The sequence below is a fragment of the Phyllobates terribilis genome, unplaced genomic scaffold, assembly GCF_046119375.1.
Source record: "Phyllobates terribilis strain yellow unplaced genomic scaffold, ASM4611937v1 Scaffold_4__5_contigs__length_816908805, whole genome shotgun sequence".
Classification (NCBI taxonomy): domain Eukaryota; kingdom Metazoa; phylum Chordata; class Amphibia; order Anura; family Dendrobatidae; genus Phyllobates; species Phyllobates terribilis.
In genome coordinates this window covers 674,193,395-674,264,805 of record NW_027362764.1, presented here as the reverse complement: position 1 = coordinate 674,264,805, position 71,411 = coordinate 674,193,395, and the positions used below count along the sequence as shown (strand labels likewise).

Here is a 71,411-nt window from a genome sequence, read left to right as displayed (position 1 = left end):
AAGATGATCCTTCTACAATGTGACAGCCCTTGACATATTTGTAGACAGCTATTAAGTCTCCTCTCAGTCTTCTTTTTTGCAAGCTAAACATTCCCAAATCCTGCAACCATTCCTCATAGGACATGGTTTGCAGACCAGTCACCATTCTGGTCGCTCTTCTCTGAACTTGCTCCAATTGTCTATGTCTTTTTTAAAAGGTGGTGCCCAAAACTGTACACAGTATTCCAGATGAGGTCTGACCAAAGAGGAGTAAAGACCGATAATGACTTCACGTGATCTAGACTGTATGCTTCTGTTAATACATCCCAGAATTGTATTTGCCTTTTTTGCTGCTGCATCACACTGTTGACTCATGTTCAGCCTATGATCTATTAGTATACCTAAGTCTTTTTCACATGTACTGTTGCTTAGCTCTATTCCTTCCATTCTGTATATACTTTTTTCATTTTTATTGCCCAGATGTAGTACTTTGCATTTTTCCCTGTTAAAAACCATTCTGTTGGTTGCTGCCCACTGCTCCAGTTTATTTAGGTCTTTTTGAATCCTCTCTCTCTCTTCTCTAGTATTAGCTATCCCTCCTAGCTTTGTGTCATCAGCAAATTTAATCAGTTTATCCTCAATTCCTTCATCTAAATCATTGATAAAGATGTTGAACAATACAGGTCATAGGACGGAGCCCTGTGGTACCCCACTTGAGACATTCATCCATCTGGATGTGAAGCCATTTACAACCACCCTTTGAGTCCGATCACTAAGCCAGTTATGAATCCACCTAACAGTTGCCTGGTCCATTGCATACTTGGTCATTTTTTCAATAAGGATGGTGTGAGATACTTTGTCAAATGCTTTGCTGAAGTCAAGATATACTATTTCTACAGCATTTCCCTGATCCACCCAGTCAATGATTCTGTCATAGAAGGAAATTAAGTTAGTCTGACATGACTTGTTAGTTACAAACCCATGCTGACTCTGGTTAATCACTTCATTCTTATCCATGTACTTACATACATGTTGTTTAATAATTTGTTCAAAGATCTTTCCTGGTATAGAAGTCAGACTCACCGGCCTATAGTTCCCTGGGTCCACCTTCTTCCCCTTTTTGAAGATAGGAACAACATTTGCTCTTCTCCAGTCTTCTGGGACTTCTCCTGTTCTCCAAGAATTTTCAAGGATTGTGGAGAGTGGTTCTAAAATTTCTTCTACGATCTCCTTCAGTACTCTGGGGTGTAATTCATCTGGACCTGGAGACTTGAACTCATTTATGTTAGCTAAATATTCCCTCACAATCTTTCTGTTTACAGATAACTTGGATTCCTCTATTCCTTTAAAAGAACAGTGAAGATCAGTTGATGTTACATTTTCTTTCTGAGAGAAAACAGATGCAAAATAGGAATTAAAAAGTTCGGCCTTCTCAACATCCTCTCTTACCATTTCTCCATTTTCATCCTGTAAAAATCCTATAGCATCTTTGACTTTTCTTTTACTTTTGACATACCCCCAAAATCCTTTTTTATTGCTTTTGACATCTCTTGCAAGCCTTAATTCATTGTCAGCTTTAGCTAACCTGATACGTGCCCTACAGGATCTGCAGACTGCATTATAATCTTCTTTAGATATGCCTCTGTAATGCACACGCCCGGACTGACTGGCGTGTGCATGTTTATGTAGTGATTCCACTGTGCCATGAACCGGAGAGTGCCTGGAGGGGCTTAGCTAAGCATCTGCCCGATCCGACCAAGGTCGCACGACGGCATACGACGCCAGTGCACCAGGGAGGAATCGAGCAGAGGAACCAGGGTCTACTCCAGGTCAGACTCCGGACACGGCTGTTGACCCACACCGGGGAATACAGGAACAGGCAGACTAGAGCACAGGCTGGGTAGGGTCCAGTACAGACTGGGAGACAAATTCGAAACCGCAGACGCGGTAGACAGAGCTGAGCAAAGCGAAAACCGCAGACGCGGCGGACAGAGCTGAGCAAAGCGAAAACCGCAGACGCGGCGGACAGAGCTGAGCAAAGCGAAAACCGCAGACGCGGCGGACAGAGCTGAGCAAAGCGAAAACCGCAGACGCGGCGGACAGAGCTGAGCAAAGCGAAAACCGCAGACGCGGGGCGGACAGAGAAGAGCAAAGTGAAAACCGCAGACGCGGCGGACAGAGCAGAGCAAAGCGAAAACCGCAGACGCGGCGGACAGAGCTGAGCAAAGCGAAAACCGCAGACGCGGCGGACAGAGCGGAGCAAAGCGAAAACCGCAGACGCGGCGGACAGAGCTGAGCAAAGCGAAAACCGCAGACGCGGCGGACAGAGCTGAGCAAAGCGAAAACCGCAGACGCGGCAGACAGAGCTGAGCAAAGCGAAAACCGCAGACGCGGCAGACAGAGCTGAGCAAAGCGAAAACCGCAGACGCGGCGGACAGAGCTGAGCAAAGCGAAAACTGCAGACGCGGCGGACAGAGCTGAGCAAAGCGAAAACCGCAGATGCGGCGGACAGAGCTGAGCAATGCGAAAACCGCAGACGCGGCGGACAGAGCTGAGCAAAGCGAAAACCGCAGACGCGGCGGGCAGAGCTGAGCAAAGCGAAAACCGCAGACGCGGCGGACAGAGCAGAGCAAAGCGAAAACCGCAGACGCGGCGGACAGAGCTGAGCAAAGCGAAAACCGCAGACGCGGCGGACAGAGCTGAGCAAAGCGAAAACCGCAGACGCGGCGGACAGAGCTGAGCAAAGCGAAAGCCGCAGACACGGCGGACAGAGCTGAGCAAAGCGAAAACCGCAGACGCGGCGGACAGAGCTGAGCAAAGCGAAAACCGCAGACGCGGCGGACAGAGCTGAGCAAAGCGAAAACCGCAGACGCGGCGGACAGAGCTGAGCAAAGCGAAAACCGCAGACGCGGCGGACAGAGCTGAGCAAAGCGATAACCGCAGACGCGGCGGACAGAGCAGAGCAAAGCGAAAACCGCAGACGCGGCGGACAGAGCTGAGCAAAGCGAAAACCGCAGACGCGGCGGACAGAGCGGAGCAAAGCGAAAACCGCAGACGCGGCGGACAGAGCTGAGCAAAGCGAAAACCGCAGACGCGGCGGACAGAGCTGAGCAAAGCGAAAACCGCAGACGCGGCGGACAGAGCTGAGCAAAGCGAAAACCGCAGACGCGGCAGACAGAGCTGAGCAAAGCGAAAACTGCAGACGCGGCGGACAGAGCTGAGCAAAGCGAAAACCGCAGACGCGGCGGACAGAGGTGAGAAAAGCAAAAACCGCAGACGCGGCGGACAGAGCTGAGCAAAGCGAAAACCGCAGACGCGGCGGACAGATCTGAGCAAAGCGAAAACCGCAGACGCGGCGGACAGAGCTGAGCAAAGCGAAAACCGCAGACGCGGGGCGGACAGAGCAGAGCAAAGCGAAAACCGCGGACGCGGCGGACAGAGCAGAGCAAAGCGAAAACCGCGGACGCGGCGGACAGAGCTGAGCAAAGCGAAAACCGCAGACGCGGCGGACAGAGCGGAGCAAAGCGAAAACCGCAGACGCGGCGGACAGAGCTGAGCAAAGCGAAAACCGCAGACGCGGCGGACAGAGCTGAGCAAAGCGAAAACCGCAGACGCGGCGGACAGAGCTGAGCAAAGCGAAAACCGCAGACGCGGCAGACAGAGCTGAGCAAAGCGAAAACTGCAGACGCGGCGGACAGAGCTGAGCAAAGCGAAAACCGCAGACGCGGCGGACAGAGGTGAGAAAAGCAAAAACCGCAGACGCGGCGGACAGAGCTGAGCAAAGCGAAAACCGCAGACGCGGCGGACAGATCTGAGCAAAGCGAAAACCGCAGACGCGGCGGACAGAGCTGAGCAAAGCGAAAACCGCAGACGCGGGGCGGACAGAGCAGAGCAAAGCGAAAACCGCGGACGCGGCGGACAGAGCAGAGCAAAGCGAAAACCGCGGACGCGGCGGACAGAGCTGAGCAAAGCGAAAACCGCGGACGCGGCGGACAGAGCAGAGCAAAGCGAAAACCGCGGACGCGGCAGACAGAGCTGAGCAAAGCGAAAACCGCGGACGCGGCGGACAGAGCTGAGCAAAGCGAAAACCGCAGACGCGGCGGACAGAGCTGAGCAAAGCGAAAACCGCAGACGCGGCGGACAGAGCTGAGCAAAGCGAAAACCGCAGACGCGGCGGACAGAGCTGAGCAAAGCGAAAACCGCAGACGCGGCGGACAGAGCGGAGCAAAGCGAAAACTGCAGACGCGGCGGACAGAGCTGAGCAAAGCGAAAACCGCAGACGTGGCGGACAGAGCTGAGCAAAGCGAAAACCGGAGACGCGGCGGACAGAGCTGAGCAAAGCGAAAACCGCAGACGCGGCGGACAGAGCTGAGCAAAGCGAAAACCGCAGACGCGGCGGACCGAGCTGAGCAAAGCGAAAACCGCAGACGCGGCGGACAGAGGTGAGAAAAGCGAAAACCGCAGACGCGGCGGACAGAGCTGAGCAAAGCGAAAACCGCAGACGCGGGGCGGACAGAGCAGAGCAAAGCTAAAACCGCAGACGCGGCGGACAGAGCAGAGCAAAGAGAAAACCGCAGACGCGGCGGACAGAGCTGAGCAAAGCGAAAACCGCAGATGCGGCGGACAGAGCTGAGCAATGCGAAAACCGCAGACGCGGCGGACAGAGCTGAGCAAAGCGAAAACCGCAGACGCGGGGCGGACAGAGCACAGCAAAGCGAAAACCGCAGACGCGGGGCGGACAGAGCAGAGCAAAGCGAAAACCGCAGACGCGGCGGACAGAGCAGAGCAAAGCGAAAACCGCAGACGCGGCGGACAGAGCTGAGCAAAGCGAAAACCGGAGACGCGGCGGACAGAGTTGAGCAAAGCGAAAATCGCAGACGCGGCGGACAGAGCTGAGCAAAGCGAAAACCGCAGACGCGGCGGACAGAGCTGAGCAAAGCGAAAACCGCGGACGCGGCGGACAGAGCAGAGCAAAGCGAAAACCGCGGACGCGGCGGACGGAGCTGAGCAAAGCGAAAACCGCAGACGCGGCGGACAGAGCGGAGCAAAGCGAAAACCGCAGACGCGGCGGACAGAGCAGAGCAAAGCGAAAACCGCAGACGCGGCGGACAGAGCTGAGCAAAGCGAAAACCGCAGACGCGGCGGACAGAGCTGAGCAAAGCGAAAACCGCAGACGCGGCGGACAGAGCTGAGCAAAGCGAAAGCCGCAGACACGGCGGACAGAGCTGAGCAAAGCGAAAACCGCAGACGCGGCGGACAGAGCTGAGCAAAGCGAAAACCGCAGACGCGGCGGACAGAGCTGAGCAAAGCGAAAACCGCAGACGCGGCGGACAGAGCTGAGCAAAGCGAAAACCGCAGACGCGGCGGACAGAGCTGAGCAAAGCGATAACCGCAGACGCGGCGGACAGAGCAGAGCAAAGCGAAAACCGCAGACGCGGCGGACAGAGCTGAGCAAAGCGAAAACCGCAGACGCGGCGGACAGAGCGGAGCAAAGCGAAAACCGCAGACGCGGCGGACAGAGCTGAGCAAAGCGAAAACCGCAGACGCGGCGGACAGAGCTGAGCAAAGCGAAAACCGCAGACGCGGCGGACAGAGCTGAGCAAAGCGAAAACCGCAGACGCGGCAGACAGAGCTGAGCAAAGCGAAAACCGCAGACGCGGCGGACAGAGCTGAGCAAAGCGAAAACCGCAGACGCGGCGGACAGAGGTGAGAAAAGCAAAAACCGCAGACGCGGCGGACAGAGCTGAGCAAAGCGAAAACCGCAGACGCGGCGGACAGATCTGAGCAAAGCGAAAACCGCAGACGCGGCGGACAGAGCTGAGCAAAGCGAAAACCGCAGACGCGGGGCGGACAGAGCAGAGCAAAGCGAAAACCGCGGACGCGGCGGACAGAGCAGAGCAAAGCGAAAACCGCGGACGCGGCGGACAGAGCTGAGCAAAGCGAAAACCGCAGACGCGGCGGACAGAGCGGAGCAAAGCGAAAACCGCAGACGCGGCGGACAGAGCTGAGCAAAGCGAAAACCGCAGACGCGGCGGACAGAGCTGAGCAAAGCGAAAACCGCAGACGCGGCGGACAGAGCTGAGCAAAGCGAAAACCGCAGACGCGGCAGACAGAGCTGAGCAAAGCGAAAACTGCAGACGCGGCGGACAGAGCTGAGCAAAGCGAAAACCGCAGACGCGGCGGACAGAGGTGAGAAAAGCAAAAACCGCAGACGCGGCGGACAGAGCTGAGCAAAGCGAAAACCGCAGACGCGGCGGACAGATCTGAGCAAAGCGAAAACCGCAGACGCGGCGGACAGAGCTGAGCAAAGCGAAAACCGCAGACGCGGGGCGGACAGAGCAGAGCAAAGCGAAAACCGCGGACGCGGCGGACAGAGCAGAGCAAAGCGAAAACCGCGGACGCGGCGGACAGAGCTGAGCAAAGCGAAAACCGCGGACGCGGCGGACAGAGCAGAGCAAAGCGAAAACCGCGGACGCGGCGGACAGAGCTGAGCAAAGCGAAAACCGCAGACGCGGCGGACAGAGCTGAGCAAAGCGAAAACCGCAGACGCGGCGGACAGAGCTGAGCAAAGCGAAAACCGCAGACGCGGCGGACAGAGCTGAGCAAAGCTAAAACCGCAGACGTGGCGGACAGAGCAGAGCAAAGCGAAAACCGCGGACGCGGCGGACAGAGCAGAGCAAAGCGAAAACCGCGGACGCGGCGGACAGAGCTGAGCAAAGCGAAAACCGCAGACGCGGCGGACAGAGCTGAGCAAAGCGAAAACCGCAGACGCGGCGGACAGAGCTGAGCAAAGCGAAAACCGCAGACGCGGCGGACAGAGCTGAGCAAAGCGAAAACCGCAGACGCGGCGGACAGAGCGGAGCAAAGCGAAAACTGCAGACGCGGCGGACAGAGCTGAGCAAAGCGAAAACCGCAGACGTGGCGGACAGAGCTGAGCAAAGCGAAAACCGGAGACGCGGCGGACAGAGCTGAGCAAAGCGAAAACCGCAGACGCGGCGGACAGAGCTGAGCAAAGCGAAAACCGCAGACGCGGCGGACAGAGCTGAGCAAAGCGAAAACCGCAGACGCGGCGGACAGAGGTGAGAAAAGCGAAAACCGCAGACGCGGCGGACAGAGCTGAGCAAAGCGAAAACCGCAGACGCGGGGCGGACAGAGCAGAGCAAAGCTAAAACCGCAGACGCGGCGGACAGAGCAGAGCAAAGAGAAAACCGCAGACGCGGCGGACAGAGCTGAGCAAAGCGAAAACCGCAGATGCGGCGGACAGAGCTGAGCAATGCGAAAACCGCAGACGCGGCGGACAGAGCTGAGCAAAGCGAAAACCGCTGACGCGGGGCGGACAGAGCACAGCAAAGCGAAAACCGCAGACGCGGGGCGGACAGAGCAGAGCAAAGCGAAAACCGCAGACGCGGCGGACAGAGCAGAGCAAAGCGAAAACCGCAGACGCGGCGGACAGAGCTGAGCAAAGCGAAAACCGCAGATGCGGCGGACAGAGCTGAGCAATGCGAAAACCGCAGACGCGGCGGACAGAGCTGAGCAAAGCGAAAACCGCAGACGCGGCGGGCAGAGCTGAGCAAAGCGAAAACCGCAGACGCGGCGGACAGAGCAGAGCAAAGCGAAAACCGCAGACGCGGCGGACAGAGCTGAGCAAAGCGAAAACCGCAGACGCGGCGGACAGAGCTGAGCAAAGCGAAAACCGCAGACGCGGCGGACAGAGCTGAGCAAAGCGAAAGCCGCAGACACGGCGGACAGAGCTGAGCAAAGCGAAAACCGCAGACGCGGCGGACAGAGCTGAGCAAAGCGAAAACCGCAGACGCGGCGGACAGAGCTGAGCAAAGCGAAAACCGCAGACGCGGCGGACAGAGCTGAGCAAAGCGAAAACCGCAGACGCGGCGGACAGAGCTGAGCAAAGCGATAACCGCAGACGCGGCGGACAGAGCAGAGCAAAGCGAAAACCGCAGACGCGGCGGACAGAGCTGAGCAAAGCGAAAACCGCAGACGCGGCGGACAGAGCGGAGCAAAGCGAAAACCGCAGACGCGGCGGACAGAGCTGAGCAAAGCGAAAACCGCAGACGCGGCGGACAGAGCTGAGCAAAGCGAAAACCGCAGACGCGGCGGACAGAGCTGAGCAAAGCGAAAACCGCAGACGCGGCAGACAGAGCTGAGCAAAGCGAAAACTGCAGACGCGGCGGACAGAGCTGAGCAAAGCGAAAACCGCAGACGCGGCGGACAGAGGTGAGAAAAGCAAAAACCGCAGACGCGGCGGACAGAGCTGAGCAAAGCGAAAACCGCAGACGCGGCGGACAGATCTGAGCAAAGCAAAAACCGCAGACGCGGCGGACAGAGCTGAGCAAAGCGAAAACCGCAGACGCGGGGCGGACAGAGCAGAGCAAAGCGAAAACCGCGGACGCGGCGGACAGAGCAGAGCAAAGCGAAAACCGCGGACGCGGCGGACAGAGCTGAGCAAAGCGAAAACCGCAGACGCGGCGGACAGAGCGGAGCAAAGCGAAAACCGCAGACGCGGCGGACAGAGCTGAGCAAAGCGAAAACCGCAGACGCGGCGGACAGAGCTGAGCAAAGCGAAAACCGCAGACGCGGCGGACAGAGCTGAGCAAAGCGAAAACCGCAGACGCGGCAGACAGAGCTGAGCAAAGCGAAAACCGCAGACGCGGCGGACAGAGCTGAGCAAAGCGAAAACCGCAGACGCGGCGGACAGAGGTGAGAAAAGCAAAAACCGCAGACGCGGCGGACAGAGCTGAGCAAAGCGAAAACCGCAGACGCGGCGGACAGATCTGAGCAAAGCGAAAACCGCAGACGCGGCGGACAGAGCTGAGCAAAGCGAAAACCGCAGACGCGGGGCGGACAGAGCAGAGCAAAGCGAAAACCGCGGACGCGGCGGACAGAGCAGAGCAAAGCGAAAACCGCGGACGCGGCGGACAGAGCTGAGCAAAGCGAAAACCGCGGACGCGGCGGACAGAGCAGAGCAAAGCGAAAACCGCGGACGCGGCAGACAGAGCTGAGCAAAGCGAAAACCGCGGACGCGGCGGACAGAGCTGAGCAAAGCGAAAACCGCAGACGCGGCGGACAGAGCTGAGCAAAGCGAAAACCGCAGACGCGGCGGACAGAGCTGAGCAAAGCGAAAACCGCAGACGCGGCGGACAGAGCTGAGCAAAGCGAAAACCGCAGACGCGGCGGACAGAGCGGAGCAAAGCGAAAACTGCAGACGCGGCGGACAGAGCTGAGCAAAGCGAAAACCGCAGACGAGGCGGACAGAGCTGAGCAAAGCGAAAACCGGAGACGCGGCGGACAGAGCTGAGCAAAGCGAAAACCGCAGACGCGGCGGACAGAGCTGAGCAAAGCGAAAACCGCAGACGCGGCGGACCGAGCTGAGCAAAGCGAAAACCGCAGACGCGGCGGACAGAGGTGAGAAAAGCGAAAACCGCAGACGCGGCGGACAGAGCTGAGCAAAGCGAAAACCGCAGACGCGGGGCGGACAGAGCAGAGCAAAGCTAAAACCGCAGACGCGGCGGACAGAGCAGAGCAAAGAGAAAACCGCAGACGCGGCGGACAGAGCTGAGCAAAGCGAAAACCGCAGATGCGGCGGACAGAGCTGAGCAATGCGAAAACCGCAGACGCGGCGGACAGAGCTGAGCAAAGCGAAAACCGCAGACGCGGGGCGGACAGAGCACAGCAAAGCGAAAACCGCAGACGCGGGGCGGACAGAGCAGAGCAAAGCGAAAACCGCAGACGCGGCGGACAGAGCAGAGCAAAGCGAAAACCGCAGACGCGGCGGACAGAGCTGAGCAAAGCGAAAACCGGAGACGCGGCGGACAGAGTTGAGCAAAGCGAAAATCGCAGACGCGGCGGACAGAGCTGAGCAAAGCGAAAACCGCAGACGCGGCGGACAGAGCTGAGCAAAGCGAAAACCGCGGACGCGGCGGACAGAGCAGAGCAAAGCGAAAACCGCGGACGCGGCGGACGGAGCTGAGCAAAGCGAAAACCGCAGACGCGGCGGACAGAGCGGAGCAAAGCGAAAACCGCAGACGCGGCGGACAGAGCAGAGCAAAGCGAAAACCGCAGACGCGGCGGACAGAGCTGAGCAAAGCGAAAACCGCAGACGCGGCGGACAGAGCTGAGCAAAGCGAAAACCGCAGACGCGGCGGACAGAGCTGAGCAAAGCGAAAGCCGCAGACACGGCGGACAGAGCTGAGCAAAGCGAAAACCGCAGACGCGGCGGACAGAGCTGAGCAAAGCGAAAACCGCAGACGCGGCGGACAGAGCTGAGCAAAGCGAAAACCGCAGACGCGGCGGACAGAGCTGAGCAAAGCGAAAACCGCAGACGCGGCGGACAGAGCTGAGCAAAGCGATAACCGCAGACGCGGCGGACAGAGCAGAGCAAAGCGAAAACCGCAGACGCGGCGGACAGAGCTGAGCAAAGCGAAAACCGCAGACGCGGCGGACAGAGCGGAGCAAAGCGAAAACCGCAGACGCGGCGGACAGAGCTGAGCAAAGCGAAAACCGCAGACGCGGCGGACAGAGCTGAGCAAAGCGAAAACCGCAGACGCGGCGGACAGAGCTGAGCAAAGCGAAAACCGCAGACGCGGCAGACAGAGCTGAGCAAAGCGAAAACCGCAGACGCGGCGGACAGAGCTGAGCAAAGCGAAAACCGCAGACGCGGCGGACAGAGGTGAGAAAAGCAAAAACCGCAGACGCGGCGGACAGAGCTGAGCAAAGCGAAAACCGCAGACGCGGCGGACAGATCTGAGCAAAGCGAAAACCGCAGACGCGGCGGACAGAGCTGAGCAAAGCGAAAACCGCAGACGCGGGGCGGACAGAGCAGAGCAAAGCGAAAACCGCGGACGCGGCGGACAGAGCAGAGCAAAGCGAAAACCGCGGACGCGGCGGACAGAGCTGAGCAAAGCGAAAACCGCAGACGCGGCGGACAGAGCGGAGCAAAGCGAAAACCGCAGACGCGGCGGACAGAGCTGAGCAAAGCGAAAACCGCAGACGCGGCGGACAGAGCTGAGCAAAGCGAAAACCGCAGACGCGGCGGACAGAGCTGAGCAAAGCGAAAACCGCAGACGCGGCAGACAGAGCTGAGCAAAGCGAAAACTGCAGACGCGGCGGACAGAGCTGAGCAAAGCGAAAACCGCAGACGCGGCGGACAGAGGTGAGAAAAGCAAAAACCGCAGACGCGGCGGACAGAGCTGAGCAAAGCGAAAACCGCAGACGCGGCGGACAGATCTGAGCAAAGCGAAAACCGCAGACGCGGCGGACAGAGCTGAGCAAAGCGAAAACCGCAGACGCGGGGCGGACAGAGCAGAGCAAAGCGAAAACCGCGGACGCGGCGGACAGAGCAGAGCAAAGCGAAAACCGCGGACGCGGCGGACAGAGCTGAGCAAAGCGAAAACCGCGGACGCGGCGGACAGAGCAGAGCAAAGCGAAAACCGCGGACGCGGCGGACAGAGCTGAGCAAAGCGAAAACCGCAGACGCGGCGGACAGAGCTGAGCAAAGCGAAAACCGCAGACGCGGCGGACAGAGCTGAGCAAAGCGAAAACCGCAGACGCGGCGGACAGAGCTGAGCAAAGCTAAAACCGCAGACGTGGCGGACAGAGCAGAGCAAAGCGAAAACCGCGGACGCGGCGGACAGAGCAGAGCAAAGCGAAAACCGCGGACGCGGCGGACAGAGCTGAGCAAAGCGAAAACCGCAGACGCGGCGGACAGAGCTGAGCAAAGCGAAAACCGCAGACGCGGCGGACAGAGCTGAGCAAAGCGAAAACCGCAGACGCGGCGGACAGAGCTGAGCAAAGCGAAAACCGCAGACGCGGCGGACAGAGCGGAGCAAAGCGAAAACTGCAGACGCGGCGGACAGAGCTGAGCAAAGCGAAAACCGCAGACGTGGCGGACAGAGCTGAGCAAAGCGAAAACCGGAGACGCGGCGGACAGAGCTGAGCAAAGCGAAAACCGCAGACGCGGCGGACAGAGCTGAGCAAAGCGAAAACCGCAGACGCGGCGGACAGAGCTGAGCAAAGCGAAAACCGCAGACGCGGCGGACAGAGGTGAGAAAAGCGAAAACCGCAGACGCGGCGGACAGAGCTGAGCAAAGCGAAAACCGCAGACGCGGGGCGGACAGAGCAGAGCAAAGCTAAAACCGCAGACGCGGCGGACAGAGCAGAGCAAAGAGAAAACCGCAGACGCGGCGGACAGAGCTGAGCAAAGCGAAAACCGCAGATGCGGCGGACAGAGCTGAGCAATGCGAAAACCGCAGACGCGGCGGACAGAGCTGAGCAAAGCGAAAACCGCAGACGCGGGGCGGACAGAGCACAGCAAAGCGAAAACCGCAGACGCGGGGCGGACAGAGCAGAGCAAAGCGAAAACCGCAGACGCGGCGGACAGAGCAGAGCAAAGCGAAAACCGCAGACGCGGCGGACAGAGCTGAGCAAAGCGAAAACCGGAGACGCGGCGGACAGAGCGGAGCAAAGCGAAAACCGCAGACGCGGCGGACAGAGCTGAGCAAAGCGAAAACAGCAGACGCGGCGGACAGAGCTGAGCAAAGCGAAATCCGCAGACGCGGCGGACAGAGCTGAGCAAAGCGAAAACCGCAGACGCGGCGGACAGAGCTGAGCAAAGCGAAAACTGCAGACGCGGCGGACAGAGCTGAGCAAAGCGAAAACCGCAGACGCGGCGGACAGAGGTGAGAAAAGCGAAAACCGCAGACGCGGCGGACAGAGCTGAGCAAAGCGAAAACCGCAGACGCGGCGGACAGAGCTGAGCAAAGCGAAAACCGCAGACGCGGCGGACAGAGCTGAGCAAAGCGAAAACCGCAGACGCGGGGCGGACAGAGCAGAGCAAAGCGAAAACCGCGGACGCGGCGCACAGAGCAGAGCAAAGCGAAAACCGCAGACGCGGCGGACAGAGCTGAGCAAAGCGAAAACCGCAGACGCGGCGGACAGAGCTGAGCAAAGCGAAAACCGCAGACGCGGCGGACAGAGCTGAGCAAAGCGAAAACCGCAGACGCGGCGGACAGAGCTGAGCAAAGCGAAAACCGCAGACGCGGCGGACAGAGCAGAGCAAAGCGAAAACCGCAGACGCGGCGGACAGAGCGGAGCAAAGCGAAAACTGCAGACGCGGCGGACAGAGCTGAGCAAAGCGAAAACCGCAGACGTGGCGGACAGAGCTGAGCAAAGCGAAAACCGGAGACGCGGCGGACAGAGCTGAGCAAAGCGAAAACCGCAGACGCGGCGGACAGAGCTGAGCAAAGCGAAAACCGCAGACGCGGCGGACAGAGCTGAGCAAAGCGAAAACCGCAGACGCGGCGGACAGAGGTGAGAAAAGCGAAAACCGCAGACGCGGAGGACAGAGCTGAGCAAAGCGAAAACCGCAGACGCGGGGCGGACAGAGCAGAGCAAAGCTAAAACCGCAGACGCGGCGGACAGAGCAGAGCAAAGAGAAAACCGCAGACGCGGCGGACAGAGCTGAGCAAAGCGAAAACCGCAGACGCGGCGGACAGAGCTGAGCAAAGCGAAAACCGCAGACGCGGGGCGGACAGAGCAGAGCAAAGCGAAAACCGCAGATGCGGGGCGGACAGAGCAGAGCAAAGCGAAAACCGCAGACGCGGCGGACAGAGCAGAGCAAAGCGAAAACCGCAGACGCGGCGGACAGAGCTGAGCAAAGCGAAAACCGGAGACGCGGCGGACAGAGCGGAGCAAAGCGAAAACCGCAGACGCGGCGGACAGAGCTGAGCAAAGCGAAAACCGCAGACGCGGCGGACAGAGCTGAGCAAAGCGAAAACCGCAGACGCGGCGGACAGAGCTGAGCAAAGCGAAAACCGCAGACGCGGCGGACAGAGCGGAGCAAAGCGAAAACTGCAGACGCGGCGGACAGAGCTGAGCAAAGCGAAAACCGCAGACGTGGCGGACAGAGCTGAGCAAAGCGAAAACCGGAGATGCGGCGGACAGAGCTGAGCAAAGCGAAAACCGCAGACGCGGCGGACAGAGCTGAGCAAAGCGAAAACCGCAGACGCGGCGGACAGAGGTGAGAAAAGCGAAAACCGCAGATGCGGCGGACAGAGCTGAGCAAAGCGAAAACCGCAGACGCGGGGCGGACAGAGCAGAGCAAAGCTAAAACCGCAGACGCGGCGGACAGAGCAGAGCAAAGAGAAAACCGCAGACGCGGCGGACAGAGCTGAGCAAAGCGAAAACCGCAGATGCGGCGGACAGAGCTGAGCAATGCGAAAACCGCAGACGCGGCGGACAGAGCTGAGCAAAGCGAAAACCGCAGACGCGGGGCGGTCAAAGCAGAGCAAAGCGAAAACCGCAGACGCGGGGCGGACAGAGCAGAGCAAAGCGAAAACCGCAGACGCGGCGGACAGAGCAGAGCAAAGCGAAAACCGCAGACGCGGCGGACAGAGCTGAACAAAGCGAAAACCGGAGACGCGGCGGACAGAGCGGAGCAAAGCGAAAACCGCTGACGCGGCGGACAGAGCTGAGCAAAGCGAAAACCGCAGACGCGGCGGACAGAGCTGAGCAAAGCGAAATCCGCAGACGCGGCGGACAGAGCTGAGCAAAGCGAAAACCGCAGACGCGGCGGACAGAGCTGAGCAAAGCGAAAACTGCAGACGCGGCGGACAGAGCTGAGCAAAGCGAAAACCGCAGACGCGGCGGACAGAGGTGAGAAAAGCGAAAACCGCAGACGCGGCGGACAGAGCTGAGCAAAGCGAAAACCGCAGACGCGGCGGACAGAGCTGAGCAAAGCGAAAACCGCAGACGCGGCGGACAGAGCTGAGCAAAGCGAAAACCGCAGACGCGGGGCGGACAGAGCAGAGCAAAGCGAAAACCGCGGACGCGGCGGACAGAGCAGAGCAAAGCGAAAACCGCAGACGCGGCGGACAGAGCTGAGCAAAGCGAAAACCGCAGACGCGGCGGACAGAGCTGAGCAAAGCGAAAACCGCAGACGCGGCGGACAGAGCTGAGCAAAGCGAAAACCGCAGACGCGGCGGACAGAGCTGAGCAAAGCAAAAACCGCAGACGTGGTGGGAACAGGGCTCTGTTCACACGGAACAGACTAGAAGGGAAAGGCAGAACCAGATACCCACAGGGTACTTGCAGAGAAGTAGCGAGTGGACCACAAACTCACAAACGGAAGTACAGTGACAATGAGCAGGAGTTAGGTACGCGTTCAGACTCTGCAGAAAAAGGAATGGAACGGACATAGAGAAAAAACAGGTAAAAGATAGGAGAGAGTTCAGACTGGAACTGAGTGTACGGAGGAGACCGACACTGCAGCGGGATACAGGAGCGGGTCTGGGAATACGGCCCCCAGAGAGGCAGGACGAACAGGCAAGGAGCGTGTTCAGACTGGCCTGGAAATACAGCCTCCAGGAAGACGGAACGAACAGGCAAGGAACGAGTACAGACTGCAGGTTAAGGTACACAGATAGGACACAGTACAGACACGGGAACTGATACTGCAAGGCAGGAGACATAGACAGGACTCAGTTCAGACACGGGAACTGATACCGCAAGGCAGGAGACAAAGACAGGACTCAGTTCAGACACGGGAACTGATACCGCAAGGCAGGAGACATAGACAGGACTCAGTTCAGACACGGGAACTGATACCGCAAGGCAGGAGACAAAGAACGGGACCTGGCACCTTCAGAGTGCAAGCACACACTGAATGAAACACTATGCTCAGGCAGGGGTTGATTGCCGCAGCTGGGTTATATACCAGTTGACAGACATCAATAGGCTGAGGACGCACAAGGGGTGTGACCCACAGCAGGTACAAAAAGCAGGAAGTGATCGGGCGCCGCCCTTAAGCAGCATAAACAGACACAAACAGACAGCATGGAGGGAAGCCAGAGAGACATTCTGGACAGGAGATCAAGTGCGCGCTCTTGCACAGTGGGAGATGGACCACTATGCAAGGACGCCGCCAGGTATGTTACAGTACCCCACCCCTTACGCCCCCTCTTCTTCAGGCCTGCCAGAATCTTCCGCAGGGAATTTGAGGGCCAATTCTTCACTTCGAAGAGATCACTTCCACTGTCCACCGGAAAAACTGGTCTCCTCTGGGAAGCTAGGATGCTACCTCCCATCCAGCCACCCTTAGCAACAGACGAAATGGGTGGAGTACCAGGAACAGCACACAAGGAAGTCTCACTCCACATACTTTCAGGTGGCATCCCAGAGGGTACAGGAGACAACTGGAAGTCCTCCACCGGGTTGGAGGGGGACAGAGACTTGGGGGTAATCTCTGCTTCGAGGTACATCTTGTCAAGCTCACAGGAAGAAATAGACGGGTTATCAGGTACAGGATGAGGAAAAGTCACTGTCTCTTTGTTATCTGGTGGTACCCCGGAGGATTCAGGAAACAACTGGAGGTCCTCCGCCGGGTCAGAAGAGTGCAGAGGCTCAGAGAAAACATCTGCTTCAGAGTACACTAGGTCGGACTCACTGGACGAAGCAGGCGAGGTATCGGGTACCGAGTATAGGAAAGTCTCTGTCCGTTTACCACCAGGTGGCACCCCGAAGGTTTCTGGAGACAACTGGCGGTCCTCCGCCTGATCAGAGGGGTGTAGAGACTCATGGGTAACCTCTCCTACGGAGTACACTAGGTCGGACTCACTGGATGAAGCAAGCGAGGTATCAGATCCAGGATATAGGAAAATCTCTGTCCATTCACCACCAGGTGGCACCCCGAAGGGTTCTGGAGACAACTGGAGGTCCTCCGCCTGGTCGGAGGGGTGTAGAGACTCGGGAGTAACCTCTGCTTCGGAGTACACTAGGTTGGACTCACTGGACGAAGAGAGCGAGGTATCAGGTGCAGAGTATAGAAGAGTCTCTGTCCTTTCGCTACCAGGTAGCACCCCGAAGGGTTCTGGAGACAACTGGAGGTCCCCCGCCTGGTCAGAGGGGTGTAGAATCTCATGGGTAACCTCTGCTTCAGAGTACACTAGGTCGGACTCACTGGACGAAGCAAGCGAGGTATCAGATTCAGGATATAGGAAAGTCTCTATCCATTCACCACCAGGTGGCACCCCGAAGGGTTCTGGAGACAACTGGAGGTCCTCCGTCTGGTCGGAGGGGTGTAGAGACTCGGGAGTAACCTCTGCTTCGGAGTACACTAGGTTGGACTCACTGGACGAAGCGAGCGAGGTATCAGGTACAGAGTATAGGAGAGTCTCTGTCCTTTCGCTACCAGGTAGCACCCCGAAGGGTTCTGGAGACAACTGGAGGTCCTCCGCCTGGTCAGAGGGGTGTAGAGACTCGGAGGTAACTACCACTTTGGGGTACCCATTGTCAGGCTCACAGGACGAAGCGGACAAAGTATCGAGTACCGGGTGTAGAGAAGTCTCTCTCCATTTGTCATTGAGTGGTATCCCGGAGGATTCAGGAGGCAACAGGGGATCCTCCGCCAGGTAGTAGAGGTGCACAGACTCTGAGGTAACCACAGCTTTGGAGCATCCTTGGACATGCACACCGGTTAAAGTGGGTGAAGCATCTGATGCCGGGTGCAGGAAGTTCTCCTGTGTGGAGTCTGGATGGGCAGAAGTCTCTTCGGGCAGGAGAACTGGTGCACTACCCACGCACATTACCCGTTGAGGCTTCTCCGGGATACAGGGAGATGAAGCTTCAGTAGGGACTTCAAGGTTGGGGTCAGGAGGTCTCAGGGAGGACAGACCCTGGCGTGACGGCTTGCCTCTACGTCTAGCACGTCTGGACTGCCTCTTGAGGTTGGGAGAAGTATTCCGGAAAGCGTAGTCACCCTGTGAGGATTCTGGGTGGGCAGTAGTCTCATTGGGCTGGAGGACTATTGCGCTACCCACACACATTACCCATTGGGGCTGCTCCGGGATATTGGGAAGTGAAGCTTCAGCAGGAGCCTCCGGGTTAGGATCATCGAAGACCATTAGAAAGGCCACCAGGAAGGCCATTAGGTCCAGGAGGATCGGATCCTGTGTTTCATATAGGGGGTTTATCCATTCCAAGGCATCACCCGCCAGGTAAGACATAATGAATGCCACCTTAACCCAATCGGTGGGAAAACATAGCGGGTAGAACTTGAAGTGTAGCATGCATTGCTCCACAAATGCACGACTTTGTCTTGGATCCCCATAATAACGTAGCGGATCCGCAGGAACGAGAGCAGATAGATCCATCTGGACGGGTGCGTAAATCGCCTGGAACTCAGCTAAAGGGAAAAAAAAAAAAAAAAATTATTTATTTTAATGCATGTATTTGCTGGAAAACTTCTCAGAGAGCGAAGGCAGTGGGGCTCAACGGGAACCATGGCCTGAGCATGCTGTAATGCACACGCCCGGACTGACTGGCGTGTGCGTGTTTATGTAGTGATTCCACTGTGCCATGAACCGGAGAGTGCCTGGAGGGGCGTAACTAAGTATCTGCCCGATCCGACCAAGGTCGCACGAAGGCATACGACGCCAGTGCACCAGGGAGGAACCGAGCAGAGGAACCAGGGTCTACTCCAGGTCAGACTCCGGACACGGCTGTTGACCCACACCGGGGAATACAGGAACAGGCAGACTAGAGCACAGGCTGGGTAGGGTCCAGTACAGACTGGGAGACAAATTCGAAACCGCAGATGCGGTAGACAGAGCTGAGCAAAGCGAAAACCGCAGATGCGGCGGACAGAGCTGAGCAAAGCAAAAACCGCAGACGCGGCGGACAGAGCTGAGCAAAGCGAAAACCGCAGACGCGGCGGACAGAGCTGAGCAAAGCGAAAAGCGCAGACGCGGCGGACAGAGCTGAGCAAAGCGAAAACCGCAGACGCGGCGGACAGAGCTGAGCAATGCGAAAACCGCAGACGCGGGGCGGACAGAGCAGAGCAAAGCGAAAACCGCAGACGCGGCGGACAGAGCAGAGCAAAGCGAAAACCGCAGACGCGGCGGGCAGAGCTGAGCAAAGCGAAAACCGCAGACGCGGCGGACAGAGCTGAGCAAAGCGAAAACCGCAGACGCGGCGGACAGAGCTGAGCAAAGCGAAAACCGCAGACGCGGCGGACAGAGCTGAGCAAAGCGAAAACCGCAGACGCGGCGGACAGAGCTGAGCAAAGCGAAAACCGCAGACGCGGCGGACAGAGCTGAGCAAAGCGAAAACCGCAGACGCGGCGGACAGAGCTGAGCAAAGAGAAAACCGCAGACGCGGCGGACAGAGCTGAGCAAAGCGAAAACCGCAGACGCGGTGGGAACAGGGCTCTGTTCACACGGAACAGACTAGAAGGGAAAGGCAGAACCAGATACCCACAGGGTACTTGCAGAGAAGTAGCGAGTGGACCACAAATTCACAAACGGAAGTACAGTGACAACGAGCAGGAGTTAGGTACGAGTTCAGACTCTGCAGAAAAAGGAATGGAACGGACATAGAGAAAAAACAGGTAAAAGATAGGAGAGAGTTCAGACTGGAACTGAGTGTACGGAAGAGACCGACACTGCAGCGGGATACAGGAGCAGGTCTGGGAATACGGCCCCCAGAGAGGCAGGACGAACAGGCAAGGAGAGTGTTCAGACTGGCCTGGAAATACAGCCTCCAGGAAGGCGGAATGAAGAGGCAAGGAACGAGTACAGACTGCAGGTTAAGGTACACAGATAGGACACAGTACAGACACGGGAACTGATACCACAAGGCAGGAGACATAGACAGGACTCAGTTCAGACACGGGAACTGATACCGCAAGGCAGGAGACAAAGACAGGACTCAGTTCAGACACGGGAACTGATACCGCAAGGCAGGAGACATAGACAGGACTCAGTTCAGACACGGGAACTGATACCGCAAGGCAGGAGACAAAGAACGGGACCTGGCACCTTCAGAGTGCAAGCACACACTGAATGAAACACTATGCTCAGGCAGGGGTTGATTGCCGCAGCTGGGTTATATACCAGTTGACAGACATCAATAGGCTGAGGACGCACAAGGGGTGTGACCCACAGCAGGTACAAAAAGCAGGAAGTGATCGGGCACCGCCCTTAAGCAGCAGAAACAGACACAAACAGAAAGCATGGAGGGAAGCCAGAGAGACATTCTGGACAGGAGATCAAGTGCGCGCTCTTGCACAGTGGGAGATGGACCACTATGCAAGGACGCCGCCAGGTATGTTACAGCCTCCCTCTTTCCATTTAATAAACATTTCTTTCTTTCTTTTTAGCATGTGTTTAAGTTCTGTGTTCATCCATCCTGGTTTCCTTAAATGCTTCCCATTCTTCCTACTTTTCGGGATTGTTAACGATTGTGCTTTGAGAATCTCATTTTTAAAAATTTCCCATCCTTCCTGGACATTTTTGTCCTTAAGGACATCCAGACATTGGATCCTTCCTATTATCTTTCTGAGTCTCTTAAAATCTGCCTTTCTAAAATCTAACCTTGAAGTTTGAGTCTTCACATGTCTTCCTCCACCTAGTTATCCAAAATTCTATAATAGCATGATCGCTGCCTCCTAGGGTCCCAGCCACCTTTACCTCCTCAACCATTTCCTCCCTGTTTATAAGGATTAGATCCAAAGTAGCAGATCCCCTTGTTTTCTCCCCTACCTTTTGGAAGATAAAGTTGTCAGCAAGAGAGGATAAGATAACCTTCCTTGCACTGAGGTTAGCTCTTTGTCAGCCGTCTGGCTTGGTTACACAAGCTTCTTTGCAGAGAAACATGTTACTTCTGCTGGCCCTCGCTAGGCGGCCGGCATCCAAAACCTTCCCTGGGCACCTGCTGAAAGCCTGGCCCCTTCACGGCCCCGGGTGCTTTTAACGCCATCATTTCCACACGGCGAGCTGCGGAGTCAATAAGCACTCCTAGCCGTGGCAAGGAGCTCGGTGTCAGGCCTGCGTGAAGGCGGCGGGGTAGCGTACTTAGCTGCCAACTGGCTCAGAGGCCTTGGGGCTTCCATCATCTAAGTTACTTAAGGTCGGTGTCCGGCAAGGCGCCGTTCCATGCTAGCCGAGCTGGGCAGTAGGGCAAAACGTCATGAAAATGGTCTACAGCACCCGGTGTTCCCAGGAGGTCTCCCATCCAAGTACTGTCTGAGCCCAGCCCTGCTTTGCTTCCAAGATCAGACGAGATCGGGCTTATCCAAGGTGGTATGGCCAGTAAACGCTGCTCGATCCATCGCCCGGCCAGCCTTTCTCAGGATCACTTGGTGGCGAGTGTAACGGGTCTGGGAGGCGGAACCTCTGAGCCACTATACAAGGGGGCAGTCCTTGTAAGCGAGCGGGTGGCGACCAGGGAAGACGGGCCGGAGGTCACAGCAGGTGACCGGGACAGTCTCTGAGTGAACGGGCTGGAGGTCACGGCAAGTGACCGGGGCAGTCTCTGGGTGAACGGGCAGATGGTCACGGTAAGTGACCGGGGCAGTCTCTGGGTGAACGGGCAGATGATCACGGCAAGTGACCGGGGCAGTCTCTGGGTGAACGGGCAGATGGTTACGGCAAGTGACCGGGGCAGTCTCTGGGTAAAGGGTTGGTACGACCTGTGGCGGCTGATGGTAGACGTGAGCTCCCAGGTGAGCAGGCGAGAGTCTCTGGATAAACGGGTGGTCACAGCATGTGACGGCGGAGCTCCCAGGAAGACCAACAGACAGGCGGCAGATGAGCGCTCCCAGGTGAGCGGGCAGAAGTCTCTGGACAGGCGGGTGGTCACAGCACGTGACGGCAGAGCCTCCAGGTAGGCTAGCAGGCAGGTAGCAGATGTGCGCTCCCAGGTGAGCGGGCAAGCTGGTCCATAGACAGACTGAAGAGTTGGAAGGCAGACCGTCGGACCTCAGGCAAGCAGGCAGGTAGTTGATGTGCGCTCCCAGGTGAGCGGGCAAGCTGGTCCTTAGACAGACTGACAGGAGTAGTAAGGCAGACCGTCGGACCTCAGACTAGCAGGCAGGTAGCAGATAATCAGGCAGGAATCTGGCAGGTAACTGGCAGGTAACTGGCAACGGGACCTGAGGGCTGAAGCAGAGTAATAAACAGTGCAACAACATTGCTCGGGCACCTCCATTTTGGAGGAGGTGCCTTATATATGGTGAAGTCCTCCGGCCATTGGCCGGGGACTCCTTAGGACGGCGCGCGCGGCCCCTTTAAGAGGGAGGGAGAGCGCGCGCGCGCGCCCTAAGCACAGTGGACGGGAAGGAGCGCGCGCTGCCAGCAGAGCGGGAGGAGGACGCCGGGCACGGAGCAGGGAGGTGAGGGAAACAGCGTCCCTGCCTAGCAGAGGGCAGGGACGCCGGCGCTACAGCGAGCAATCTGGCCGTGACGGGGCGGGCTCCGAAGGGTCCATGCAAAGGCTGTGCCGTCCCTACAGGTGTGGTTTGTTTAGGAGTGATTCACCCGCCGCATCAGGTGTCTTCAAAAATGGCTCGGCGCAGGGTCTCCTGCAGGCTAAACCCTTCATCGTGGTAATGTGACAGAAAGAGAAAGCTGGACCCGTAACTTGGGGGCGGAGAGAGAAGTCCAGGGGTGAATGAAGGAAGAGGGTGAGATGGTTGCCAGTGACTTTGAGCTGCTCTTCAGGGGGGAGGGTCGTGTTGCCTGCAAAGGTCTTCTGCTTGGGGTTACCGGTGGTTGCCTCCAGCCACGCGGGAGACGCTGGTCCTGGTGAAAAGGAGCCTAGTATTAAAAGTAAAGAAGCAACAATGCTGGAGGCCCACAGTGATCAGAAAGATGCTGGTATTTTGCAGAGATGAAATAGCGCAAGAGAGAAAGCAAATGAAAAAAAGAAAAGAGAATGAATGTGTGCACTTGTGAAAGGGAATGGAAAAAAGGCATAGAAGAGAGTGCCCCCTGCTGGTGGAAGGAAGGAAGAAGCAAAAGCCTACAACACCTGGAATTCCCAGGCAGTCTCCCATCCAAGTACTAACCAGGCCCAACCATGCTTAGCTTACAAGATCAGATGAGATCGGGCGTGTTCAGGGTGGTGTGGCCATAGGCAGAGACAAGCTTCTCACTTGCTGCTTTTCTACTTTGACGTGTGGCTGCCGGCTGCCCTTTCCAGTGCTCAGCAAGACCAGGTCCTTTTGTGCTTTCCCTTCTCTTCAATTTTTTTGCTGGCTTCCTTAAAAGGTCGTGTAGACACAACGCCCCACTCAGAGCCGCTGCGCTCAGTGATCGGCTGCAGCCCTGTCGACGGAACGTCAACTTCACAGCCAATGCCACAGGCCGGGAGCAGAGGCGAAACTCACCGGTAGACCCGGGTAGGGTGAGTAGAGCGCAGTTAGTTGCTTTCTAATAGGCTGCAGCCGGGGATTAACTTTTAATGAAAGGGAACAATCCCTTTGACTGTCTGCAGCGCGCCACATCTAGGAAGCGCACTCTCACACACAAGCCAGCATGCACACGTGTTCGCACTTGACAATACCCCCTATCTGCCCCTAAAACCTCTCCGTCACCATGCGTCAGACTCTCCTGCCTGTTTTATGATTTCAGGGCCCTAGCAGGAATCACCCCCCCCTCCCCAATTCCTTCCGCACCTTCCTTTCACTGAGGTTAGCTCTTTGTCAGCCGTCTGGCTTGGTTACACAAGCTTCTTTGCAGAGAAACATGTCACTTCTGCTGGCCCTCGCTAGACGGCCGGCATCCAAAACCTTCCCTGGGCACTAGAGATGAGCGTTGTTCTAATCGAACTGTTCGCCAATCTCAAATTCAAGCTGTTTTGGGCGGTGTTCGAGCCGTTCGGCGAATACGAACAATTTGAGAAAAATTCGGCTGTTCGAGGTTATGTTCGATAACTGTTCGTGCACCAAAATCATAACTGGATTTTTTCTCAGTAATGATGAAAATTAATGTTAATACGCAGTTTGAGTGTACAGCGGGGTGGGGGGAGGGGCAGGGGATGGATCTCTGCAGGAACAATGAAGATCTCCATTTTTTTTTTCTCTTTCCCGCATTTACAGTGGGGAGTTGCAATCTGTCAGCCTATCAGCAGCGCACACACGGAGCGAAGTGCTTTTTTTCACACAAGCAAGGGCATGTGTCATTGGCAGTGTATGTCACATGTCCTTGCCCTATAAGACCAAGCCATTTTCCCCGTCGCCACCATTTTCTCACTGCTGCAGCTGCGTGTTAGATGGCACCGCTGTTGCTGTGTGCGCTATACCTTGTTAATTTCAAGCCAATTTTCGCACAAATCTACAGATAGCTTGGGAGTAGGGAATAGTTGTGATTGCAGTCCTTTTAAGGACTAGGTTACAGCATTTCCTACGACTTTTATCAGGCAGATCTGTGCTCTTAAATAGATAGATTGTGGGAGTAAAGACTAATTGTAATTAGAGTCCTTTTCAGGACTAGATTACATCAGTTCCTATCAGTTTTTGCCAGGCATGTCTGTGCCAGTGCTGTGCAAGTTTTTTTCACAGCATTTGGCTGAATCTAGCAAAGCTAATCCTTTTTGGCCTATTGCAGAGTGTGTTAGTCAGTGGAGTAGCCTATCTGTGTTGCAAGATATACCACCTGTGTATAGAATACCAATTTTTTTACTGCACCTAGTGAAGTAAAATCTTTTGGGCATAGCATCATTCTATTAGTCCATCTATACTGACCTCCATCAGGTTGCAAATTGAATATAATTTTTTCTGCATCTAGCTCTGAAAAAATATTGGGCTTCTAGCTGTGTGTGGGACTTGTTGTATTAGTCCATCTATATTGACCTCCATCAGGTTGCAAACTGCATATATTTTTTTCTTCATCTACCTCTGAAAAAATATTGGGCTTCTAGCTGTGTGTGGGACTTGTTCTATTAATCCATCTATACAGACCTCCATCAGGTTGCAAACTGAATATATTTTTTTCTGCATCTACCTCTGAAAAAATATTGGGCTTCTAGCTGTGTGTGGGACTTGTTGTATTAGTCCATCTATACTGACCTCCATCAGATTGCAAACTGAATATATTTTTTTCTGCATCTACCTCTGAAAAAATATTGGGCTTCTAGCTGTGTGTGGGACTTGTTGTATTAGTCCATCTATACAGACCTCCATCAGGTTGCAAACTGAATATATTTTTTTCGGCATCTAACTCTGAAAAAATATTGGGCTTCTAGCTGTGTGTGGGACTTGTTGTATTAGTCCATCTATACTGACCTCCATCAGGTTGCAAACTGAATATATTTTTTTCTGCATCTACCCCTGAAAAAATATTGGGCTTCTAGCTGTGTGTGGGACTTGTTCTATTAATCCATCTATACAGACCTCCATCAGGTTGCAAACTGAATATATTTTTTTCTGCATCTACCTCTGAAAAAATATTGGGCTTCTAGCTGTGTGTTGGACTTGTTGTATTAGTCCATCTATACTGACCTCCATCAGGTTGCAAACTGAATATATTTTTTTCTGCATCTACCTCTGAAAAAATATTGGGCTTCTAGCTGTGTGTGGGACTTGTTCTATTAATCCATCTATACAGACCTCCATCAGGTTGCAAACTGAATATATTTTTTTCTGCATCTACCTCTGAAAAAATATTGGGCTTCTTGCTGTGTGTGGGACTTTCTCTATTAGTCCATCTATACTGACCTCCATCAGGTTGCAAATTAAAAATAATTTTCATCTGCATCTAGCTCTGAAAAAATATTTGGCCTTCTAGCAGTGTGTGGGACTTTCTCTATTAGTCCATCTATACTGACCTCCATCAGGTTGCAAATTGAATATAATTTTTTCTGCATCTAACCCAGCCAATAGTTTTGGCCTAATACCACAGTTTGGCCACTCAGCTCTGCTCGGTTCCCATCCATTGTTTTTTTGTGCAAACAACTCCAGAGTTGTTAATTAGTTAACCACCAAAATGAGTGGAAAAAGGCCTGCTGCTGGTGGAAAGGGGAATAGGCGTGTTGGGAAGGGGAAAAAAGGTTGTGTCCGTGGGGTAGGTGTTAAAGCAACAGTAACATCTGCAGAAGAAAGACCATCTTCCAGCCAAACTAAAATGTCTACTTCTTTTAGCGGACAATGTGATAAGAACCCTTTCTTACGGCCACGCCAATCGCTACAAATTCCAGATGAGGCACAAAAACAGCAGGTGCTTCAACGGATATCAAGTGCTCCTTTAAGTGGGCTCTCCTCCACATCAACTTCAACATCACAAATACTCCAGTCCTCAAAGGTGTCACCCCAATCGCACTTGCTTCCTCACAGCTCCCAAATCTCCAGCTGCCCGTCTGAGTATGAGGTAGAACAGATGGTTGAGTCTGCAGAGCTGTTTACTCATACTATAGCCTGGGAATCAGAGGTCGACTCCAGCGCTTCTGTGAATCCAGACGAGGAAATGATCTGCACTGATGCCCAGAATCTTTATGAGTCGGATCCAGGACCAGACGCAGAAGGTACTGACCATAATGTAGACCCTCATTCCCAAACTGTAACTCCTGTTGGTGGAGACAATGAGGAAGACGATGATAAGACTCAAATACCTGATTGGAGCGACAACTTTAGTTTTTTGTCAGGGCAGGAACAGGTTGGCTCTGAGGACGATGGGTGTGATAACGCACAGGGTGACGATGATGAGGTTGGAGATCCCACTTACTGTCAACCCACAGTCAGCCAAGAGATGAGGTCAGCAGAGGAGGTGGAGGAAGATGCTAGTGACGACGAGGTCAGGTTGCGCCTTCCTGGACAGAGACGTAGTACTGGAAGCATGTCAACAACTGCATCCTCAAACACAACTCTGCCTCTCACCACAAGTTGTGGTGGCTCTTCAGGTCGCATGGGTGCTAAGCCTTGCATAGCCTGGGCATTTTTTCAGATCGATAAAGATGACCCAACTCGTGTTATCTGTAACATTTGTCAGCAAAAGCTAAGTAGAGGCCAAAAAATACATAGTTTGAGTACTTCATGCATGAACCGGCACATGGACATGAAACATAAGTTGCAGTGGGAAGCTCAGTGTGCTACAATGCGGCCTAGCCGGCCGGGCCAACCACCGTCTGCCATATCTTGTGCATCCGCGGCCTCTTCATCCTCTGTGACTGGGGGGACAGCAGTCACACCTGTTTTGGGGCGCAGACCTGCCACCTCTTTACCCGCAACAGCCAGCGTGATTGGCAGGTCATCATTTTCTTTGGAGGTGGTAACACCAGCTGGTGTTGAGCGCTGTCCGACATCGATAGCACCACCTTTGGATCAAGGCAACCTAACATGTCCGCCTGCATCTTCCTCACAGACCGGCAGTTTGTCGGGGACACCCTTATCAACCCCGTCTAAGCACAATAGCCAGCCCTCGGTCCCTCAGATGTGGACAAGTAAAAGACCATTTCCTCCTAGCTATGAGAAAGCTAAGAGGTTGAATTTCACCATCTGCAAGTTCTTGGCTACAGAAATGCTGCCTTTCCGCCTGGTGGACACAGAGGATTTTCGAGACCTTATGTCCGTCGCAGTGCCCCAGTACCAGATGCCCAGTCGGCACTACTTCTCAAAGAAAGGTGTGCCTGCGCTCCACCAGCATGTCGCACACAACATCACCGCTTCTTTGAGAAACTCTGTGTGTGACAGGGTGCATTTCACCACAGACACTTGGACGAGTAGGCATGGACAGGGGCGTTACATGTCGCTGACTGGGCACTGGGTAACTATGGTGACAGCAGGACAAGGGGTTGCTGTCCAAGTCTTGCCGTCCCCACGAGTTGTGCGTCAATCCTCTTTATGTCAAAGTTCCTCCACTGCTTCTGCCTCCTCAACCTCCTCTCGGTCTTCCACCTGCACCCAAAGCCTGTCTGGTCATGCCACAAGCTTTCTAACTGGGATCCTGCACACCTCCTTACTATGCTGGCAGTAGGGCTCAACGTCATCAGGCGGTTTTTACATTGAAATGTCTGGGAAATGTGAGTCACACAGCTGAGGAGTTGTGGTCAGCTCTGGAGAACCAATTTCATGAATGGTTGTCTCCACTGGACCTGAAACCAGGGAAGGCCGTGTGCGACAATGCTGCAAACCTGGGTGCGGCCCTTCGCCGGGGCAATGTCACACACGTGCCTTGTATGGCTCACGTGTTGAACCTGGTTGTCCAGCAATTTTTAGCCCACTATCCCAGACTAGATGGCCTTCTGCAGAGGGCACGGTCGCTGTGTGCTCACTTTCACCGTTCGCATCCCGCAGCTCAGCGACTTACATCTCTACAGAAGTCGTTGGGCCTGCCACTTCACCGGCTAAAATGCGATGTGCCTACCCGGTGGAATTCAACTCTGCACATGTTGCAGCGACTGTGGCAGCACCGACAAGCCCTGGTGCAATACGTTCTGATGAATAGCCTGGGCCAACGAGATCCAGAGGTGGGGCAAATCACGCTGGAGGAGTGGTCTCAGATCAGGGACCTATGCACCCTTCTGCACAGTTTTGAAATGGCGACGAAGATGTTTAGTGCTGACGATGCCATTATCAGCATGACTATTCCGGTGATTTACATGCTGGAGCACATGTTAAACAGAATTCGGAGTCAGGTGGTGGCACAAGAGGAGGTGGAGGAAGTAGAGGAGGAGGAGTTGTATGCGGAAGGGCTAACATCTGCAAGGTCCAGACGGTCGGCAGCACCAAGGCAGCAGGCATGTGAGGGTGGGGGAGATGGTTTTACCAGGGCGCATGGTAGCAGCCAAACTAGTGAGGAAGGTGCAGGAGCCCAGGAAGAAGTGGAGGACGAACTGATGGAAGACTCATCAGATGAGGGAGACCTTGATCACATTTCTGTTGTGCGAGGTTGGGGGGAGAGGACAGAGGAAGGAAGCATGATTGTTACCTCGCCACCAACACAACAGGGACTTGGTGCTCCTGGATGCGCAACACACATGAGTGCCTTCTTGCTGCACTACCTGCAACATGACCCTCGAATTGTGAGAATTAGAAATAATCCTGACTACTGGGTTGCCACACTGTTAGATCCCCAGTACAAAAGTAAATTTGCAGAAATTATTCCTGCCTTAGAAAGGGATGCACGCATGCAGGAGTATCAGCAGAGACTGTTGCAGAATCTTACATGTGCTTTTCCACAAAATACCAGTGGTGCACGTAGTGAATCTCACAGTTCCAACTTGCCAACCGTGGGACCGTCAAGTGTTCAGCACTCAAACCGTAACAGAACCACAGTATCTGCTGGTAACATCAATTTTGCGGAATCATTTCACCACTTTTTTAGCCCATCCTTTGCAAGGCCACAGGAGACAAGAAGTCTGACACATAGTCAACGCCTAGAGACGATGGTACAGGAGTATCTCCAAGTAAACATTGAAGCCACGACTGTGTCACTGGACCCTTGCTCTTTTTGGGCTTCCAATCTGGATAAATGGCCGGAGCTAGCCACTTACGCCTTGGAGATCTTGTCATGCCCCGCAGCCAGCGTTCTGTCTGAACGTGTGTTCAGCGCTGCTGGTGGTGTGCTGACAGATAAGCGCACGAGGCTCTCCACTGATAATGTAGACAGACTCACGTTCATAAAGATGAACAAATCATGGATCCGAAACGACTTTTCTACCCCTGTGTCATCCTGGGGAGAGTAAAAGCTTGATGATTGGTTAAAATCACCCTACCAACCGTTTTAAGCTTTCAAATTACTGATCATGTTTATCTGTATCTTGGCTGGAAAATAATTTGGGCTTTGTAGCAGTGTGCAGCACTGATTCTATTAGGCCATCTATAATAAACTCCACCAGATTTAAAATTACTAATCATGTATATCTGTATCTTGACTGGAAAATAATTTGGGCTTTGTAGCAGTGTGCAGCACTGATCCTATTAGGCCATCTATACTAAAGCTTCACCAGATTTAAAATTAATAATAATTTTTAGCTGCATCTAGCCCGGAAAATAATTTTGGGGCTCCGAGATGCGCAAGACACATAAGTGCCTTCTTGCTGCACTACCTGCAGCATGACCCTCATATTGTCAGAATTCGAAGTAATCATGACTACTGGGTTGCCACACTCTTAGATCCCCCAAACTTTTCGATCAACCTTTTCATTTTAATAAAGACCAAAAAAATGGTCATTTTTGAAATTATAAGCATTAGCAGGTTGTTAGAAACTGAAATCAAACAGTTTTCAACTCAAAACTTTATTCTAGGTGATGTTACATTTTCAAATAGGACCCCTTGTTCGAAAGGAGCTTCTGAACTCTCTCGTCCATTGAATTTGTCAGGTTTTGGATGGTTTCTGCTTCAATTGTTTTGCATGAGGACAGAATACCCTCCCAGAGCTGTTGCTTAGGTGTGAACTGCCTCCCGCCATCATAGACACTCCTTTTAATGATGCTCCAAAGGTTCTGAATGGGGTAGAGGTCAGGGGAGCATGGGGGTCACACCATAAGTTTGTCCCCTTTTATGCCCATATCAGCCAGAGATGCAGATGTTTTATGTGCAGCATGAGATGGTGCATTATCATGCAGAAAAATGATCTTGCTGTGAAATACACGGTTCTTCTTCTTGAACCATGGCAGGAAGTGCTGTTTGAGAAAATCCACATACATTATGGAGTTCATCTTTAGCGCCTTCAGGGATCCTAAAGGGGCCGACAATCTCTCTCCCCATGATTCCAGCCCAAAACATTACTCCACCTCCTCCTTGTTGGCGCTGTAGCCGTGTTTGCGTGGGGTGTCCATCAACCAGCCATCCTCCACTCCATCCATCTGGACCATTGAGCGCTGCACGGCACTCATCCGTAAACAAAACAGTTTTGAAATCAGTCTTCATGTAATGTTTGGCCCACTGGAGCCGTTTCTGCTTGTGTGAAGTGGATAGAGGAGGTCGACAGGATGGCGTATGCACAGCTGCAAACCTCTGAAGGACCCTGCATCTTGTTGTTCGGGGGACGTTGGAGGCACAAGCAGCTTCAAAAACTTGTCTGCTGCTATGACAAGGCTTTTTTGCCGCTGCTCTTTCAACCTGACGTAATTGCCTGTAGGAAAGAGTCCTCAATTTGCCCTTATCAGCACGCACACGTGTGTACTGTGAATCAGCTACATACTTCTTGATTGCCAAGACACTTCATCCTGATCATCGCACAATGTTGATTGTAGTTATGCCTTGACCTAAACACTCCACAATTTGTTGCTTCTCAGCAGCCGACACATCCTTTTTCTTTCCCATTTTGGCAGAAAATGTAGGCTGCTTAATAATGTGAGACAGCCTTCTTAAGTAGTCTTGCCTTTCATTGGACACACCTGCCAAACTAATTAGCACAGGTGTCTGCAATTGCTTACAGTGATATAAAGAGCCCTGACACACATCACCATCAATGAGTTTAACTGACAAACAAACAAATTCTTCCCTTATCACTCCTAAACACTTTTTGCATAATAATTTGGAACACAGTGTACATGTGCTTTTCCACAAAACACCAGTGGTTCACGTAGTGAATCTTACAGTTCTAACTTGCCAACTGTGGTCTGTATGGAGTTGTTCAATAAAGGGCCCAAAATTAAGATAACATAGATGGGAGAGGTCTCTATGAATAGGAATTCCTAATTATTTGATACCCTGTGAGGGCCAGGCAAAGGGAAAGTTGGACTGGATGGAATCCTATATGGATTTGGGGAGGGAGACATCGAGGGCCTCAGACTTCGCTGCATTGATTTTAAAATTTGACCATGTAACAAAGTGATCTATTTCAGCCATAACAGCATGGATGGATATATGTGATTGAGTGATTTATACTAGGACATCATCAGCAAATAGAGAGCACTTGTACTCGGTGCCTCCCACCTAAATCCACCTAATATTGGGGTTATGGCGAATTGATGAGAGCAGGTGCTCCGTCACTAGGATGTATAAGAGAGGGGACAGAGAAAATCCCTGCCTTGTCCCATTGGTGATTGTGAAAGGTGATGAAAATGTTCTGACGCGCCCCCTGGGCCTTGGGACACCCGGAGCCGGACCCTTTTTGGTGGATGCTGGTGGTTGTAGTCTCCGTGGCGGCAACCCGGTTCCGTGGCTCAGGGCGGTCAAACCAGTGGCGGAACTATTTATGTGGTTTTGATGTTTAAATGTCCGACTATGCCACCCGTGGATTGCGGTCAGAGTGAACCGCCGCTCCAGGGCAGACCGCTGAGGCTGGTGTTGTGGGTGCAGCAGAGCATAGCATAACTCCCCACGGGAGGAGTATAGCCTCAGGGCAGTGTATGCGGAGGATGGGGGTGATGGTGCAGTGCAGCAGCAGTAATGACACGGAGTCAGTGATGCAGTCCAGGGCCTTTACTCACAGTTCTTATTATCCAGACCACGTCTGCAGGTAAAGGCTGCCCACGTCGTACTGTGCTCACCAGGTGAGGGGCTCAGACAACTCCCAGATAACTTTGGAGTGCTTCACAGGACCCCCTTTGTGTGTCCTTTGTCTGGCCTTTCTTACCAACCCTTCTGTCCGGCTGCCTCGGGCCTCCTCTTGGTAAACTTGGCGCCAGTTTCCCTGACCCTATGTGGTGCCTTCCTAGCGGGTGTAGCGAGGGGCTGCGCCACATAAAATGTCACAGCCTCCTGTTTCTAGCTGAGGGTCGTTTCCTGCCTCCACTAGTTTCGGGGACCGGTCTCCCCCTTTGGCCTGACCCCTCCACGCAGGTGGATTCGGGCGTGCGGTGGCGAATCGCCCGTCCGCACCCCTGAGATCCCTTCATTCCTCGTTCATGGAGCCTTCTCCGCTCCTCTTCCTTCCTTCTCCCTCTTCCAGGCCTGGGCCTCTGTTACTAGGCCCGCCTCCGGAGCAGAGCTCAAGCAGAGCCCCTGCTCCCTGCCACTTCTGCTCAGACTTCTCTGCACTGAACTAAGATGGTGCCCACCTTTTATACTCCCTTCTCAATGCACCCAGGAACTGCTTCCTCCCTTCTCCTGCACTGCAGGGTTCCCCTTCCTCAGTGTTCCCTCCCCCCACTCCAGCCAGGGACAGGGACTGTCATGCCCATCTCAGGGGCATATTGGTCGCCCTGCCCCACGGCAATGTGGTGTAATGCATGCAGGTGTCGGGTCCTGATCCACACTACATCCTTACCTGAGAGTGAGATATCACACCTCTGGGTGAGGTGCAATACGTCTGTAGCAATCGAGCCCTCAGGGTGCTACAGTTCCATTTATCTTCAGCCTAGGTGACGTATTGCGATACAGGGCCGTGATTTTGGCTATAAAAGGGTCCCCTAGACCCCTACCCCAAGCTTTTTAAGAGAATCATATATGGCGTGCCAGGAGACTCTATGGAATGCTTTCTCAGCATCCAACGAGAGTATCTAATTACAAATTTTTAACTGCATCTAGCCCAGGAAATACTTTGTGCCTAGTAGCAGGGTCTGCTAGTCAGCGGATTATCCCGGCTGTTAAGCAAGCTACACCACCTGTAGTTTGGACACTTCATTTTTTCAAAGGAAATGCTTCGGGACCATGGGATACTCAGTGAAGAGCATCAGGAGGCACCCCAAGGCATAGGGGCTCGGACTGGCAGTAGGATGCCTTGCGGTGGACAGCCGAGCTCGATCCTTATAAAAGCTTTTTAACTGCAGCAGCTTTAGTGGACGCTACTGGAGCTGGAATTACGCGGCTGCTGGCATGAGACTTGCCCTCCAATAGATCCTTGTAAATGGATTTAAAGTGTATTTATTCAAATTAGAGAGACAATTTAAATTAAAAAGCTTAGAGCTGCCTCCACCACAGGGGGGCTCGCTCGACCCACCAGCGGACAGGCACCAGTATTGGGAGAGGGGGGCTGGCCGTCAGGGTTCACCGCGGCTCTGGCACAAACCCGGCGACACGGAGGTGGCACGGGCAGGAGCAGACTGAACGTGTCGGCTTCTCACTTTTTGGATTTTAGAAGGGCATGACATGCCTATATCTGTGTCTCCCCCTCCTTTTACTCCTCCACCTCTTTTCTTTTCGCATGACTATATGTACTTGTAACTTTTCCATGTGTTAGTTGTGTCTTCTGAGCAGTTTGTCAGCTTTTGGACACCTTTGAAGGTGTTTTCTATGTGTTTCTATGTGTTTTTGATTGCCTGCCATTGGTTTTAACGGTGTTCGACGAACAGTTCGGCGAACACACGGGTGTTCGACGAACCGAACCGAACTCGAACACTATGGGGGTGGCTCAACAATACTGGGCACCTGCTGAAAGCCTGGCCCCTTCACGGCCCCGGGTGCTTTTAACGCCATCATTTCCACACGGCGAGCTGCGGAGTCAATAAGCACTCCTAGCCGTGGCAAGGAGCTCGGTGTCAGGCCTGCATGAAGGCGGCGGGGTAGCGTATTTAGCTGCCAACTGGCTCAGAGGCCTTGGGGCTTCCATCATCTAAGTTACTTAAGGTCGGTGTCCGGCAAGGCGCCAATCTATGCTAGCCGAGCTGGGCAGTAGGGCAAAACGTCATCAAAATGGTCTACAGCACCCGGTGTTCCCAGGAGGTCTCCCATCCAAGTACTGTCCGAGCCCAGCTCTGCTTTGCTTCCGAGATAAGACGAGATCAGGCGTATCCAAGGTGGTATGGCCAGTAGACGCTGTTCGATCCATCGCCCGGCCAGACTTTCTCAGGATCGCTTGGTGGCGAGCAATCTGGCCGTGACGGGGCGGGCTCCGAAGGGTCCATGCAAAGGCTGTGCCGTCCCTACAGGTGTGGTTTGCTTAGCAGTGATTCACCCGCCGCATCAGGTGTCTTCAAATATGTCTCGGCGCAGGGTCTCCTGCAGGCTAAACCCTTCATCGCGGTAATGTGACAGAAAGAGCAAGCTGGACCCGTAACTTGGGGACGGAGCGAGACGTCCAGGGGTGAATGAAGGAAGAGGGTGAGATGGTTGCCAGTGACTTTGAGCTGCTCTTCAGGGGGGAGGGTCGTGTTGCCTGCAAAGGTCTTCTGCTTGGGGTTACCGGTGGTTGCCTTCAGCCACCCGGGAGACGCTGGTCCTGGTGAAAAGGAGCCTAGTATTAAAAGTAAATAAGCAACAATGCTGGAGGCCCACGGTGATCAGAAGGATGCTGGCATTTTGCAGAGATGAAATAGTGCAAGAGAGAAAGCAAATGAAAAAAAGAAAAGAGAATGAATGTGTGCACTTGTGAAAGGGAATGGAAAAAAGGCATAGAAGAGAGTGCCCCCTGCTGGTGGAAGGAAGGAAAAAGCAAAAGCCTACAGCACCTGGCATTCCCAGGTGGTCTCTGTTAAATGGTTAATTATGGAAATTCATTTGAAATGTTAATCGATAATCATTTTTCTGAGTTCTATGCCTCAGCCATCGTGTCTAGTTGACATGCGCTATTTGTGTGTGTATTTTTGGTTCAATACCATATGTAGAACAGGTGTCCATACGACTGGCTATAAAAGCCCATGGTACAGAAAGGGGGGGCTCTCTTGCTCTGCCCACTCCACAAGACACAGAATCTTCATGCTGAGAAGCAGATGACATGTAGGCCTGGACACATGCTGGACAAAGACATGATTTACCAGCCAGGATCCAAGGAAAGATGGGTGAATCTCAACAATTAAGCTAATTATGGACAAATGGACAATTACTTTATAACTAATTTTTGTATATACCTGCTGCAATCTGATTCTTTTTAATGGACAATCCAAGAATAAATAGATACATTTTTTTATAAGAATATCGTGATATTGATACTTTGAGAAGTCCTCAGTAGAAAAAAATAATACAGGAAGAGTATTATTTTACAATGGTGAGCCAGCCAGTCCTGTTTTTTTGTTTTTTAAATTAAGTAAGTGAATTTCTTCCGTGAACAAGGGGGAAGTCCTGACGAGCTGAACAGCTGTTGTTCACGTGTCAGTAAATTCACTAGTTTGTCACGAGAAGCAGAAAGGACCTACAGACTGAGGAAAGACAGGAAGCAGAGGTACTAACAAGGAACAGAATCACATAGGAAAAGAATCAGACGAACTGAAGACAGGACGTGCTGATAAAGAGAAGCCAAGGAATCTCAAGGTAAGCAAAATATGGATATAATTTCTTCTTTTGCTAAACAAAGTAATATTAATTTCAAAGTTAATGTAGGAGATGACATAGAAGTTTTGTGGCTCAGTTTATACAAAGAATGTGAATTGCAGAATTTACAGTTAACTTCTAAATTGGTAAATAGAGACAAACAGAAATTGAGAAATATTCTACATTTGGTAGATTTTTTTCATAGTCTTGTGTTAGAGATTTCTAAGCAGGAAAATAATGTAGAAGTGTCAGACGGTGATACTGATTCTGACTGTAATGTGGAAAATGAACAAGAAGTAAGACACGTGTCTGTAACTGAAGGTGACCTTGGGTCTGACCAAGAGATGGACATACAGAAACCTGACATGGGAGGAGACATGACTGACATACGAGAAACCGATATACTAGGTGATGTGGGAGGAGACGTGAGTGACGTAGGAGGAACGGACGTACAAGAGCCACTAAAAATATCAGAGAATTCTGGAATTACCCAGGCTCAACTCCAAATTAAAATGAGGAAAAATTTGCTGAAATTATACAAAATCATGCCAAAATATGATGTCAAAATCCATGCCTGTAGAAATTCAGAGACATTTGAGAGCTTCTCTGATAAGTTTGATTTATCCAATGAGGAGAGGAATCAATTATTTAAAATATGGATTCCTGTGACATTGTCCAGACGTTTACATTTAATGCCCTGTGAAAATGACTCTCCTAATGGATGGGAAAATGATTCGGACAGATTAAGATATTTGATTTATTGTGTCACAAAGGATTTTCCCAACATAGAAGATCTGCAGAAACTAAGGATTGGTAGGAAGGAATGTACATATACATTCATGTCCATATTTGAACGGTTGTACAAAGCTCTCATCAAAAATGGAAAAGTACAAAATATGATAACAACTTTTGTACAAAAATTCAAATTCCTAAATTCAGTTTCCCAAGTTATGGCATCACAAAAAAATTCATTATTTGAATGTGCGCAGATGCAGGATTTTGTTAGAAAACATGAGAATCGTGAAAAGAAAATAAATCAAGCTAAATTTATAAAACCAGGAAAGGTAAAATCTTACCAAAAGCCAATATCAAACTCTCCTACACTGAGTCATCCCCATAGTGAACTCTATCAAATACGCAGAAGATTTCATATATGTTATAAGCCATATCAGCCAGTGCAAAGATCCATCTCTCCACAGAATGAGTTAATTCTCAGTCAGAACTGTGATTCTCTAAAAAGGAAAATGGCTGAAACTGATGGACAGAGACAGGTGAGACGACCAACTCACAGTGACGTCATGGAATGTGGACAGAAGAACAGGCAGTTCTCTGAGGTTTTGAAGGATAGAAAAATGTCTTTCCTAAATAGGGCATTCCTGGAGATATTTGAGAGAGACAGAAGATTTGGTTTAGGGAGTGGCTAAGGAAAAACTGTAATTACAATGTTGTATCAAAATGTAATACAATGTCTCAATATTTATTTATAATCTTATACAGTAAAATTGTAGTTACATAGTTTCTAATAGTTCATATATATATATATATATATATATATATATATATATATATATATATACACTTGTCTAAGTAGAGATTGCGTATAATTGTATTTATATATACGGTTATAAAATATATATATTAATTAATAAATTAGAACTTCATATATATAAATTTAAGTAGCAATATTTTGAATTGCATTAGAACCAACCAATATATGTATAAGATATTTAAATAATTCTGTTTCTGTATGAATTTGATATTTAATTTTATTTTCTTATATTTCCTTAGAGTTTTCATTCCAAAGCAGGATTTGATCAAAGAACTCTAAAATGGATTTATTTCTTTATTCACACAGGAAGTGAAAAAATTGCATGATTTTATGTGTGTAACATTTTAAAATAATAACAATATATCTATTTGAACTATAATATATATGTAATACTTATTAATTCTTTTGTGTTGCTAATATTTTCTGTGCATGAAGTGTTCGTGCAAATTAAAGTAGCTTTACAGCATGACGTGTGACAGCTGCGGCCTTTGAACTTTGAGCTAATAGTATAGGATCCCATTCATTCTATTTTCAACTGATGTAACTTAAGACCGGGCAGCCAGTGAAAAAAGAATCTAAGACAAGAGTTTTTTCAAGTGTCTGAAATTCCAGTGACTTACTCTCATATTATATAATATGTACTTGGGGAATATTCAAAGAAATATAAAGATATTCAATTGATATGGCAATGCGCATTAATAAATTGGGATACAACAATTTTGGGTTAAATATATATATATATATCTAAAACTTCATATGTGGAATGTTTGAGTTGAACAGATCTGTGAATGTCAGAGTGAAGGTGACAGATGAGTAAATCAGCAGCTTCTAAGTGTGATTGATGTGACAGAGGCCTCGTATGTTTGTATGTTTGAAAAAAAAAATGTTTCTTTATGTGAAGATACAAAAATATATTTAATTCTGAGGAAATTATAACACATAATTAGGTATTACAGTGCCTACAAGTAGTATTCAACCCCCTGCAGATTTAGGTGGTTGACACATGCGGAATTAACTTGGCATTGTGACATTTGTACTGTAGATCAGCCTGGAAGTGGGAAATGCACTGCAGCAACTTTTTTTTTGTTTTTTTGTTTTTTTAAAACGTTAAAAGTTAATTCAGAGTGTCATTTATTATTCAACCCCTCAAACCACAAGAATTCTGTTTGGTCCCCCTAAAGTATTAAGAAGTAGTTCAGGCACCAAGAATAATGAGCTTCACATGTGTGGATTAAAGATCTCTTTTGCCATCCTTTTCTGACTATTTAAGACCCTCCCCAAACTTGTGAACAGCACTCAGACATGGTCAACATGGGAAAGACAAAAGAGCATTCCAAGGCCATCAGAGACAAGATCGTGGAGGGTCACAAGGCTGGCAAGGGGTACAAAACCCTTTCTAAGGAGTTGGGCCTACCTGTCTCCACTGTTGGGAGCATCATCCGTAAGTGGAAGGCTTATGGAACTACTGGACAGCCTTTGAAAGTGTCCTCCCGTGCCGAGGCCAGGCTTGTCCGAAGAGTCAAGGCTAACCCAAGGACAACAAGGAAGGAGCTCCGGGAAGATCTCATGGCAGTGGGGACATTGGTTTCAGTCAATACCATAAGTAACGTACTCCACCGCAATGGTCTCCGTTCCAGACGAGCCCGTAAGGTACCTTTACTTTCAAAGCGTCATGTCAAGGCTCGTCTACAGTTTGCTCATGATCACTTGGAGGACTCTGAGACAGACTGGTTCAAGGTTCTATGGTCTGATGAGACCAAGATCGAGATCTTTGGTGCCAACAACACACGTGACGTTTGGAGACTGGATGGCACTGCATACGACCCCAAGAATACCATCCCTACAGTCAAGCATGGTGGTGGCAGCATCATGCTGTGGGGCTGTTTCTCTGCCAAGGGGCCTGGCCATCTGGTCCGCATCCATGGGAAGATGGATAGCACGGCCTACCTGGAGATTTTGGCCAAGAACCTCCGCTCCTCCATCAAGGATCTTAATATGGATCGTAATTTCATCTTCCAACAAGACAACGACCCAAAGCACACAGCCAAGAAAACCAAGGCCTGGTTCAAGAGGGAAAAAGTCAAGGTGTTGGAGTGGCCTAGTCAGTCTCCTGAGGTTAACCCAATTGAAAACTTGTGGAAGGAGCTCAAGAATAAAGTCCACATGAGACACCCAAAGAACCTAGATAACTTGGAGAAGATCTGCATGGAGGAGTGGGCCAAGATAACTCCACAGACCTGTGCCGGCCTGATCAGGTCTTATAAAAGACGATTATTAGCTGTAATTGCAAACAAGGGTTATTCCACAAAATATTAAACATAGGGGTTGAATAATAATTGACCCACACTTTTATGTTTAAAATTTAATAAAATTCAACTGAGCAACATAACTTTTTGGTTTGTAAGATTTATGCTTCTGTTCATAAAACCTACTCTCGTTTGCAGTTTGAAGGCTCTAACTTATTTGCATCTTATCAAACCAGCTAAATCTGCAGGCACTGTATCTACATATATATATTTCTATATTTCTTTAATAATTATTATTTCTTGATTTAACTAATAGTGAATAAGGGCAACCACACATCAAAATGGTTTACAAAGCAAATTTATATTTAGAATAATTTTCCACATTATAATATTCTTGAATAACTATAATATTATTTTTAATGGTTACCTAAATAGTTACACACCTCTCTTTATTCAAATCTATGCTACTCATCGATATGAAATTTATGCACAATATTTCTAGAAGAATAATTATTTTTAATTTTGTTCTGATATATACATAAATTTTATAAAATAATATTTTTGGTATTAAGGGGGAAAATGTGTTTTTGATCCTGATTACATAATCAATTTTGATCAATACTTATTTTCCACACATTTTAATAAAGAAGAAATAATAATAAGGTACTATGGTATAATTAAGAAGGGTATTACATGCAAAGTTGCATAATTTAATATTTTTTGGTGGTACAAGGTTATGACAAATATGAAATCATCCAGATAATGGAGATATAAGGGTATTTTTTATGGAGAATATAATTACTCTGCATTTGTCATTAAAATTTAAAGGCCTTATTTTTATTTTTATTCTTATTTTTACTCTTAATTTTATTTTTCATTTTTAAAATTTTATTCTTACTTTATACTTCTTATTTTTCTATTTTTTCATTTTTTAATTCTCATTTGATTTTATTTGAGTTCAATATCTCAATTGAGAAAACACATTAATATTTAATAAAGTAATGTCTAATACAAGAGTATTGCTTCATTAAATATATATTGCTAAGGAAAAAAATGTTTACATTTTCTGAGTAAACACAACAATTCATTCATTCATTTATTCATTCATTCATTCATTCATACATTCATATATTTATTCATTTTGGTTCAGGAGTATACATTCTTTGATATTATTGGTTTAATAAAGATATAAAAACTTGTTTTTTCAAAATACACTGACACCTATGGGTTGGAAAAGGTAATTACACCTATGACATAAAAATGTTCTATCATATGGAGAACTTGATTGATAATGAATTATTATCTATTATTGTTTATTATTCCAAACATAATTTATTTTAATATTTTGATAATAATTAGATGGATATTACTGATTGCTATGGTACGCTGTGATATTATAGGTTAGGAAAAACTGCCAGATTTGGTATCAGATTAGGGAATGAAGACTTCAATCAAGACATCGCAATTATGAATTCTATCTTAATAAAGACTTTTAATTTTTATAAATCAAAGAGATTCTCAAAAGTTACAAGAAGAAGCAACTGATATCCGGACGTCTCAGAAGGTAACAGGTGTGAATGCTGAGTGTTATAATAGACTGTGTCCATTACATACAATACAATTCACACCACTGATCACCAGGACGGCAGAGGACGATGATCCTATATGTACTGTGTTGTACAATATCTACATGCTGTAATTTATTTCAAAGGAGTTTTCATCTAAAGACTGTGTTATAAAAGAACCAAGAAGAAGACGAGACGACGACCCGATGACATCAGATGATGACGATTGAACCCGCGATTGCTTCAATTTAGATATAGGGAAGTATAATTATACATATTAAATGAATATTAGTCACGGCTTACCATAACATGAATTCACATCATTATATAACAATAATCCGATATTGATACTATTATTACTATTATTATTATTATGGAAATTTAATGATATTGCCAAGGAAGAAGGAAAGAAAAAATGATTGATGAATGTATCTTCTTTTGAGATTTTTCAGTTAAAGTCCTTTTATTCTCAAAAAGGGGGAAATGTTAAATGGTTAATTATGGAAATTCATTTGGAATGTTAATCGATAATCATTTTTCTGAGTTCTATGCCTCAGCCATCGTGTCTAGATGACATGCGCTATTTGTGTGTGTATTTTTGATTCACTACCATATGTAGAACAGGTGTCCATACGACTGGCTATAAAAGCCCATGGTACAGAAAGGGGGGGCTCTCTTGCTCTGCCCACCCCACAAGACACAGAATCTTCATGCTGAGAAGCAGATGACATGTAGGCCTGGACACATGCTGGACAAAGACATGATTTACCAGCCAGGATCCAAGGAAAGATGGGTGAATCTCAGCAATTAAACAATTAAGCTAATTATGGACAAATGGACAATTACTTTATAACTAATTATTGTATGTACCTGCTGCAATCTGATTCTTTTTAATGGACAATCCAAGAATAAATAGATACATTTTTTTATAAGAATATCGTGATATTGATACTTTGAGAAGTCCTCAGAAGAAAAAAATAATACAGGAAGAGTATTATTTTACAGTCTCCCATCCAAGTACTAACCAGGCCCGACCCTGCTTAGCTTCTGAGAACAGATGAGATCAGGCGTGTTCAAGGTGGTGTGGCCGTAGGCAGAGACATGCCTCTCACTTGCTGCTGAAGGCTAAACCCTTCATCGCGGTAATGTGACAGAAAGAGCAAGCTGGACCTGTAACTTGGGGGCGGAGCGAGACGTCCAGGGGTGAATGAAGGAAGAGGGTGAGATGGTTGCCAGTCGAGCCCAGCCCTGCTTTGCTTCCGAGATCAGACGAGATCAGGCGTATCCAAGGTGGCATGGCCAGTAGACGCTGCTCGATCCATCGCCCGGCCAGCCTTTCTCAGGATCGCTTGGTGGCGAGCAATCTGGCCGTGACGGGGCGGGCTCCGAAGGGTCCATGCAAAGGCTGTGCCGTCCCTACAGGTGTGGTTTGTTTAGCAGTGATTCACCCGCTGCATCAGGTGTCTTCAAAAATGTCTCGGCGCAGGGTCTCCTGCAGGCTAAAGCCTTCATCGCGGTAATGTGACAGAAAGAGCAAGCTGGACGCATAACTTGGGGACAGAGCGAGAGGTCCAGGGGTGAATGAAGGAAGAGGGTGAGATGGTTGCCAGTGACTTTGAGCTGCTCTTCAGGGGGGAGGGTCATGTTGCCTGCAAAGGTCTTCTGCTTAGGGTTACCGGTGGTTGCCTCCAGCCACGCGGGAGACGCTGGTCCTGGTGAAAAGGAGCCTAGTATTAACCGGTTCAGGACCGCCCACTGTACATAAACGTCGGCGCTGCCTGGGCTCTGTGCAGCGCCGACGTTTAAAAACGGTGGGTGGTCCCGCAGCGCTCAGGACCCCCAGGGTCCTGCTAGCGCTGCGGTACCGGTTCAGAGCGATAGCTCTGACATGTGGCATCATGGGGACCTGATTGGATCAGGTCCCCATGATGTTAACCTGTTCCTATCTTTTAGATGCCGCGATCCATAGCGATCGCGGCATTTAAAAGATAGGGACAGCCGGTGGTCGGCGATCGGGACCCCCCACATACCTGTCAGCGGCGGGGATCCCGGTGCTGTGACCTCTGACATCATCGAGACCTGATTGGCTCAGGTCTCGATGATGTGAGCGTCACACCAGCCAATCAGAGAGATCACCAGGGAAGTTTGTTTTAGCAACAAACTTTCCCGGGCGATCTGTCTGATAAATGCAGTTTCTCCTCCGATCTCAGTGAGAGAGCAGAGGAGAAACAGTGTGACAAGAGCTGTCAGCCTTGCCACTGTGAAAGTAAAAAAAAAAATAAAATAAAAAAGAAAGTAAGAGTTAGGGTTAGTGAGTCTGTCAGATCAGTCAGTCCTGTCAGATCAGTCCAGTCAGATCTGTCAGTCCTGTCAGATCTGTCAGTGAGATCTGTCAGTCCTGTCAGATCTGTCAGTCAGTCAGTCCTGTCAGATTTGTCAGTCAGTCCTGTCAGATCTGTCAGTCAGTCCTGTCAGTCCTGTCAGATCTGTCAGTCAGTCAGTCCTGTCAGATCTGTCAGTCAGTCCTGTCAGATCTGTCAGTCAGTCAGTCCTGTCAGATCTGTCAGTCAGTCAGTCCTGTCAGATCTGTCAGTCAGTCAGTCCTGTCAGATCTGTCAGTCAGTCAGTCCTGTCAGATCTGTCAGTCAGTCAGATCTGTCAGTCAGTCAGTCCTGTTAGATCTGTCAGTCCTGTCAGATCTGTCAGTCAGTCAGTCCTGTCAGATCTGTCAGTCAGTCAGATCTGTCAGTCAGTCAGTCCTGTCAGATCTGTCAGTAAGTCAGTCCTGTCAGATCAGTCAGTCAGTCCTGTCACGTCAGTCAGTCCTGTCAGATCAGTCCGGTCAGTCCAGTCCGGTCCCGTCCTTTCAGTCCGGTCCGTTCAGTCCAGTCAAAAAATATAAAAATAAAATGGCCCGTCAGACTTATACCGCAGAGGAGGTGTATGCCCTGCTGTGTTCTGACACTGATGACAGCGCAATCTCAGATGGAGATATGGATTTTGAGGGCTTTAGTAGCGGCGACACTGAGAGCCCAGAAATGAGCAGTGATTCTGTTCCATCCTCAAGCTCAAGGACCAGTACAGCAATAGGGGCAAATAGCGCTACTGGAGAAACATCTCCAAATCAGGGAACACTGCCCAGTACAAGCGCTGTCCCTGCTACTAGTGAATTGGCGCACGCCAGTGTACAAGGGGCGTTGCCACATGATCTAGCATTTCCAGATGGGAGGCTTCAGATTCGGCTGCTCCATTCAGCCCTGATTTCAATGCCATTCCTGGTATAAATGTGGAGGTGGAAGATTTTGGACCAATTCATTTTTTTAATTTGTTTTTTACAGACAGCTTGCTAAAGCATATTGTCGTACAAACAAATTTATACGCGTCCCAATTCATAAGCCAGAATCCCCGATCTTACTATGCTAGGGCAAATTTATGGACACCAACTAATGTCCCGGAAATAAAAAAATTTTTAGGACTTACATTTGCCATGGGGCTTGTTAAAAAACCGAGCATTCGATCCTACTGGTCCAACCACCCTGTTCAAGCCACCCCTATGTTTTCAGTCATTCTGCCTAGGACCCGTTATGAAATGCTCATGCGGTTTTGGCATTTTAACGACAATAGTCAATGCCTGCCCAGAAATGCCCCAGAACATGACAGGTTATATAAAATTAGACCCATCATTGAAAATTTGTCAGAAAAATTCTTAAGCCTCTACACCCCAACACAAAATATTTCAATAGACGAGTCCCTTGTAAAATTCAAAGGAAGACTGCACCTCAAGCAATTTATCCCATCTAAAAGGGCAAGGTTTGGAATAAAGCTCTATAAAATGTGCGAAAGTTCAACCGGATACACATCCGCTTTTCGCATATATGAGGGGAAAGATAGCCAACTAAACCCACCAGGATGCCCTACTTATCTGGGGACATCTGGAAAAATTGTTTGGGAGCTGATAAGTCCATTTTTTCAAAAAGGCTACAATCTATATGTGGACAATTATTACACCAGCATACCCCTATTTAAAAGTCTGGCTGAACACAACATCGGGGCTTGTGGGACCATCCGTAAAAACCGTCAGGGGTTTCCACAACCATTGGTCAACCAAAAGTTTCAAAAGGGGCAGTCAGGGGCTGTACGCAACGGAGAGCTGCTTGCCCTGAAATATAGGGATAAGAGGGATATTTTTGTCCTGAGCTCGATCCACACAGATGCCACAAGGGCCACTGTAGAAATAGGATCCACCACTCCGAAGCAAAAACCTGTGTCAGTCATTGACTACAACAAACACATGGGGGGGGTGGACCTTGCAGACCAGGTTCTACAGCCATACCAGGTATCAAGAAAGTCCTATACCTGGTATAAAAAGTTGGTTATTTATTTGTTTCAGGTGGCCACATACAATTCTTTTGTGTTGCACAAAAAAGCATGAAATTCAGATCCTTTTCTTGATTATCAAGAAAAGGTAATTGAAAATCTTGTCTTTCAAAGTGTTAGCCCCGCTCATCCATTAGAATCTGAGGATGTGAAAAGACTCACTGAGCGACATTTTATTGCACTTATTCAAGCAACGGAAACAAGAAGGAACCCCCAGAAAAGATGTCGTGTATGTACTAAGAGAGGAATGAGGCGTGATACCCGCTACTATTGCCCACAATGCCCATCATTGCCAGCCTTATGCGTCACTGACTGCTTTAAAATCTTCCACACAGAACCACGTTTTTAAACTGTAAAAATGTATCCCAATTTGTCATTCAAACATTTGGTTCATTTAGTGAATGACACATTCGAGTAGAGCTCACTTAATTTCCAGGGGGGGTTCTCCAGAATCTAAACCTTCCATTGCGTGCTTGTTTCTGGAAATCATCCATTGAGTTAAAATGGTCACTAAACCCATAGATGAATTCCCAGAGGGGTTTCATTTCCAAAATGGGGTCACTTCAGGGCAGATTCTTTAGCTCTGGTACTCTGAAAAGTGCCAGAACAGCATAATCCCCCCTGAAGTGACCCCATTATAGAAATGACACCTCTGTGGGAATTCATCTATGGGTTTAGTGACCATTTACCTATCTACTTATTTTCCCACCACTAGATTAATTTATAGAGAGGAGTAGATTGTAAAATTCGGTCACTTGTTGTGGGCTTCCTCTGTTTAGGCACCTCAGGGGCTCTCCAAATGCAACATGGCGTCCGCTATCCATTCCAGTCAAATTTCCATTCCAAAAGTCAAATGGCGCTCCTTACCTTCCAAGCCATGCCGTGCGCCCAAACAGTGGCTTTGCACCACATATGGGGTATCAGCGTGCTCAGGAGAAATTGCACAACACATTTTGGGGTCCATTTTTTCTGGCTGCCCTTGTGAAAATTAAAAATTTGAGGCTAAAGTAGCAGTTTTGTGTTAAAAATGTGTTTTTTTATTTTCACACTTCAACATTATAAAATTCTGTGAAGCCCCTGGGGGTTCAAGGTGCTCACCACACATCTAGATAAGTTCCTTGAGGGGTCTAGTTTCCAAAATGGGGTCACTTGTTGGGGGTTTCCTCTGTTTAGGCACCTCAGGGGCTCTCCAAATGCAACATGGCGTCCGCTATCCATTCCAGTCAAATTTCCATTCCAAAAGTCAAATGGCGCTCCTTACCTTCCAAGCCATGCCGTGCGCCCAAACAGTGGCTTTGCACCACATATGGGGTATCAGCGTGCTCAGGAGAAATTGCACAACACATTTTGGGGTCCATTTTTTCTGGCTGCCCTTGTGAAAATTAAAAATTTGAGGCTAAAGTAGCAGTTTTGTGTTAAAAATGTGTTTTTTTATTTTCACACTTCAACATTATAAAATTCTGTGAAGCCCCTGGGGGTTCAAGGTGCTCACCACACATCTAGATAAGTTCCTTGAGGGGTCTAGTTTCCAAAATGGGGTCACTTGTTGGGGGTTTCCTCTGTTTAGACACCTCTGGGGCTCTCCAAATGCAACATGGCGTCCGCTATCCATTCCAGTCAAATTTCCATTCCAAAAGTCAAATGGCGCTCCTTACCTTCCAAGCCATGCCGTGCACCCAAACAGTGGCTTTGCACCACATATGGGGTATCAGCGTGCTCAGGAGAAATTACACAACACATTTTGGGGTCCATTTTTTCTGGCTGCCCTTGTGAAAATTAAAAATTTGAGTTTAAAGTAGCAGTTTTGTGAAAAAAAGTTAAATGTTCATTGTTTTCTTCCACATTCCAAAAATTCCTGTGAAGCACCTGAAGGGTTAATAAACTTCTTGAATGTGGTTTTGAGCACCTTGAGGGGTGCAGTTTTTAGAATGTTATCACTTTTGGGTATTTTCTGTCATAAGGGCTCCTCAAAGTCACTTCAAATAAGATGTGGTCCCTAAAAAAAATGTTTTTGTAAATTTTGTTGTAAAAATGAGAAATCGCTGGTCAACTTTTAACCCTTATAGCTTCCTAACAAAAAAAAATTTTGGTTCCAAAATTGTGCTGATGTGAAGTAGACATGTGGGCAATGTTATTTATTAACTATTTTGTGTGATATATCTCTCTGATTAAAGGGCATGAAAATTCAAAGTTTAAAAATTGCAAAATTTTCAAAATTTTCGCCAAATTTCCGATTTTTTCACAATCAAACGCAAGTGATATCAAAGAAATTTTACCACTATCATGAAGTACAATATGTCACAAAAAAAGTATCTCAGAATCAGGGGGATCCGTTGAAGCGTTCCAGAGTAATTACCTCATAAAGTGACAGTGGTCAGAATTGAAAAAATTGGCCCGGTCACGAAGGCAAAAACAGGCTCTGGCGCGAAGTGGTTAAAAGTAAAGAAGCAACAATGCTGGAGGCCCACGGTGATCAGAAGGATGCTGGTATTTTGCAGAGATGAAATAGCGCAAGAGAGAAAGCAAATGAAAAAAAGAAAAGAGAATGAATGTGTCCACTTGTGAAAGGGAATGGAAAAAAGTCATAGAAGAGAGTGCCCCCTGCTGGTGGAAGGAAGGAAAAAGCAAAAGCCTACAGCACCTGGTATTCCCAGGTGGTCTCCCATCCAAGTACTAACCAGGCCCAACCCTGCCTAGTTTCCAAGATGAGACAAGATCAGGAGTGTCCAGGGTGGTGTGGCAGTAGGCAAAGACCAGCCTCTCATTTACTGCTTTTCTACTTTGACGTCTGGCTGCCGGCTGCCCTTTCCAGTGCTCAGCAAGACCAGGTCCTTTTGTGCTTTCCCTTCTCTTCAATTTTTTTGCTGGCTTCCTTAAAAGGTCTTGTAGAAACAACGCCCCACTCAGAGCCGCTGAGCTCACTGATCGGCTGCAGCGCTGTCGACGGAACGTCAGCTTCACAGCCAATGCCACAGGCCGGGAGCAGAGGCGAGACTCACTGGTAGACCTGGGTAGGGTGAGTAGAGCGCGGTTAGTTGCTTTCTAATAGCCTGCAGCCGGGGATTAACTTTTAATGACAGGAAACAATCCCTTTGACTATCTGCAGCACGCCACACCTAGGAAGCGCACTCTCACACACAAGCCAGCATGCACACGTGCTCGCACGTGACAACACCCCCTATTTGCCCCTACAACATCTCCGTCACCATGCGTCAGAATCTCCTGCCTGTTTTATGATTTCAGGGCCCTAGCAGGAATCACCCCCCCCCTCCCCAATTCCTTCCGAACCTTCCTTGCCTTCCTTGCACTGAGGTTAGCTCTTTGTCAGCCGTCTGGCTTGGTTACACAATCTTCTTTGCGGAGAAGCATATTACTCTGCTGGCCCTCGCTAGGCGGCCGGCATCCAAAACCTTCCCTGGGCACCTGCTGAAAGCCTGGCCCCTTCACGGCCCCGGTTGCTTTTTACACCATCATTTCCACACGGCGAGCTGCGGAGTCAATAAGCACTCCTAGCCGTGGCAAGGAGCTTGGTGTCAGGCCTGCGTGAAGGCGGCGGGGTAGCGTACTTAGCTGCCAACTGGCTCAGAGGCCTTGGGGCTTCCATCATCTAAGTTACTTAAGGTCGGTGTCCGGCAAGGCGCCGTTCCACGCTAGCCGAGCTGGGCAGTAGGGCAAAACGTCATCAAAATGGTCTACAGCACCCGGTGTTCCCAGGAGGTATCCCATCCAAGTACTGTTCGAGCCCAGCCCTGCTTTGCTTCCGAGATCAGACGAGATCAGGCGTATCCAAGGTGGCATGGCCAGTAGACGCTGCTCGATCCATCGCCCGGCCAGCCTTTCTCAGGATCGCTTGGTGGCGAGCAATCTGGCCGTGACGGGGCGGGCTCCGAAGGGTCCATGCAAAGGCTGTGCCGTCCCTACAGGTGTGGTTTGTTTAGCAGTGATTCACCCGCTGCATCAGGTGTCTTCAAAAATGTCTCGGCGCAGGGTCTCCTGCAGGCTAAAGCCTTCATCGCGGTAATGTGACAGAAAGAGCAAGCTGGACGCATAACTTGGGGACAGAGCGAGAGGTCCAGGGGTGAATGAAGGAAGAGGGTGAGATGGTTGCCAGTGACTTTGAGCTGCTCTTCAGGGGGGAGGGTCATGTTGCCTGCAAAGGTCTTCTGCTTAGGGTTACCGGTGGTTGCCTCCAGCCACGCGGGAGACGCTGGTCCTGGTGAAAAGGAGCCTAGTATTAACCGGTTCAGGACCGCCCACTGTACATAAACGTCGGCGCTGCCTGGGCTCTGTGCAGCGCCGACGTTTAAAAACGGTGGGTGGTCCCGCAGCGCTCAGGACCCCCAGGGTCCTGCTAGCGCTGCGGTACCGGTTCAGAGCGATAGCTCTGACATGTGGCATCATGGGGACCTGATTGGATCAGGTCCCCATGATGTTAACCTGTTCCTATCTTTTAGATGCCGCGATCCATAGCGATCGCGGCATTTAAAAGATAGGGACAGCCGGTGGTCGGCGATCGGGACCCCCCACATACCTGTCAGCGGCGGGGATCCCGGTGCTGTGACCTCTGACATCATCGAGACCTGATTGGCTCAGGTCTCGATGATGTGAGCGTCACACCAGCCAATCAGAGAGATCACCAGGGAAGTTTGTTTTAGCAACAAACTTTCCCGGGCGATCTGTCTGATAAATGCAGTTTCTCCTCCGATCTCAGTGAGAGAGCAGAGGAGAAACAGTGTGACAAGAGCTGTCAGCCTTGCCACTGTGAAAGTAAAAAAAAAAATAAAATAAAAAAGAAAGTAAGAGTTAGGGTTAGTGAGTCTGTCAGATCAGTCAGTCCTGTCAGATCAGTCCAGTCAGATCTGTCAGTCCTGTCAGATCTGTCAGTGAGATCTGTCAGTCCTGTCAGATCTGTCAGTCAGTCAGTCCTGTCAGATTTGTCAGTCAGTCCTGTCAGATCTGTCAGTCAGTCCTGTCAGTCCTGTCAGATCTGTCAGTCAGTCAGTCCTGTCAGATCTGTCAGTCAGTCCTGTCAGATCTGTCAGTCAGTCAGTCCTGTCAGATCTGTCAGTCAGTCAGTCCTGTCAGATCTGTCAGTCAGTCAGTCCTGTCAGATCTGTCAGTCAGTCAGTCCTGTCAGATCTGTCAGTCAGTCAGATCTGTCAGTCAGTCAGTCCTGTTAGATCTGTCAGTCCTGTCAGATCTGTCAGTCAGTCAGTCCTGTCAGTCAGTCAGTCCTGTCAGATCTGTCAGTAAGTCAGTCCTGTCAGATCAGTCAGTCAGTCCTGTCACGTCAGTCAGTCCTGTCAGATCAGTCCGGTCAGTCCAGTCCGGTCCCGTCCTTTCAGTCCGGTCCGTTCAGTCCAGTCAAAAAATATAAAAATAAAATGGCCCGTCAGACTTATACCGCAGAGGAGGTGTATGCCCTGCTGTGTTCTGACACTGATGACAGCGCAATCTCAGATGGAGATATGGATTTTGAGGGCTTTAGTAGCGGCGACACTGAGAGCCCAGAAATGAGCAGTGATTCTGTTCCATCCTCAAGCTCAAGGACCAGTACAGCAATAGGGGCAAATAGCGCTACTGGAGAAACATCTCCAAATCAGGGAACACTGCCCAGTACAAGCGCTGTCCCTGCTACTAGTGAATTGGCGCACGCCAGTGTACAAGGGGCGTTGCCACATGATCTAGCATTTCCAGATGGGAGGCTTCAGATTCGGCTGCTCCATTCAGCCCTGATTTCAATGCCATTCCTGGTATAAATGTGGAGGTGGAAGATTTTGGACCAATTCATTTTTTTAATTTGTTTTTTACAGACAGCTTGCTAAAGCATATTGTCGTACAAACAAATTTATACGCGTCCCAATTCATAAGCCAGAATCCCCGATCTTACTATGCTAGGGCAAATTTATGGACACCAACTAATGTCCCGGAAATAAAAAAATTTTTAGGACTTACATTTGCCATGGGGCTTGTTAAAAAACTGAGCATTCGATCCTACTGGTCCAACCACCCTGTTCAAGCCACCCCTATGTTTTCAGTCATTCTGCCTAGGACCCGTTATGAAATGCTCATGCGGTTTTGGCATTTTAACGACAATAGTCAATGCCTGCCCAGAAATGCCCCAGAACATGACAGGTTATATAAAATTAGACCCATCATTGAAAATTTGTCAGAAAAATTCTTAAGCCTCTACACCCCAACACAAAATATTTCAATAGACGAGTCCCTTGTAAAATTCAAAGGAAGACTGCACCTCAAGCAATTTATCCCATCTAAAAGGGCAAGGTTTGGAATAAAGCTCTATAAAATGTGCGAAAGTTCAACCGGATACACATCCGCTTTTCGCATATATGAGGGGAAAGATAGCCAACTAAACCCACCAGGATGCCCTACTTATCTGGGGACATCTGGAAAAATTGTTTGGGAGCTGATAAGTCCATTTTTTCAAAAAGGCTACAATCTATATGTGGACAATTATTACACCAGCATACCCCTATTTAAAAGTCTGGTTGAACACAACATCGGGGCTTGTGGGACCATCCGTAAAAACCGTCAGGGGTTTCCACAACCATTGGTCAACCAAAAGTTTCAAAAGGGGCAGTCAGGGGCTGTACGCAACGGAGAGCTGCTTGCCCTGAAATATAGGGATAAGAGGGATATTTTTGTCCTCAGCTCGATCCACACAGATGCCACAAGGGCCACTGTAGAACTAGGATCCACCACTCCGAAGCAAAAACCTGTGTCAGTCATTGACTACAACAAACACATGGGGGGGGTGGACCTTGCAGACCAGGTTCTACAGCCATACCAGGTATCAAGAAAGTCCTATACCTGGTATAAAAAGTTGGTTATTTATTTGTTTCAGGTGGCCACATACAATTCTTTTGTGTTGCACAAAAAAGCATGAAATTCAGATCCTTTTCTTGATTATCAAGAAAAGGTAATTGAAAATCTTGTCTTTCAAAGTGTTAGCCCCGCTCATCCATTAGAATCTGAGGATGTGAAAAGACTCACTGAGCGACATTTTATTGCACTTATTCAAGCAACGGAAACAAGAAGGAACCCCCAGAAAAGATGTCGTGTATGTACTAAGAGAGGAATGAGGCGTGATACCCGCTACTATTGCCCACAATGCCCATCATTGCCAGCCTTATGCGTCACTGACTGCTTTAAAATCTTCCACACAGAACCACGTTTTTAAACTGTAAAAATGTATCCCAATTTGTCATTCAAACATTTGGTTCATTTAGTGAATGACACATTCGAGTAGAGCTCACTTAATTTCCAGGGGGGGTTCTCCAGAATCTAAACCTTCCATTGCGTGCTTGTTTCTGGAAATCATCCATTGAGTTAAAATGGTCACTAAACCCATAGATGAATTCCCAGAGGGGTTTCATTTCCAAAATGGGGTCACTTCAGGGCGGATTCTTTAGCTCTGGTACTCTGAAAAGTGCCAGAACAGCATAATCCCCCCTGAAGTGACCCCATTATAGAAATGACACCTCTGTGGGAATTCATCTATGGGTTTAGTGACCATTTACCTATCTACTTATTTTCCCACCACTAGATTAATTTATAGAGAGGAGTAGATTGTAAAATTCGGTCACTTGTTGTGGGCTTCCTCTGTTTAGGCACCTCAGGGGCTCTCCAAATGCAACATGGCGTCCGCTATCCATTCCAGTCAAATTTCCATTCCAAAAGTCAAATGGCGCTCCTTACCTTCCAAGCCATGCCGTGCGCCCAAACAGTGGCTTTGCACCACATATGGGGTATCAGCGTGCTCAGGAGAAATTGCACAACACATTTTGGGGTCCATTTTTTCTGGCTGCCCTTGTGAAAATTAAAAATTTGAGGCTAAAGTAGCAGTTTTGTGTTAAAAATGTGTTTTTTTATTTTCACACTTCAACATTATAAAATTCTGTGAAGCCCCTGGGGGTTCAAGGTGCTCACCACACATCTAGATAAGTTCCTTGAGGGGTCTAGTTTCCAAAATGGGGTCACTTGTTGGGGGTTTCCTCTGTTTAGGCACCTCAGGGGCTCTCCAAATGCAACATGGCGTCCGCTATCCATTCCAGTCAAATTTCCATTCCAAAAGTCAAATGGCGCTCCTTACCTTCCAAGCCATGCCGTGCGCCCAAACAGTGGCTTTGCACCACATATGGGGTATCAGCGTGCTCAGGAGAAATTGCACAACACATTTTGGGGTCCATTTTTTCTGGCTGCCCTTGTGAAAATTAAAAATTTGAGGCTAAAGTAGCAGTTTTGTGTTAAAAATGTGTTTTTTTATTTTCACACTTCAACATTATAAAATTCTGTGAAGCCCCTGGGGGTTCAAGGTGCTCACCACACATCTAGATAAGTTCCTTGAGGGGTCTAGTTTCCAAAATGGGGTCACTTGTTGGGGGTTTCCTCTGTTTAGACACCTCTGGGGCTCCCTCTGTTTAGACACCTCTGGGGCTCTCCAAATGCAACATGGCGTCCGCTATCCATTCCAGTCAAATTTCCATTCCAAAAGTCAAATGGCGCTCCTTACCTTCCAAGCCATGCCGTGCACCCAAACAGTGGCTTTGCACCACATATGGGGTATCAGCGTGCTCAGGAGAAATTACACAACACATTTTGGGGTCCATTTTTTCTGGCTGCCCTTGTGAAAATTAAAAATTTGAGTTTAAAGTAGCAGTTTTGTGAAAAAAAGTTAAATGTTCATTGTTTTCTTCCACATTCCAAAAATTCCTGTGAAGCACCTGAAGGGTTAATAAACTTCTTGAATGTGGTTTTGAGCACCTTGAGGGGTGCAGTTTTTAGAATGTTATCACTTTTGGGTATTTTCTGTCATAAGGGCTCCTCAAAGTCACTTCAAATAAGATGTGGTCCCTAAAAAAAATGTTTTTGTAAATTTTGTTGTAAAAATGAGAAATCGCTGGTCAACTTTTAACCCTTATAGCTTCCTAACAAAAAAAAATTTTGGTTCCAAAATTGTGCTGATGTGAAGTAGACATGTGGGCAATGTTATTTATTAACTATTTTGTGTGATATATCTCTCTGATTAAAGGGCATGAAAATTCAAAGTTTAAAAATTGCAAAATTTTCAAAATTTTCGCCAAATTTCCGATTTTTTCACAATCAAACGCAAGTGATATCAAAGAAATTTTACCACTATCATGAAGTACAATATGTCACAAAAAAAGTATCTCAGAATCAGGGGGATCCGTTGAAGCGTTCCAGAGTAATTACCTCATAAAGTGACAGTGGTCAGAATTGAAAAAATTGGCCCGGTCACGAAGGCAAAAACAGGCTCTGGCGCGAAGTGGTTAAAAGTAAAGAAGCAACAATGCTGGAGGCCCACGGTGATCAGAAGGATGCTGGTATTTTGCAGAGATGAAATAGCGCAAGAGAGAAAGCAAATGAAAAAAAGAAAAGAGAATGAATGTGTCCACTTGTGAAAGGGAATGGAAAAAAGTCATAGAAGAGAGTGCCCCCTGCTGGTGGAAGGAAGGAAAAAGCAAAAGCCTACAGCACCTGGTATTCCCAGGTGGTCTCCCATCCAAGTACTAACCAGGCCCAACCCTGCCTAGTTTCCAAGATGAGACAAGATCAGGAGTGTCCAGGGTGGTGTGGCAGTAGGCAAAGACCAGCCTCTCATTTACTGCTTTTCTACTTTGACGTCTGGCTGCCGGCTGCCCTTTCCAGTGCTCAGCAAGACCAGGTCCTTTTGTGCTTTCCCTTCTCTTCAATTTTTTTGCTGGCTTCCTTAAAAGGTCTTGTAGACACAACGCCCCACTCAGAGCCGCTGAGCTCACTGATCGGCTGCAGCGCTGTCGACGGAACGTCAGCTTCACAGCCAATGCCACAGGCCGGGAGCAGAGGCGAGACTCACTGGTAGACCTGGGTAGGGTGAGTAGAGCGCGGTTAGTTGCTTTCTAATAGCCTGCAGCCGGGGATTAACTTTTAATGACAGGAAACAATCCCTTTGACTATCTGCAGCACGCCACACCTAGGAAGCGCACTCTCACACACAAGCCAGCATGCACACGTGCTCGCACGTGACAACACCCCCTATTTGCCCCTACAACATCTCCGTCACCATGCGTCAGAATCTCCTGCCTGTTTTATGATTTCAGGGCCCTAGCAGGAATCACCCCCCCCCTCCCCAATTCCTTCCGAACCTTCCTTGCCTTCCTTGCACTGAGGTTAGCTCTTTGTCAGCCGTCTGGCTTGGTTACACAATCTTCTTTGCGGAGAAGCATATTACTCTGCTGGCCCTCGCTAGGCGGCCGGCATCCAAAACCTTCCCTGGGCACCTGCTGAAAGCCTGGCCCCTTCACGGCCCCGGTTGCTTTTTACACCATCATTTCCACACGGCGAGCTGCGGAGTCAATAAGCACTCCTAGCCGTGGCAAGGAGCTTGGTGTCAGGCCTGCGTGAAGGCGGCGGGGTAGCGTACTTAGCTGCCAACTGGCTCAGAGGCCTTGGGGCTTCCATCATCTAAGTTACTTAAGGTCGGTGTCCGGCAAGGCGCCGTTCCACGCTAGCCGAGCTGGGCAGTAGGGCAAAACGTCATCAAAATGGTCTACAGCACCCGGTGTTCCCAGGAGGTATCCCATCCAAGTACTGTTCGAGCCCAGCCCTGCTTTGCTTCCGAGATCAGACGAGATCAGGCGTATCCAAGGTGGCATGGCCAGTAGACGCTGCTCGATCCATCGCCCGGACAGCCTTTCTCAGGATCGCTTGGTGGCGAGCAATCTGGCCGTGACGGGGCGGGCTCCGAAGGGTCCATGCAAAGGCTGTGCCGTCCCTACAGGTGTGGTTTGTTTAGCAGTGATTCACCCGCTGCATCAGGTGTCTTCAAAAATGTCTCGGCGCAGGGTCTCCTGCAGGCTAAAGCCTTCATCGCGGTAATGTGACAGAAAGAGCAAGCTGGACGCATAACTTGGGGACAGAGCGAGAGGTCCAGGGGTGAATGAAGGAAGAGGGTGAGATGGTTGCCAGTGACTTTGAGCTGCTCTTCAGGGGGGAGGGTCGTGTTGCCTGCAAAGGTCTTCTGCTTGGGGTTACCGGTGGTTGCCTCCAGCCACGCGGGAAACGCTGGTCCTGGTGAAAAGGAGCCTAGTATTGAAAGTAAAGAAGCAACAATGCTAGAGGCCCACGGTGATCAGAAGGATGCTGGTATTTTGCAGAGATGAAATAGCGCAAGAGAGAAAGCAAATGAAAAAAAGAAAAGAGAATGAATGTGTGCACTTGTGAAAGGGAATGGAAAAAAGGCATAGAAGAGAGTGCCCCCTGCTGGTGGAAGGAAGGAAAAAGCAAAAGCCTACAGCACCTGTCATTCCCAGGCGGTCTCTGTTAAATGGTTAATTATGGAAATTCATTTGGAATGTTAATCGATAATCATTTTTCTGAGTTCTATGCCTCAGCCATCGTGCCTAGTTGACATGCGCTATTTGTGTGTGTATTTTTGGTTCACTACCATATGTAGAACAGGTGTCCATACGACTGGCTATAAAAGCCCATGGTACAGAAAGGGGGGGCTCTCTTGCTCTGCCCACCCCACAAGACACAGAATCTTCATGCTGAGAAGCAGATGACACGTAGGTCTGGACACATGTTGGACAAAGACATGATTTACCAGCCAGGATCCAAGGAAAGATGGGTGAATCTCAACAATTAAGCTAATTATGGACAAATGGACAATTACTTTATAACTAATTATTGTATGTACCTGCTGCAATCTGATTCTTTTTAATGGACAATCCAAGAATAAATAGATACATTTTTTATAAGAATATCGTGATATTGATACTTTGAGATGTCCTCAGTAGAAAAAAATAATACAGGAAGAGTTTTATTTTACAATGGTGAGCCAGCCAGTCCTGTTTTTTTTTTTTTTAAATTAAGTAAGTGTATTTCTTCCGTGAACAAGGGGGGAGTCCTGACGAGCTGAACAGCTGTTGTTCACGTGTCAGTAAATTCACTAGTTTGTCACGAGAAGCAGAAAGGACCTACAGATTGAGGAAAGACAGGAAGCAGAGGTACTAACAAGGAACAGAATCACACAGGAAAAGAATCAGACGAACTGAAGACAGGACGTGCTGATAAAGAGAAGCCAAGGAATCTTAAGGTAAGCAAAATATGGATATAATTTCTTCTTTTGCTAAACAAAGTAATATTAATTTCAAAGTTAATGTAGGAGATGACATAGAAGTTTTGTGGCTCAGTTTATACAAAGAATGTGAATTGCAGAATTTACAGTTAACTTCTAAATTGGTAAATAGAGACAAACAGAAATTGAGAAATATTCTACATTTGGTAGATTTTTTTCATAGTCTTGTGTTAGAGATTTCTAAGCAGGAAAATAGTGTAGAAGTGTCAGACGGTGATACTGATTCAGACTGTAATGTGGAAAATGAACAAGAAGTAAGACACGTGTCTGTAACTGAAGGTGACCTTGGGTCTGACCAAGAGACGGACATACAGAAACCTGACATGGGAGGAGACATGACTGACATACGAGAAACCGACATACTAGGTGATGTGGGAGGAGACGTGAGTGACGTAGGAGGAACGGACGTACAAGAGCCACTAAAAATATCAGAGAATTCTGGAATTAAACAGGCTCAACTCCAAATTAAAATGAGGAAAAATTTGCTGAAATTATACAAAATCATGCCAAAATATGATGTCAAAATCCATGCCTGTAGAAATTCAGAGACATTTGAGAGCTTCTCTGATAAGTTTGATTTATCCAATGAGGAGAGGAATCAATTATTTAAAATATGGATTCCTGTGACATTGTCCAGACGTTTACATTTAATGCCCTGTGAAAATGACTCTCCTAATGGATGGGAAAATGATTCGGACAGATTAAGATATTTGTTTTATTGTGTCACAAAGGATTTTCCCAACATAGAAGATCTGCAGAAACTAAGGATTGGTAGGAAGGAATGTACATATACATTCATGTCCATATTTGAACGGTTGTACAAAGCTCTCTTTCAAAAATGGAAAAGTACAACATATGATAACAACTTTTGTACAAAAATTCAAATTCCTAAATTCAGTTTCCCAAGTTATGGCATCACAAAAAAATTCATTATTTGAATGTGCGCAGATGCTGGATTTTGTTAGAAAACATGAGAATCGTGAAAAGAAAATAAATCAAGCTAAATTTATAAAACCAGGAAAGGTAAAATCTTACCAAAAGCCAATATCAAACTCTCCTAGACTGAGTCATCCCCATAGTGAACTCTATCAAATACGCAGAAGATTACATATATGTTATAAGCCATATCAGCCAGTGCAAAGATCCATTTCTCCACAGAATGAGTTAATTCTCAGTCAGAACTGTGATTCTCTAAAAAGGAAAATGGCTGAAACTGATGGACAGAGACAGGTGAGACGACCAACTCACAGTGACGTCATGGAATGTGGACAGAAGAACAGGCAGTTCTCTGAGATTTTGAAGGATAGAAAAATGTCTTTCCTAAATTGGGCGTTCCTGGAGATATTTGAGAGAGACAGAAGATTTGGTTTAGGAAGTGGCTAAGGAAAAACTGTAATTATAATGTTGTATCAAAATGTAATACAATGTCTCAATATTTATTTATAATCTTATACAGTAAAATTGTAGTTACATAGTTTCTAATAGTTCATATATATATATATATATATATATATATATATATATATATATACACTTGTCTAAGTAGAGATTGTGTAACATACCTGGCGGCGTCCTTGCATGGTGGTCCATCTCCCACTGTGCAAGAGCGTGCACTTGATCTCCAGTCCAGAATGTCTCTCTGGCTTCCCTCCTTGCTGTCTGTTTGTCTGTTTCTGCTGCTTAAGGGTGGCGCCCGATCACTTCCTGCTTTTTGTACCTGCTGTGGGTCACACCCCTTGTGCGTCCTCAGCCTATTGCTGTCTGTCACCTGGTATATATCTCAGCTGCTCCCATCTATCCCTGCCTGAGCATAGTGTTTCATTCAGTGTGTGCTTGCACTCTGAAGGTGCCAGGTCCCGTTCTTTGTCTCCTGCCTTGCGGTATCAGTTCCCGTGTCTGAACTGAGTCCTGTCTATGTCTCCTGCCTTGCGGTATCTGTTCTCGTGTCTGAACTGAGTCCTGTCTTTGTCTCCTGCCTTGCGGTATCAGTTCCCGTGTCTGAACTGGGTCCCGTTCTTTGTCTCCTGCCTTGCGGTATCAGTTCCTGTGTCTGAACTGAGTCCTGTCTATGTCTCCTGCCTTGCGGTATCAGTTCCCGTGTCTGAACTGAGTCCTGTCTTTGTCTCCTGCCTTGCGGTATCAGTTCCCGTGTCTGAACTGAGTCCTGTCTATGTCTCCTGCCTTGCGGTATCAGTTCCCGTGTTTGTACTGTGTCCTATCTGTGTACCTTAACCTGCAGTCTGTACTCGTTCCTTGCCTGTTCGTTCCGCCTTCCTGGAGGCTGTATTTCCAGGCCAGTCTGAACAGGCTCCTTGCCTGTTCGTCCTGCCTCTCTGGGGGCCGTATTCCCAGACCCGCTCCTGTATCCCGCTACAGTGTCGGTCTCCTCCGTACACTCAGTTCCATTCTGAACTCTCTCCTATCTTTTACCTGTTTTTTCTCTATGTCCGTTCCATTCCTTTTTCTGCAGAGTCTGAACTCGTACCTAACTCCTGCTCGTTGTCACTGTACTTCCGTTTGTGAGTTTGTGGTCCACTCGCAACTTCTCTGCAAGTACCCTGTGGGTATCTGGTTCTGCCTTTCCCTTCTAGTCTGTTCCGTGTGAACAGAGTCCTGTCCGCCGCGTCTGCGGTTTTCGCTTTGCTCAGCTCTGTCCGCCGCGTCTGCGGTTTTCGCTTTGCTCAGCTCTGTCCGCCGCGTCTGCGGTTTTCGCTTTGCTCAGCTCTGTCCGCCACGTCTGCGGTTTTCGCTTTGCTCAGCTCTGTCCGCCGCGTCTGCGGTTTTCGCTTTGCTCAGCTCTGTCCGCCGCGTCTGCGGTTTTCGCTTTGCTCAGCTCTATCCGCCGCGTCTGCGGTTTTCGATTTGCTCTGCTCTGTCCGCCCCGTCTGCGGTTTTCCCTTTGCTCTGCTCTGTCCGCCCCGTCTGCGGTTTTCGCTTTGCTCTGCTCTGTCCGCCCCGTCTGCGGTTTTCGCTTTGCTCAGCTCTGTCCGCCGCGTCTGCGGTTTTCGCTTTGCTCAGCTCTGTCCGCCGCGTCTGCGGTTTTCGCTTTGCTCAGCTCTATCCGCCACGTCTGCGGTTTTCGCTTTGCTCAGCTCTGTCCGCCGCGTCTGCGGTTTTCGCTTTGCTCAGCTCTGTCCGCCGCGTCTGCGGTTTTCGCTTTGCTCAGCTCTATCCGCCGCGTCTGCGGTTTTCGATTTGCTCTGCTCTGTCCGCCCCGTCTGCGGTTTTCCCTTTGCTCTGCTCTGTCCGAACCCGTCTGCGGTTTTCGCTTTGCTCTGCTCTGTCCGCCCCGTCTGCGGTTTTCGCTTTGCTCTGCTCTGTCCGCCCCGTCTGCGGTTTTCGCTTTGCTCTGCTCTGTCCGCCTCGTCTGCGGTTTTCGCTTTGCTCAGCTCTGTCCGCCGCGTCTGCGGTTTTCGCTTTGCTCAGCTCTGTCCGCCGCGTCTGCGGTTTTCGCTTTGCTCAGCTCTGTCCGCCGCGTCTGCGGTTTTCGCTTTGCTCAGCTCTGTCCGCCGCGTCTGCGGTTTTCGCTTTGCTCAGCTCTGTCCGCCGCGTCTGCGATTTTCGCTTTGCTCAGCTCTGTCCGCCGCGTCTGCGGTTTTCGCTTTGCTCAGCTCTGTCCGCCGCGTCTGCGGTTTTCGCTTTGCTCAGCTCTGTCCGCCGCATCTGCGGTTTTCGCTTTGCTCAGCTCTGTCCACCACGTCTGCGGTTTTCGCTTTGCTCAGCTCTGTCCACCACGTCTGCGGTTTTCTCTTTGCTCAGCTCTGTCCACCGCGTCTGCGGTTTTCGCTTTGCTCAGCTCTGTCTACCGCGTCTGCGGTTTCGAATTTGTCTCCCAGTCTGTACTGGACCCTACCCAGCCTGTGCTCTAGTCTGCCTGTTCCTGTATTCCCCGGTGTGGGTCAACAGCCGTGTCCGGAGTCTGACCTGGAGTAGACCCTGGTTCCTCTGCTCGGTTCCTCCCTGGTGCACTGGAGTCGTATGCCGTCGTGCGACCTTGGTCGGATCGGGCAGATACTTAGTTACGCCCCTCCAGGCACTCTCCGGTTCATGGCACAGTGGAATCACAACATAAAGACGCACACGCCAGTCAGTCCGGGCGTGTGCATAACAGCATGATCAGGCCATGGTTCCCGTTGAGCCCCACGGCCTTCGCTCTCTGAGAAGTTTTCCAGCGAATACATGCATTAAAAATAAATAAATAAATTTTTTTTTTCTCAGCTGAGTTCCAGGCGAATTACGCACCCGTCCAGATGGATCTATCTGCTCTCGTTCCTGCGGATCCGCCACGTTACTATGGGGATCCAAGACAAAGTCGTGCATTTGTGGAGCAATGCATGCTACACTTCAAGTTCTACCCTCTATGTTTTCCCACTGATTGGGTTAAGCTGGCATTCATTATGTCTTACCTGGCGGGTGATGCCTTGGAATGGATCAACCCCCTATATGAAACACAGGATCCGATCCTCCTGGACCTAATGGCCTTCCTGGTGGCCTTTCTAATGGTCTTCGATGATCCTAACCCGGAGGCTCCTGCTGATGCTTCACCTCCCAATATCCCGGAGCAGCCCCGATGGGTAATGTGTGTGGGTAGCGCAATAGTCCTCCAGCCCAATGAGACTACTGCCCACCCAGAATCCTCACAGGGTGACTACGCTTCCCAGAAGACTTCTCCCAACCTCAAGAGGCAGTCCAGACGTGCTAGACGTAGAGGCAAGCCGTCACGCCAGTGTCTGTCCTCCCTGAGACCTCCTGACCCCAACCTTGAAGTCCCTACTGAAGCTTCATCTCCCTGTATCCCGCAGAAGCCCCAACGGGTAATGTGCGTGGGTAGTGCACCGGTTCTCCTGCCCGAAGAGACTTCTGCCCATCCAGACTCCACACAGGAGAACTTCCTGCACCCGGCATCAGATGCTTCACCCACTTTAACCGGTGTGCATGTCCAAGGATGCTCCAAAGCTGTGGTTACCTCTGAGTCTGTGCACCTCTACTACCTGGTGGAGGACCCCCTGTTGCCTCCTGAATCCTCCGGGATACCACTCGATGACAAATGGAGATAGACTTCTCTACACTCGGTACTCGATACTTTGTCCGCTTCGTCCTGTGAGCCTGACAATGGGTACCCCAAAGTGGTAGTTACCCCCGAGTCTCTACACCCCTCCGACCAGGCGGAGGACCTCCAGTTGTCTCCAGAACCCTTCGGGGTGCTACCTGGTAGCGAAAGGACAGAGACTCTCCTATACTTTGTACCTGATACCTCGCTCGCTTCGTCCAGTGAGTCCAACCTAGTGTACTTTGAAGCAGAGGTTACTCCCGAGTCTCTACACCCCTCCGACCAGGCGGAGGACCTCCAGTCGTCTCCAGAACCCTACGGGGTGCTACCTGGTAGCGACAGGACAGAGACTCTCCTATACTCTGTACCTGATACCTCGCTCGCTTCGTCCAGTGAGTCCAACCTAGTGTACTCCGAAGCAGAGGTCACTCCCGAGTCTCTACACCCCTCCGACCAGGCAGAGGACCTCCAGTTGTCTCCAGAACCCTTCGAGGTGCCACCTGGTGGTGAATGGACAGAGACTTTCCTATATCCTGGATCTGATACCTCGCCTGCTTCGTTCAGTGAGTTCGACCTTGTGTACTCTGAAGCAGAGGTTACCCATGAGTCTCTACACTCCTCTGACCAGGCGGAGTACCCCCAGTTGTCTCCAGAACCCTTTGGGGTGCCACCTGGTGGTGAATGGACAGAGACTTTCCTATACTCGGTACCCGATACCTCGCCTGCTTCCTCCAGTGAGTCCGACCTAGTATACTCTGAAGCAGATGTTTTCTCTGAGCCTCTGCACTCTTCTGACCCGGCGGAGGACCTCCAGTTGTTTCCTGAATTCTCCGGGGTACCACCAGATAACAAAGAGACAGTGACTTTTCCTCATTATGTACCTGATAACCCGTCTATTTCTTCCTGTGAGCTTGACAAGATGTACCTCGAAGCAGAGATTACCCCCAAGTCTCTGTCCCCCTCCAACCCGGTGAAGGACTTCCAGTTGTCTCCTGTACCCTCTGGGGTGCCACCTGAAAATATGTCGAGAGAGACTTCCTTGTGTGCTGTTCCTGGTACTCCACCCGTTTCGTCTGTTGCCAAGGATGGCTGGATAGGAGGTAGCATCCTAGCTAACCAGATGAGATCAATTTTTCCTGTGGACTGTGGAAGTAATCTCCTTGAAGTGAACAACTGGTCTTTGAATTCCCTGCGGAAGATTCTGGCAGGCCTGAAGAAGAGGGGGCGTAAGGGGGGGTACTGTAACATACCTGGCGGCGTCCTTGCATGGTGGTCCATCTCCCACTGTGCAAGAGCGCGCACTTGATCTCCAGTCCAGAATGTCTCTCTGGCTTCCCTCCTTGCTGTCTGTTTGTCTGTTTCTGCTGCTTAAGGGCAGCGCCCGATCACTTCCTGCTTTTTGTACCTGCTGTGGGTCACACCCCTTGTGCGTCCTCAGCCTATTGCTGTCTGTCACCTGGTATATAGCTCAGCTGCTCCCATCTATCCCTGCCTGAGCATAGTGTTTCATTCAGTGTGTGCTTGCACTCTGAAGGTGCCCGGTCCCGTTCTTTGTCTCCTGCCTTGCGGTATCAGTTCCCGTGTCTGAACTGAGTCCTGTCTATGTCTCCTGCCTTGCGGTATCTGTTCCCGTGTCTGAACTGAGTCCTGTCTTTGTCTCCTGCCTTGCGGTATCAGTTCCCGTGTCTGAACTGGGTCCCGTTCTTTGTCTCCTGCCTTGCGGTATCAGTTCCCGTGTCTGAACTGAGTCCTGTCTATGTCTCCTGCCTTGCGGTATCTGTTCCCGTGTCTGAACTGGGTCCCGTTCTTTGTCTCCTGCCTTGCGGTATCAGTTCCCGTGTCTGAACTGAGTCCTGTCTATGTCTCCTGCCTTGCGGTGTCAGTTCCCGTGTCTGAACTGAGTCCTGTCTTTGTCTCCTGCCTTGCGGTATGAGTTCCCGTGTCTGAACTGAGTCCTGTCTATGTCTCCTGCCTTGCGGTATCAGTTCCCGTGTCTGTACTGTGTCCTATCTGTGCACCTTAACCTGCAGTCTGTACTCGTTCCTTGCCTGTTCGTTCCGCCATCCTGGAGGCTGTATTTCCAGGCCAGTCTGAACACGCTCCTTTCCTGTTCGTCCTGCCTCTCTGGGGGCCGTATTCCCAGACCCGCTCCTGTATCCCGCTGCAGTGTCAGTCTCCTCCGTACACTCAGTTCCAGTCTGAGCTCTCTCCTATCTTTTATCTGTTTTTTCTCTATGTCCGTTCCATTCCTTTTTCTGCAGAGTCTGAACTCGTACCTAACTCCTGCTCGTTGTCACTGTACTTCCGTTTGTGAGTTTGTGGTCCACTCGCTACTTCTCTGCAAGTACCCTGTGGGTATCTGGTTCTGCCTTTCCCTTCTAGTCTGTTCCGTGTGAACAGAGTCCTGTCCGCCGCGTCTGCGGTTTTCGCTTTGCTCAGCTCTGTCCGCCGCATTTGCGGTTTTCGCTTTGCTCAGCTCTGTCCGCCGCGTCTGCGGTTTTCGCTTTGCTCAGCTCTGTCCGCCGCGTCTGCGGTTTTCGCTTTGCTCAGCTCTGTCCGCCGCGTCTGCGGTTTTCGCTTTGCTCAGCTCTGTCCGCCGCGTCTGCGGTTTTCGCTTTGCTCAGCTCTGTCCGCCGCGTCTGCGGTTTTCGCTTTGCTCTGCTCTGTCCGCCCCGTCTGCGGTTTTCGCTTTGCTCTGCTCTGTCCGCCCCGTCTGCGGTTTTCGCTTTGCTCTGCTTTGTCCGCCCCATTTGCGGTTTTCGCTTTGCTCTGCTCTGTCCGCCCCGTCTGCGGTTTTCGCTTTGCTCTGCTATGTCCGCCGCGTCTGCGGTTTTCGCTTTGCTCAGCTCTGTCCGCCGCGTCTGCGGTTTTTGCTTTGCTCAGCTCTGTCCGCCGCGTCTGCGGTTTTCGCTTTGCTCAGCTCTGTCCGCCACGTCTGCGGTTTTCGCTTTGCTCAGCTCTGTCCGCCGCGTCTGCGGTTTTCGCTTTGCTCAGCTCTTTCCGCCGCATCTGCGGTTTTCGCTTTGCTCAGCTCTGTCCGCCGCGTCTGCGGTTTTCGCTTTGCTCTGCTCTGTCCGCCCCGTCTGCGGTTTTCGCTTTGCTCAGCTCTGTCCACCGCGTCTGCGGTTTTCGCTTTGCTCAGCTCTGTCCACTGCGTCTGCGGTTTTCGCTTTGCTCAGCTCTGTCTACCGCGTCTGCGGTTTCGAATTTGTCTCCCAGTCTGTACTGGACCCTACCCAGCCTGTGCTCTAGTCTGCCTGTTCCTGTATTCCCCGGTGTGGGTCAACAGCCGTGTCCGGAGTCTGACCTGGAGTAGACCCTGGTTCCTCTGCTCGGTTCCTCCCTGGTGCACTGGCATCGTATGCCGTCGTGCGACCTTGGTCGGATCGGGCAGATACTTAGTTACGCCCCTCCAGGCACTCTCCGGTTCATGGCACAGTGGAATCACTACATAAACACGCACACGCCAGTCAGTCCGGGCGTGTGCATAACAGATTGCGTATAATTGTATTTATATATACGTTTATAAGATATATATATATATATTAATTAGTAAATTAGAACTTCATATATATAAATTTAAGTAGCAATATTTTGAATTACATTAGAACCAACCAATATATGTATTAGATATTTAAATAATTCTGTTTCTGTATGAATTTGATATTTAATTTTATTTTCTTATATTTCCTTAGAGTTTTCATTCCAAAGCCGGATTTGATCAAAGAATTCTAAAATGGATTTATTTCTTTATTCACACAGGAAGTGAAAAAATTGCATGATTTTATGTGTATAACATTTTAAAATAATTACAATATATCTAGTTGAACTATAATATATATGTAATACTTATTAATTCTTTTGTGTTGCTAATATTTTCTGTGCATGAAGTGTTCGTGCAAATTAAAGTAGCTTTACAGCATGATGTGTGACAGCTGCGGCCTTTGAACTTTGAGCTAATAGTATAGGATCCCATTCATTCTATTTTCAACTGATGTAACTTAAGACCGGGCAGCCAGTGAAAAAAGAATCTAAGACAAGAGTTTTTTCAAGTGTCTGAAATTCCAGTGACTTACTCTCATATTATATAATATGTACTTGGGGAATAGTCAAATAAATATAAAGATATTCAATTGATATGGCAATGCGCATTAATAAATTGGGATACAACAATTTTGGGTTAAATATATATATATATATCTAAAACTTCATATGTGGAATGTTTGAGTTGAACAGATCTGTGAATGTCAGAGTGAAGGTGACAGATGAGTAAATCAGCAGCTGCTAAGTGTGATTGATGTGACAGAGGCCTCGTATGTTTGTATGTTTGAAAAAAAAAATGTTTCTTTATGTGAAGGTACAAAAATATATTTAATTTTGAGGAAATTATAATACATAATTAGGTATTATCTACATATATATATTTCAATATTTCTTTAATAATTATTATTTCTTGATTTAACTAATAGTGGATAAGGGCAACCACACATCAAAATGGTTTACAAAGCAAATTTATATTTAGAATAATTTTCCACATGATAATATTCTTGAATAACTATAATATTATTTTTAATGGTTACCTAAATAGGTACACACATCTCTTTAGTCAAATCTATGCTACTCATCGATATGAAATTTATGCACAATATTTCTAGAAGAATTATTATTTTTAATTTGGTTCTGATATATACCTAAATTTTATAAAATAATATTTTTGGTATTAAGGGGGAAAATGTGTTTTTGATCCTGATTACGTAATCACTTATGATCAATACTTATTTTCCACACATTTTAATAAAGAAGAAATAATAATAAGGTACTATGGTATAATTAAGAAGGGTATTACATGCAAAGTTGCATAATTTAATATTTTTTGATGGTACAAGGTTATGACAAATATGAAATCATCCAAATAATGGAGATATAAGGGTATTTTTTATGGAGAATATAATTACTCTGCATTTGTTATTAAAATTTAAAGGCTTTATTTTTATTTTTATTCTTATTTTTACTCTTAATTTTATTTTTCATTTTTAAAATTTTATTCTTACTTTATACTTCTTATTTTTCTATTTTTTCATTTTTTAATTCTCATTTGATTTTATTTGAGTTCAATATCTCAATTGAGAAAACACATGAATATTTAATAAAGTAATGTCTAATACAAGAGTATTGCTTCATTAAATATATATTGCTAAGGAAAAAAATGTTTACATTTTCTGAGTAAACACAACAATTCATTCATTCATTCATTCATTCATACATTCATATATTTATTCATTTTGGTTCAGGAGTATACATTCTTTGATATTATTGGTTTAATAAAGATATAAAAACTTGTTTTTTCAAGATACACTGACACCTATGGGTTGGAAAAGGTAATTACACCTATGACATAAAAATGTTCTATCATGTGGAGAACGTGATTGATAATGAATTATTATCTATTATTGTTTATTATTCCAAACATAATTTATTTTAATATTTTGATAATAATTAGATGGATATTACTGATTGCTATGGTACGCTGTGATATTATAGGTTAGGAAAAACTGCCAGATTTGGTATCAGATTAGGGAATGAAGACTTCAATCAAGACATCGCAATTATGAATTCTATCTTAATAAAGACTCTTAATTTTTATAAATCAAAGAGATTCTCAAAAGTTACAAGAAGAAGCAACTGATATCCGGACGTCTCAGAAGGTAACAGGTGTGAATGCTGAGTGTTATAATAGACTGTGTCCATTACATACAATACAATTCACACCACTGATCACCAGGACGGCAGAGGACGATGATCCTATATGTACTGTGTTGTGTTCAAGTTTCATCACTTTCCAGTGGTTTCTTATCACCTGCAACGCTTCAATGAAAGCTGGTGAACAGGTAATACCTGGCATATGTGTCCTGTATATAAAGGACTGAGTACTGGTTATGGTGCTATATAAAGCAGGAAAGTGGCAAGTTAACCCTTGCTTTACTGACCAAAGACGTCACATCTGTTCCAAAAGTGACACGAGACCAGTGCGGACACACGGAAGATTCCAAAGACGATCCAACGTAAGTCCAGGTGACACTGCACAGATATTAAAGCTACATTTCATCCATGGACTTTGTTTTCTTATCAACTGACACACATGATCTTTCTAATAAAGAGTACAGTTTATGGACTGAACAATAATGAGCACAATTATGGACTGTACAATATCTACATGCTGTAATTTATTTCAAAGGAGTTTTCATCTAAAGACTGTGTTATAAAAGAACAAAGAAGAAGACGAGACGACGACCCGATGACATCAGATGATGACGATTGAACCCACGATTGCTTCAATTTAGATATAGGGAAGTATAATTATACATGTTAAATGAATATTAGTCACGGCTTACCATAACATGAATTCACATCATTATATAACAATAATCCGATATTGATACTATTATTACTATTATTATTATTATGGAAATTTAATGATATTTCCAAGGAAGAAGGAAAGAAAAAATGATTGATGAATGTATCTTCTTTTGAGATATTTCAGTTAAAGTCCTTTTATTCTCAAAAAGGGGGAAATGTTAAATGGTTAATTATGGAAATTCATTTGGAATGTTAATCGATAATCATTTTTCTGAGTTCTATGCCTCAGCCATCTTGTCTAGTTGACATGCGCTATTTGTGTGTGTATTTTTGGTTCACTACCATATGTAGAACAGGTGTCCATACGACTGGCTATAAAAGCCCATGGTACAGAAAGGGGGGGCTCTCTTGCTCTGCCCACCCCACAAGACACAGAATCTTCATGCTGAGAAGCAGATGACATGTAGGCCTGGACACATGCTGGACAAAGACATGATTTACCAGCCAGGATCCAAGGAAAGATGGGTGAATCTCAACAATTAAGCTAATTATGGACAAATGAACAATTACTTTATAACTAATTATTGTATGTACCTGCTGCAATCTGATTCTTTTTAATGGACAATCCAAGAATAAATAGATACATTTTTTATAAGAATATCGTGATATTGATACTTTGAGAAGTCCTTAGTAGAAAAAAATAATACAGGAAGAGTATTATTTTACAGTCTACCATCCAAGTACTAACCAGGCCCAACCCTGCTTAGCTTCCGAGATCAGATGAAATCGGGCATGTTCAGGGTGGTGTGGCCGTAGGCAGAGACAAGCCTCTCACTTGCTGCTTTTCTACTTTGACGTCTGGCTGCCGGCTGCCCTTTCCAGTGCTCAGCAAGACCAGGTCCTTTTGTGCTTTCCCTTCTCTTCAATTTTTTTGCTGGCTTCCTTAAAAGGTCTTGGAAACACAACGCCCCACTCAGGGCCGCTGAGCTCACTGATCGGCTGCAGCGCTGTAGACGGAACGTCAGCTTCACGGCCAATGCCACAGGCCGGGAGCAGAGGCGAGACTCACTGGTAGACCCGGGTAGGTTGAGTAGAGCGCGGTTAGTTGCTTTCTAATAGCCTGCAGCCGGGGATTAACTTTTAATCAAAGGGAACAATCCCTTTGACTGTCTGCAGCGCGCCACACCTAGGAAGCGCACTCTCACACACAAGCCAGCATGCACACGTGCTCGCACGTGACAACACCCCCTATCTGCCCCTACAGCCTTTCCGTCACCATGCGTCAGACTCTCCTGCCTGTTTTATGATTTCAGGGCCCTAGCAGGAATCACCCTCCCCCTCCCCAATTCCTTCCGCACCTTCCTTGCCTTCCTTGCACTGAGGTTAGCTCTTTGTCAGCCGTCTGGCTTGGTTACACAAGCTTCTTTGCAGAGAAACATGTTACTTCTTCTGGCCCTCGCTAGGCGGCCGGCATCCAAAACCTTCCCTGGGCACCTGCTGAAAGCCTGGCCCCTTCACGGCCTCTGGTGCTTTTAACGCCATCATTTCCACACGGCGAGCTGCGGAGTCAATAAGCACTCCTAGCCGTGGAAAGGAGCTCGGTGTCAGGCCTGCGTGAAGGCGGCAGGGTAACGTACTTAGCTGCCAACTGTCTCATAGGCCTTGGGGCTTCCATCATCTAAGTTACTTAAGGTCGGTGTCCGGCAAGGCGCCGTTCCATGCTAGCCGAGCAGGACAGTAGGGCAAAACGTCATCAAAATGGTCTACAGCACCCGGTGTTCCCAGGAGGTATCCCATCCAAGTACTGTTCGAGCCCAACCCTGCTTTGCTTCCGAGATCAGACGAGATCAGGCGTATCCAAGGTGGCATGGCCAGTAGACGCTGCTCGATCCATCGCCCGGCCAGCCTTTCTCAGCATCACTTGGTGGCGAGCAATCTGGCCGTGACGGGGCGGGCTCTGAAGGGTCCATGCAAAGGCTGTGCCATCCCTACATGTGTGGTTTGTTTAGCAGTGATTCACCCGCCGCATCAGGTGTCTTCAAAAATGGCTCGGCGCAGGGTCTCCTGCAGGCTAAACCCTTCATCGCGGTAATGTGACAGAAAGAGCAAGCTGGACCTGTAACTTGGGGGCGGAGCGAGACGTCCAGGGGTGAATGAAGGAAGAGGGTGAAATGGTTGCCAGTGACTTTGAGCTGCTCTTCAGGGGGGAGGGTCATGTTGCCTGCAAAGGTCTTCTGCTTGGGGTTACCGGTGGTTGCCTCCAGCCACCC

At 49.2% G+C, this 71,411-nt stretch overlaps 1 non-coding gene and 7 pseudogenes across 1 annotated transcript; all 8 read right to left on the bottom strand.

Annotated features, from left to right (window-relative positions):
- Positions 1–20,963: 20,963 nt before the first annotated feature.
- Positions 20,964–21,083, bottom strand: LOC141268903 (5S ribosomal RNA; annotated as a pseudogene).
- A 1,702-nt stretch (positions 21,084–22,785) lies between these two features.
- Positions 22,786–22,904, bottom strand: LOC141267268 (5S ribosomal RNA). The gene has a single exon (XR_012321277.1). It is a non-coding gene; the product is annotated as a 5S ribosomal RNA (ribosomal RNA).
- An 11,381-nt stretch (positions 22,905–34,285) lies between these two features.
- LOC141268997 (5S ribosomal RNA) lies at positions 34,286–34,405 on the bottom strand (annotated as a pseudogene).
- Positions 34,406–48,203: 13,798 nt separating this feature from the next.
- On the bottom strand, positions 48,204–48,322 carry LOC141269453 (5S ribosomal RNA; annotated as a pseudogene).
- A 941-nt stretch (positions 48,323–49,263) lies between these two features.
- Positions 49,264–49,383, bottom strand: LOC141267972 (5S ribosomal RNA; annotated as a pseudogene).
- Positions 49,384–55,081: 5,698 nt separating this feature from the next.
- LOC141269452 (5S ribosomal RNA) lies at positions 55,082–55,200 on the bottom strand (annotated as a pseudogene).
- A 941-nt stretch (positions 55,201–56,141) lies between these two features.
- LOC141267971 (5S ribosomal RNA) lies at positions 56,142–56,261 on the bottom strand (annotated as a pseudogene).
- A 14,640-nt stretch (positions 56,262–70,901) lies between these two features.
- On the bottom strand, positions 70,902–71,021 carry LOC141267821 (5S ribosomal RNA; annotated as a pseudogene).
- Between the last annotated feature and the right edge of the window lie 390 nt (positions 71,022–71,411).